The sequence below is a fragment of the Arachis hypogaea genome, chromosome 5 (assembly GCF_003086295.3).
Source record: "Arachis hypogaea cultivar Tifrunner chromosome 5, arahy.Tifrunner.gnm2.J5K5, whole genome shotgun sequence".
In the NCBI taxonomy this organism is placed as follows: domain Eukaryota; kingdom Viridiplantae; phylum Streptophyta; class Magnoliopsida; order Fabales; family Fabaceae; genus Arachis; species Arachis hypogaea.
In genome coordinates, this window is record NC_092040.1 from 31,410,781 (window position 1) to 31,482,869 (window position 72,089).

The window sequence follows — 72,089 nt, forward strand, 5'->3', positions numbered from 1 at the left end:
AGAAATATGACAAGCTCGAGCATTTGGAGAGTGGAAGTGGAAGTGAAGTGCATAAGATTTTGCATTAATGGGATGACAGAGAATAGTGCTCAGAAATGGGATGACAGAGAAAAGTGCAGACTAAGGTTGTGAAGATTTCATTATGTATATACATCTCTAAAAATTACGATCCACATATGGTCTCATTGTTTCAGTTCCAGTAGGTCCTGCATTGTGTTACTTTTGGCCACCCCATCTCCCATCAAATGTATAAAATCAAAGTTACCTCTTTTACATGCAATTTGGTATTTCCTCCAGTTCAATATCCATCAATTCAGAGAAAATTCTTTGGTTCAATATATCTGTTATTTTCACTTTTTAATATAATATTTATTAATTATTTTTCATGTTTACCCTCTACACTGTTAAGCACACAAACAGCAAAAGATTTACACTATAAATTAGTTGTATGATAAGGGGCTTTTGATCAATAGCTTTGTAATTAATTCTTGAATTTATTGTTAAGTAATGTGACAAGGAACCAAAGTGACCCATATTGTGAAAAGGAGGGAGTAGTATTTTTGGGATACTAATTGTAAGATTTTTAATGTGAGACTTATTAAAGAATTCTGACTTCCAAGTCTGTTTAAATTTTTGATCCCTGAAGATGTTCATGCTGCAATATATGCATTTGAGTAAGTTCCTCTTCTCTGTTCTCTTGGAAATAGGCTGCAAACCAAAATTCGCAAGCAGGGTTTGGTGCAGCTCCTCAGGGACAGTATGCACCTACATTTGCAGGACAGCCAAGACCCACTGGCATGGCTCCACAACCTTTACCGCTTGGTGGTGGTGACATGTTGGGATATGCAGATGATGAGGAAACAATGCGGCTACGAGCCGAAAGAGGTGCAAGGGCTGCAGGATGGAGTATGGAAATAAGCAGGAAGAGGGCACTTGAAGAAGCCTTTGGAAGCATGTGGGTTTATTAAGACACATTTTCAGAGGATGCAGGACATCATGTTTCATTTAAATTCTGAGGACCTGCACGTATTGGCATGTTCAGTGTCATAAGATATACACATTATGCTGTAATTGAAATGGTGGAGAATGTAAAATTTGGTGCATTTTTGTGTCAGCCTTTTCAATTTTATTTGAGGATCCTTAAGGTATTCCTTTTCTTTTTAACCATTTCTCTCCTTTTTTTTCCCCAACAATAAAAAACTAAAATACCAGAAAGTAAAAAAATAAACAAATAGACAGACATGCTTCTCAATACTAACCAGAATATTTCCTTGTTTGGCAAACTTAAATTGAATTTTGGATCATCAGCTATCATGTCAAATTCATCATCCAAATAAAGGCACCGATCACTGTTCATCAAATTATGAAATAAAATCTTCCTTGAATACCAATTAAACCTGATTTTCTCTGTATGCAGGACCAACAAAAGAATGTTACGTGTATAGTAGGGAGTTTGGAAACATTAAGAAGTAATTAAAAGTAGAGTGTAAAATTACTTATCGAGTTCACAAAAATTTTCATCTCATTTTAAGCCAAAGCTAAGGAAAATTACAAAGAAAACATTGATCAACTTACCGCAAAATGTCCTTTTGTGTCCTGAAACCAATTCGAGTTCTGAGATGTGAGCTATATGTTGCCAATCTTCCCCTGTTATCCTTTTGCATCGCTTCTCCAACATTGGACTTTTCTCAATTAATAACTTGTGCAAGTTTGTTAATTGTCCAAATCTACTTGGCAATGATTTCAACTCAGGGCAGTAACTGATGCGTAGTTCTTGAAGAGAAGTCATGTCTCCTAACCATTCTGGCAATGAATCTACATTGTATAGACTCAAAAGTTTGTAGGGAAGGGATACCCTGCAAGCCTTCTGGAAGAACTCGATTATGGTCCCCGCCGAAGATTGTAACGTGGTGGAGGGTAGTTAGCTCATTCATGCTGCTTGGTACAGCCACCAGCTCTGGACAGTATGAGATGTCAAGGCACTGGAGATAAGTTAGGTGTCTCACACCTTCGGATAAGGACTTCAACTTCTTGCAGCGGTGAATGCTCAAAGCTCGAAGTGAGCTCAGACCTTGCAGAACATTTTCTGAGAAAGTCTCAAGCTCATCGCAATATCCGATTTCTAAAGTTTGTAACAAGGTGAGGCTGCACAATACATCCGGTAATGCCTTGAGATTAGGGAAGTAGTCAATGCATAGTGTCTCAACATGATCCAAATTATGCACAATTTCTACTGGGAAGGAAGCCATGTCTTGAATTTCAAGATTCTTGACAGATGGAAGGCATGGCAATTTAAATTTGGGAACAGATGAAATACTAACTTCTAGAAGATTAGGCAGCATCTCTGCTCCTTCAACTTTCAACATCGAGATCAAGTTTGGCAACCCATGTAGCATTAGTTTCTTTAAGGACTTGAAAGCCTTCTCCTCAAAGCCTTCATACGAGTCATCATCGATGTGTTCCACACCTTCCATTCCACGTATAGAAAGATAAGTTAAATGAGGTAACTTACCAAGTGGAGGAAGTTGCTCACAACTTTTGCAGTGGTGAAGTGTAACACTGACTAAGCTTGAGAGAAGTGAGGTATTTCTCAACCAAGGGGCCAATTGTGTTCCTCCATAACCCTTCATCCCAAAACTTTTGAGATTTGAATGAGGCTTGAGGCCATTAAGCACCTTTTCTGAATCTGCATTATTATTGCCCCAGGACAAGTATAAACAATTCAGGTTCTTTTTACTAATCAAATTAGCAGCTCTAGCATCAATTTCCCTGAGGACATTCTCAAGTCCTTTGATATGTAGCTTGCCTCCAAGATTAAGATCGCGTAACTCGGCTATGCTAGACCCAGCTTTTGAATCCACAATGAAAGTACTCAATGTCTTGAGACATTTCAGTATACCGATTTTCGAGGGCATTGATACTAATGACGGACACCTTTGAATGGAGAGATGTCTAAGATCTTGTAGGCATGTCAAATGTTTAGGTAAGGAACGGAGATAAAAGCAAGAATACAGTTTTAGAACTTGCAATTTTCGCAGCATAGAAATACACTTGGGCAATGTTATGATCAAACTATTGCAAATATTTAAGTACCTCAAGTGTGTTAAGCTTTTGAGTGCAGAGAGTTGCATAGAGCTCATGCTTAATGCTCGGAGAGAATTGAATGGTGGCAAGCCATGTGAATTAAACAAAACAAACGAATCAAACTCAATAAAAGTCCTTAGGGATTCAACTTTCTTGAAGGCACCCATGTTGAATTTGGATTCTCCATCCAAGCCTACCAAACTTATATGGTGGAGTCTACTTGACAGATTACTCAAGTTTGCAGACTTAGAAACCTTACACTCTTCCCCTACAATAGATTGAGCAAGTTCATGGAATAAATCATGAATCTTGAATGTAACATTTCCAAATAAATCATCCTTCACTTCTTCAAAAAATGATCTCTGACACAATTCATCCCACACATCGTTGCCAACATGCTCAACCTCCAAATTTCCTTCTGACTTAATAAGCCCATTTGCCATCCAGAGATGAATTAGCTCTTCTTTCAAGATTCGAAAGTCTCCAGGGTAAATGGCACAAAAAGAAAAGCACTGCCTTAGCGACAACTTCAAATTAAAGTAGCTTATTCTCAGAGCACGCATGATCGCATCACCTCCGGATATATTCCAAATCTTACTTTCCTTTATATCAAGCCATTGTTGTTTCTCACTTTTATTGCGTAGAAGGCTTCCAAGTACTTTGGATGCAAGAGGGGAACCTACACATTTTTTCACAATCTCCTTTCCTATCTTTTCAAGCTCTGCACTTTCTTCGTTATTGCCAAATGCATGGTGTTTGAACAATGACCAGTTGTCATTCTCGGATAAAGGTAAAAGGCGATGAATAGAGCATGTTCCCATGATGGATGCAACACTTTCATTTCGAGTAGTTACCAAAATTACAGAACCTTTTACTCCGCTTCCACATTGTAACATGTATTTCAACTTCTTCCATTCTTCTTGATCCTCATTCCACACGTCGTCTAGAACAAGTAAATACCTTTTGCGGAGTAGCATCTCTTGAACTTTCTTTTGCATTGATTCTAAAGTAGAGAGGTTGGGGTTTTGTAAGGTGATGGATTCTACAATGGACTGCAAAATTCTCATTATGTTAAAATCATTGGAAATGCAAACCCAAATTCTGAGGTCAAAGTGTTTGATTACACAATCATCATTGAAGATCCATTGAGCAAGTGTTGTTTTTCCAAGTCCTCCAATACCAGTCACTGTTGCAAGAATGGCTTAAAAGAAACTTCAAAATCTCATCTCTGTCTTGATCTCTTCCATACATGTGCTGCTCAGTTCGGACAGAACTCGTCTGTCGCCATCGATCATCTTCTTGTTGCCTCCCTGTGACACCTGCACGCAACTCAAACTTCCTCCTCTCTTCATCAATCTCATGGAATCTTTTGGTAATCTCTTTCATCCTCCTACCAATGTCACGACGAAACAGAATTATCCTGGGATGAAAACGGGCAAAGCACATAACATGTGCCTTAAGCACTAGACGGTTGGATTCTATTGAACATTCATCTAAGATATCATCAAGCACATATGCTGCATCTGAAAGCTTCTGCAGCCAAAGCTTCACAGCACGCTCTGTAATTTGTTTCTCTTCAGCATCTTGGAGCACTGCATGGATTGAACTGAGGTTACTACATAGCTTTACGGTATGTGATTCAACCCCCCCAAATTGTTGCAAGCTCATTCTGCACAAAAGTCTGCAAGTTTCCAATGACAATTCCAAGTAAAGCAGTAGCCATGAGTGTAGTGTGGGGAGGAATGCTCAAGAGGTATTGCTTTGTTTTTGTGCTATATATGTTATATGCTAATTCTTAATGATTGTGTGAATTATATTATTTTCAAGTGGCAAGTTGAACCAAAGCCATGACATCAGAGCCCGCATGATACATTAGGTAGTGTTGGTTCAGCCAATAATACTCGTGCTGTGGTCATTTTTTTTTATCAATTTATGAATATTTTACATTATCGTTTACCAATCAAAATTTAGAACATTTCTACCAGACAAAACATGTAACCGCTCTGATACCACAGGGGTGAATCTCCAGTACTTCAGGATTACAATGAAACAATACATTGTTTGCTTATCCCAATCACTCTTTATATCCATGAAAACGAGTGAGATTAAATGGTCAGAGCAAAACTTAGCATTATAACATTGAGTCCTTTTTCCACTATGAGAAATTCCCATGGATCCTTTCCATGCCATTTTCTGATGAGCAGGATCCTCTTTTAGAGGCAGGCTCAGAACATACTTTTATGGCACTGGATTGAGGAAGAAGGAAATAACACTAGCTAAACTTTCAGAGAGAGAGAGAGAGAGTAAGAATTTAGAACATTTTGTAGGATAGAAAAAGTGGATATATTACAATGTGCATTCAAGTCTGATTACAACTAGGGATGAGCACCTCATTTTATAGAGGTCTCTAGATAGAAGTGATATCTCACGAAATCTAAATAAACCTATCATACAATGCCAACTGGAGGTGGAGGATAAGGATAAGCCTTATCTTCTTTCTAACTTTTCTGAGACATGTGACAGAAGTCACTTTATTCTAGCACACTTAATAATTATACATAGTGGGGGCCACTGCTTTAGTAAAGGGACGGTTTGAAATACTCTTCCGGAAGGGTCCCATCTCCATCTGAAAAGGATGAATCAGAAGCTAGATTGACAGTCCCTAAATCTGTATCCGGGTCTTGTAGATAGAGAAACGGGTCTTCAGTGTTTCCTTCATTTGGATCCTGGGCATCTTGCAGGTATGGGTCATATGGGTTTGATTTTGGGCCTTCAGCATCATCAGGTATTCCTGTATCAACTCTGGTTGGGCTTGGCGGCAAGGCGTACACTCTCCCACCTGGATCTTCAGAATTCAGATCTTCTTCAGAGTTTCTGTTTGGCACATGTGTGGACGTGCTGGGTTGGTCTCTTGGGGCATAAAAAGAGTATTGTCCAAATTGATTGATGATTTCCGAAGTTATGAATCTTGGACTGGAACTCCTGGAGGGTTATTGAAGGAACATCTGTCTGAAATGGGAGTCCTTCAACTACATCTTTTTCTCCATATAGTCCAGGCTGCCAAAGTTTACAAAGGTATTTAGCCAAGGCATTTAGGACTATCTTTTCATCTGTGGGCCATATGGTAGAATACCCAATAATATCGACCTTGTTCATGGTATGTGCATCGCCTCTAGTAAAATAATTCCTCTGTAAGGTGACAAAACAACAGAATTTCCATTTTGCCTTAGAGGATTTATTCCACAGTTGGTGTTGTTCGAGCATATTATATAACATTCCTCTCCATGCTCCAAGTGTGGCATACATGGAGAATAACCGAACAAGATGAGACTGGGCTGTAGTGCGGTTACACAGCATGTGATATACAGGGAAGAGAGGTATTATGATAGCACATGTATACATGGAAGACAGAGCCCAGATATACCACATCATTTCTTCTGGTATAGGTCCTTGGATTATGGGTATGGTGCAAAAAGGGGTATCCATGTCAAAGTACTTTGGATTTGGATGGATTTGGGTTATAATAAGGAGCTGGTGTAGCCAGTAAAACAAAGTTTGCCTGGCTAGACAATCTATTTGAAATTCTGTCTGAGGCCTTGCTTGGAGGGGGAAAGGACCAATTTTTCTTCTGTATGGGTTATTGTGAAGTGGACAATCAGGGAATGGAATGGTGTATGAAGGATTGTATGTGCTCATAGTGCAAATGTAATGGATTGGTTTGGGAGGTGGTTTTATTGGCTTGGGAGGTGGTTCCTTGGTTGGTCTGGAAAGAAAATCAGCAAGTGTGTTTTGGTGGCCTTTTATGTGCCTCACTTCAAATTTATAGCGGGAGAACCAATCTTTCCATCGCAAGAGTTGAGAGTTTGGCAAGATCTTTTTCTTGATCTCCAGCATTGATGGGAAAGAGGTGTTATCCATTTCCACAGTAAAATGATAAGAACTGAGGTGGAAATTAAATTTTTCTATCCCTCTTTTGACAGCAAGAATCTCTTTGTAAGTGGCATGGTAATGTTTTTCAGATTCTTTGAACTTCCCACTAGCATGTGCACAATAGTGTCTTGTTCCATCAATCTCTTCAAGTAGCACAGCTCCCCAGAATTCATCACTAGCATCTGTCTGCAATATTCTTTTTCCTGTGCTGGGAATCTTTAAAGGAGGGGGGTCCTGTGCTATCTTCTTCAGGGTTTTGACAGCTGTAGTTTGCTCTGGTCCCCATGGTGGGGGGCTTCTTTTGCAAGAGTTTTGACAGCTGGCTGGTGTGTTTAGTCACATCTGGGATAAAGTCTCTGATGTAGTTGATGATTGCCAAGAACTGTTGGACTTGTTTGACTGTCATGTTCTCATCAGGGAAGTTGATTAGCCCTTTGGCAATGTGTTCTCCTGGTTGAAAAAACCCATCTTAAAAAACCATTCCAAGAAATTCGATTCTTTTCTTGGCAATAGAGCTCTTTTTTACTAATAGCATGATTCCCTGATCTTTGATGATCTGAGTGAATTGGGCCAGAAGTGCCTTGTGGACTTCATTGTCTTTTGAGAACAGTAATATATCATCAATGTAAATAAGTGTGGAGTGTAATATGGGCTCAAAGATTTTGGTCATGGCTTTTTGGAAAAGAGACGGGGCTACTTTGAGTCCAAATGGCATTACTGTCCATTGATATTGGGCTTCAGGGATGCAAAATGCTATCTTGTATCTATCTTCATGGTGGAGCCCAATTTGCCAAAAACCAGCTTTTAGATCAAACTTGCTGAAGATTTTCGCTCCACTTAACCTTTGTGTGGTAACTGAAATCTTTGGTAAAGGAAACTTGTCATCTTGCAAGAAAACGTTAAGTGGCTTATAATCAATAATTCAAGTCTCTTTTTTCCTCTATTCTACTCAGCCCTTTTTTCAACATAGAATGCTTGACACGCCCAATTGGATTTGGTTGGTTCAATGAGTCCTTGAACAAGAAGAGCTGCGCATTCAGCCCTTGCCAATTTTAGATCTTCAGGATTCATTCCTGAATGCGTGGCCTTTGTTGGGTTGATATCTTCATTCTTTTTGAAAGGGAGACGGACATAAAATTCTGGATTTTTCCACAAAGGTGCAGGGTGGTTGAATTGGTCATGACTGTCGCAGCAAGCACTGATGAGTAGTTGTTGGATCTCTCTGTATTCCTCTGAAGCTTCTTGAATTTCAAGAATGTTTTGCATCCCTAAAAAAGGCAAAAACTGCCCTTTATAAGTTAGGCCAGTGGGTTTGATATGTAATCCATGGGTTCTGAAGAATGCATCAAATCCAAACAAAACATCTTTGTCTGGAAGGTAGCTTCCCAATACTCTGAGCCAAGTGATCTGGCCTGCAAATATCTCCAATCCAATGGGCTGTTTAGAAATAAGATTGATGGTGAAGATTTCACTGTTGGCTGCTGTGAATGTTTTCGAAATAGGTGCCACATTTCTTTTGGCAAAACATGTGGCCTTAAGACAGTGGCGCAAGATCCAGTATCTAGCAATGCAACAGCCTTTGTGGGTTTGTCATAGATGGATGTCTTGACTTTTAAATCAAAATGGGGACGAGGAGTACCATCAATCTGCTTCATTCCTAAGGATCCAAGGTATCCAAGTTCTTCTTCTGGGAAATTTGATCCTTTAGGAATCTTTGTAGTAATTGAGGCTATGGGTGGTGCAAAGGAGGATATAGAAAAGATTGACCTTCTTGGTGGAAGTTCTTCTTCTGAATCAGAGTCTTGGAAAACATATTCAGTTTTTCCGTCTTTAACTTCTTGTTCTTCAAGTACTGATTCAAGATCTTCTCCATCTTCAATGGAAGCTGCACCCATTAAGGACTGAAGCATCTTTATCTCCTTTTTTGTCTTGTGGGGACATAACTTAGCAAAATGTCCTTATTTTCCACAGATGAAACATCTATTTGACTTAGTCTGAGGTTTTTTTCTCTTGAAATAACGGTATTTTTGCTTCCTCCTTTCCCTTCTAAAAGCCTTTTGGTGGAATGCCTTGGTAGGTGATTGCCAATGAGTCTTTTTCTTGGGCTTACATTCACATGTGCTTGTCTCCTTGCATTTGATCTTCAAATAGGATTTACTGCATGCTCCTTTGAGTTTGCTCGAATTCTTGCTGAGCTGTTTGAACATTTGTTGCTGTTCGCACAATTTGTCAAGAGCAGCTAGAGCCAATTGGTATATTTCTCCGATGGTAGTGGTAGCCACTTCTTTGCAAAGAGCCATCATCATTCGGTGTAGCTCTGGCTGGAGTTCGTCTAGCAAGGATGCGATAAAGACTTGTTTAAGTGGTGGATTATTATTTCCTCCTAGAGGATAATACTTAGCAGCCATTTTCTTGTAGTGTTTCTCCAAGTCCTTTCTGTTGAGTGAACAACACTTCATTTCAAAGTATTCTTGAGAATTCCTCTTCTGAATGATTGTAATGTCTCCTAGGAATTCTTGGTGTATTATTCCTAGAAACTGTGAAGAGGTACCATTGATGAGTTGGAGTCTTTCATACTCAGACAGGTTATTCACCCATTCTCGGAGGTTGCCAGTCATCCGATTTATGAAGTCTGCAAGGACTTGGCTGCTTGTAAGGTTTGGATTGGCCATGGTGGTTTCAATCCAAGCACTGAATTCATTTAACCTTTCTCTGTACCTTGCTGGTTGAATATCATCAAAGGTGAACCATTTGTTAGAAGTTTTAACTTCAAAGGACCCTGTCTATGTATGGCTAGATGAAGCTGTTAGTTCATCTCTTTCAGAAGTTATTTCTTCCTCTTCTTCTTCTACAGGATTGACCATGGCTATTGCTGAAAGATCTGCTTTGTAGTCTTCTTCAGACCAATCATCTGTCCCTTCACTGGTTTCAGTAGTCTCCTCCTCAGATTCTTCATTAGTTTCTGTGCTATGTGCTTGATTATCCAAGGAGATCATATTAATTAATCGTCCTGGAGTAGGCGACCCTTCTTTGATGCCTTTATCTTCTATAGGAACATTTTCTTCTCTGAAAAATTCCCTGGTTTCCAAGGAGGATGAGGCTTGGGTTGATGAGAGGATTGAGACTGTGATGAATAACTCCGTCCTTGGGGAGAGATGGATTTTTTGGTGTTTGCTTGTCTGGCTAAATGATAAGTGGATTTGAAAATGGAGTCATAATCTGGAGTTTCTGGTGGTGAATATGTTGGGGAAAACAAAACAGGTGAATATGAAGGATATGGTTTAGGATACATGGATAATGGGTCTATGGCCAGTGCTTGAGGTACAACTGCTTTGCTTTTGTCCATCTCAATTTGGCAGAGTTGAGCTTTGACTTGTTCTAGTTCTCTATTTTTTTGTGGAATTCTGGACCAAAGTACCTACTGTCAATATAGGTCTTGAGTTCTTGGTCAAGTTGAAAAGCTTGCGTAGATAGCCGATCTTTGAGATCAGCAACCTGTTCTGCCATGGAGCCTATTTGTGCTGAAAGACCTTCAGTTTTTTCCACAAGAGTGCCGAGTGTATGATCAATTCGGAGTAAGACCTTATTTTGGCTGACTGCATTGTCTGTATGCCAGTTAAGTACTTCCTCTTGAGGGGTTGTTGCTTGATGTCCATGTGGAGTAATTCCTTGAGGAATCACATAAGGTCTTCTGGTGATTTTCTTTTCATCAGTCTGGGTCACCAGAGGTGGGAATTCTTCTTCATAAGGTCTGAGAGTGGCAATGTATGGGACAGTATTGACTAGTTCATAGAGATGATCCATAGAGCCTTTTCTGGACAATCTTGTCTTTTTGAGCATAGGTTTCCTTTTGATCATTGGAGCTGTTTCAGCATCGTCAGGAGGCTCAGGTATTTTAAAGGAGCAAGGAGTTGGAAGTAACTTCTTCTTCTTTTTCTTTTTCTTCTGTCTTCTCACATATTCTTCCTCATCAGTGTCACTCCATTGGTTAACACAATCACAATCAGAGTTACACATAGAGGGATCAACATCCCATATAAAGTGGCCATTTATATGAGAAACATAAACAGGTTTTCCGTTCTCATAAAAATGTACTGGTGGATCATGTTGGTTGTGAGTTGTTTGCACCTGAACAAGAGAGATCATGTTAATTCTTCTGAAAGATGGTCCTCGCAGTGAGGTTTGCTTGGTTATTCCGGGTCTCTGAAAAACAGTGGTCACCGTCCCATCACTATTATGAGTAATAGTTGGTGGTGTTGTAGTATGAACATCAACCTGTTCTTTAGGGAAAGCTTTCTCATAATCAGTAATCCATTCCAATGGAATAATAGAAGAGAGTTCATCAGTGGTGATCATTCTTGGAATGTTTACAATTGCTGGTCCTCTTGCATTATCTGTGAACATGAATAATGCTTCTCCTGTAGTGTTTGGGAGATTGAGATCAAGAGCATGATCTTGAACTCTATAGAGAACTTGATGATGTAAGGTGGCTTGTTCAGCATTTGAGTCCTGAATTACTCCAACCAGCTGTATCTGGATCTTTAGTCCTTGACATATCGTGGGATCTGAGAGTCTCATGGTGAAGAGTGAGAATCAGCCTAACTGCTCCTAGATGTAAATGAGTGTAGCCCTGGTTCAGGTAACTTTGGATGAGTTCTGGAGGAATCTCCAAGGTTATGTACTGTTCAGCAGTAGTGGCTTTTAGACCACACTGTTGTAGGTGGGAGGATTGGATGACTTTTTTGGGAGGAGGAGAAGGATTTCTGTGGATGAGATGGCGGATGGAGGTGAGAATTGATTTCTTTTGCCTTTGGTAGAAAGAATATGGACTTATGAGAAGATATTCAGTGGCTAGAGTTCGGGAGTCTTCTGGAACATAAGTAAATTCTACTAGTTGGTCAATTTTGTTGCCAAAGATTTTCTTTAAACTAGTGAGTAATCGGTCTATGAAAACATTCAAACACGTGTTAATTATAACTAATTTCAACTACTCAGATTTTTTGTTAATATACAAAATTAACTCTTCATAATTCATATTATAAACACAAATTAGTTACAGGGTGGCGTACTTATAATGATAGTTAAGTGCCAAAACAATAAAGTGGTTGGATGAACAAATTCATGATCGTGCAGCAATTTAAGAAAAAAGATGGCCAGCGACCAGGTTAAGTATTTACTCTTTTATATATATATGTAGAAGATATTACATGCATACAAATAGAATGGTAGCCTAAACCCTTTTATACTGTTCTAAGTCACATATACCCCGATATGTCAAGTTGTCATTAATCGTAGACTTAAAATTGCAAAAATCGACAACTGGGAAAAAACACACGGGGCGATCATCAACACGGTGAATCCCCTGCAGTGAGGATCACATATGCCACCATTTCAGCAGTTCATGCAACAGGGATTTTAGGCTCCCCTAAATTCACAAAAGCCTCTGCCCGTGTCAAGTGCATTGATGCAGCATCCCAAGATACAAGGTGGTCAAGAAATACATTCACATACCTTGCCCTGTCATTCTGTCCAAAAAGTCGCATCAGAATTGTTCAGTTAATATTCTCCTGGAAACTAAGTGATAATCCATGATGAACATACCTTATAATCCAGATAATAAGCATGCTGTACAAAAGGGAAGAAAGTATTTTCAGTTAGTAATGATAAACATAAAGGTTCCTGCGATGTAATTGTATGTACATCCTCATGACCACAAGTTTTGTTGTGATAGAGAGAAAGAGAGATTATACCTCCCACAAATCCAAGTTGATAATTGGCTGCATCATAAAAATATTATCAGTTCCAATGACAATAATAAATCAACCAATTTGGAGGAATGTGGAAATTAGCTTACTATGTGATCCCACACAATTGGACAAATGGCATTTGCAGTTTTCACTATGGCTAGTCGTCTTTCTTCTCGCTTCACTAAAACAATCAAATGTGAATATTAGCAATAACCATCGACATTATTAGAACAAATATCTGGAAAAGAATTGTATCAACAGAATAGGAAAAAGACAACTGATAAAAGATTAAATCAACGGTTCACAAACAACCTTGACAATTTTTAAGCACAGGAGGATGATAATGGAATCCTAATGACATTACGTTTATGGAAGAGGATATTGAATAAAATATCTATAAAGTGCAATGTGAAGTCAATTAATCATCTAATTGATAAAAAAAAATTTAGGATTTCTAAATTCAGATTTCTGTTTTATCATATACCTAATGCATATTATTAGGGCATTATTCTTTGCATACATGGGCTCACATCAATAGGACTACATTATTTGACCTAGCAATACATATTAGGCTGATCTTTTCCTATTATCTATAATCATATTTGGTGAATCTTTCACCTTTGTTTATTCCTTAATCCTAAAATTATAAATATTCGATAGTTTAAGATAATATACTTGAACATAGTTCTATCAAACACATCATCCAAACAATTGTTCCATATTTGAACTGGGAATGAGGAAAGTTTAGCTCTGCCTCAGGAATAATAAACAAAAGTATTCTACATAATGGCAATGAGGGTTTAAGAACCACACCAGTAAAACAATTTGAACATCTTACTTTTTGAAAAAATTGATTTACTTTGATAATGTTAGACTGGAATCAGAAATATTTCTTTTTTTATTCTTTTTATTAAAAAAAAAATACGCGCCCGCAGGGGGGACAAAAAGTACTCAAGAAATGTGTTTATTGACTAAGGATCTTGATTAGCATGATCAAAGAGACCCCTAACTCTCCAAAATATCACTGATCCTAGCTGAACTAATCCTTTTTTTCTCTTTATTTACTGTCAACTGAAATCTTCTAGAAAACCTTTGTGTCCTTCCATAGCCACACATGTATTATAGGGGAACTCCAATGGTTATATACACATATTAAGATCATTTATGAATTCTGTGCAACCAACATATTATTTTTTAAGCATTGAGTAGACTTACAAACTAGCCAAACCCAGCCAGAACCAAATAGTGTGAGGGAAGCTTCTACAAACTTGTCTCTAAAGTTTGTAAATGATCCGAAATCTTTTTCAATCTGTTGAAGAAGACCTAGCTCGGGCATATCACCCCCATCTGGTCGCATACACTCCCAGAAGAAGTTATGATTCCAAACCTGAGCGGGAAAGGGGCACAATTAATTACCTGACACAGCTATGATGTGTGTTTTTCTGTTTAAATAAAAAAAGCATTTACAGTCACAATTGCAACTTCTTCATTATTATCAATCATATGAACAAACAAGATTAGCTTAATCATACAGATAGGACTGACAACTTATTTGTTGCCACAAAAAGAAAATGGTTCAAGAACAAGAACAAGAATGATTATTAAGTGTCTGCTTGGTTTGCATATTTTGGCTTAAATATGTTTTTGGTCCCTCACTCCCTCCTAAGTTGTTAGGATTTTTTTTCCCGGTATCATTTTGTCCCTCTTTTTCAATGTGAGGTTGTCTTTGTTGTATTAGTCCGTCGATTATCTGGTGTAATTTACAAAGACTGAATGAAAATCCTTAAAATCTTATATAGATCAAGACAAAATATTTAATATTTGAAGTACTATATGTATATTCCAAAATATCTATAAAAAAAACTTAAATATGGACTAGACACAGATTTGAGAAAACGACTCAGACATGGAATAATGCCCCCACCAAAACCATTAATGTAACATCCTAAATTTTTTTAACCATGTTAATCATCCCATTTTGTAATGTTTGGCATGATAATAAACAAATTAGAAGTCATAAGGTAGTCTATTGATAAACTTGGGGAAAAATAAGAAATATCACAACATAAAATTTTAATAAATAAAAGTAGATATTTAAAATTAAAAGTTATTATAAAAGTTTAATGATCATTAATAAACACAAGCTTAAGATGCAAAAGAAATTCAAAATCCATAAGATCATTTATAAGTTTAATTATTCAATAATTAATTCGTTATTAATTAATTAAATTCATGGCAAAAACCTAGATGATGCACATGAAAACTAACTTCCCTAATTTAAAATTTGAAAGTATGACAACACAAACTTAAGTAAATTCTTAACCGGCAATAATAACTCTACAAATATAGTCATAACTCATTCCATATTTATCGAATTTAAATGATCTTTGACACTATGAGAAGATGAGAACAATTCCTTCATTCTTTCAGATCACCACAAGATCAATTTTGAATTATGTTAGGGAGACAAAATAGTAGCAAGTTTAGAGTAGGAAATCACGCTATAACCAACCAACCTGACAAATGATCAGTTATAAATATCTCCAACTACAGATACATTTGACTTGGTTTAAGGGTCATTTTAAAGCTAACTTGATTATCTATAATTTATTTCCTATTTCCAAATATAGAGAACACTACAGAGCTTGCAAAGTGACACTCTAGAAGAAAGACTTCACCTAAACCCGAATTAGATTTTTCATAACCCAATTTGAACACACCTGGAACATTTGAACCTTTTCCGACTCGTTCTAATCTTCTTTTTATAGAAAATCCCTAGGCTATCTATCTCTTGTATCTCTGGTTATCTTTTCAATATGTCATTCGCGTACTTTCGCCTTATGCCCTTGTCTCTTCCCACCTCCTCACTCTCATGTTATACTGTCCTTCACTAAACTGAAAGGATTTCCACCCATAGATTCTTGAAGAAAGGACCCTCATTGAACTCTAAGTCATACACTAACTATGGAAATCAGAAAGATGGAGATTTCTTTTGGCGGCAAAGTCAACTAGGTCTCGGAGATCTGCTTTTTGGAGCATGAAGCAAAAATTATCTTTTGATCACATTTGAGCCATATCTCGCAACCTTGATATTTATAGCCAACCCCACATAAAAGACATTTATTTGTAGGCTCAACTTTTGCAGTGTTATCATTATGCATACCCTAAGTTTCAAATACCAGTAATAATCCTAATGATCATGACCGTAGTTATTTTCAAAATGGCTTTCAAGAAGATAAAAGAAAGGGGAAAAAATGTTAATTACCCACTATTTTTTGTAAACTATTTTCTATAAATATAGTTAAATTCCGCAAACTTAAATGCTAACCACTAACATAATCCAAGCACAACTTAAGCCTGGTTTGGAAATATTAGGGTGTTACAATTAATGTCCTAATTCTTCTTTTAACCATAATTGTCATGTTTTGTGTTTAACCTACAGCAGTATATATCTTAACATGCTATTGTACCGAAAATCTTAAGTTCTTTGTGGAGACATATACATCATCCCAGTGTTGAAGAATGAAGAATGAAGTCCCTTTATGACCTATGTAGCTCCAAAATGAAACTTTCGGTGTTTCTGAAAGTGCTAGTAAATTACTCAGGGATGCTCCCATTTGTATATGTAGTATATTATCATAGCTACTTCGTATTAGATCTTTTTAATTTCCTTAAATTTCTTTCCTTTTTATGGATAAATATAAGTTAAGGGAATTTTTTGGAGTAAATGACACCTAATCAGTACCTCAGCAGCATTGTTGAATTCAGGTAAGGGATTGCCATTGTTGTACGTCACTTTGACTAGTTCATCCAAGGTGTACCCATATAGTATATCATCCTTCTCCAGCTGTTTGTTCAAACCTTCTATAAAATTATGATGATGTTCTCCCCAATGCATGTCAATTGTCCTCTTACTCATATACGGCTCTAGTGCATCCTATAAGAGCATGAAGCAGTGCAAAAGTATAAGACAAACAAACAAAACTTGGAAAAAATACAAGTTCAAGAATCAAATTTGTAATTTGAAATGAAGAAAAATGTTTTAAAAGCTTCCAGTTTCTAAGAGCCGCAAAGGTTTCTGGGATTTTTAATTCTTTTTCATGTAAATTATGAGATCTTCATTATTGTATAATATGTGGCGAAATTCTAGTTTTTAGTTTTTTGGTAAATGTTGCACCAAAATCCTATTTATCTTCATATAGAAACATGAAATCCAGTAACTAAGTGATTCACTTACATGTTCATAAGGAGGGGTCCTCAAGCCATAAAATGCAATCACTTTCGAAGATCTTGAAGAGACTTGACACCTCTTTTTCTGCTTAAATACAATTGAAAAGGAAGATATCAGCACAAATCGGTAAGGAAGTTGCCTTACTGAAGAGGCTCTTCATGTGGAATCAGGAATGACATGAAATCAATTTCATTAATACAAAATAAGTATTTGGCAATTGCCAATACCTATTTAGCTTGCCCAAGTATACAATATTCGTAAGCCTTCACTAACAATTCATAGTTTTCTATCCTAAGGAATGATATTACCCAATAGTGTCTACAAGTTATTATCAACCTATCCCATTTCACACAAGAAAATATAGAGATTTGAAGAAACATAGTCGACAAGCAGCCAAAAATAATACAAAGCCACACAAAAAAGTCATATTTACATGAATTCCATGACTGGAAACCAAACAATATCAACAGAAAGTATGCAGTAAGTCCTACTTGGCAAGACTTTGTATAAGATGAATTTAGGCCTTGGGTGATTCTGTTGATTATGTTTCTTGTTTGAGAGTTGCATTTTTTAGACTCTCTAGGCGATTCCACAGGCTTCAGAAGAAATCCTACCAAAGTTTACAAGGATAAGAAAAATATATGGTTTTTTGGTTTATCTACCGTTAAAATTATGTAGGAAGTGTACTATTTTTCCATTATTAGGTTTTCTATTGGGTTTTATTAATGAAGGTTATATAATAAGACACAAACTAGATAAAACTGACTTCATTTTATTATAAATTGGTTGGTGCTTGGTAATTTAATTTCTTTCACTTGTTTCTTTAGTCTTTGTATTTAAAGGCTTTTCTTGTGTAGCTTGTAAGTTTGCTTCATTCATTTTGAATGTCAAGTGTCAACCACTTATTCAAAAAATAAAACGGAGAGACTAAACTACCATTTTGGTCCCCAAAAGCTTCAGTTCTTTCCAAAATGGACCCAGAAAGAAGGAAATGACATCTTGGCCCCTCAAGGATCATCTCTATCGAACAAAATGCACCAAATATGAAGAGACATGCTCTAAAAAGGCTCTAAAGATCAAATTCCGACAGAATTTTTCAAGTTTACTTAGAAAGAAAAATGATATATTTCGATTCTCCAAATTTGATGATTTTACGTTAAGTTGATTTAATTTTACAATTTCTATTATGTGAATGGCAAAACATTTAAAATGAAATTTAAAAAGGGTACAAAAATCGAATTTTAGTATTTTACCTCAATTTTTCTATATATACCTTTTAAATAATTATGCAAATGTTTTTACAAAAATTGGATCAAATGCATGAATTGGTTAGGAAAAAATAGTACATTATGTAAAATTAAGATCATCTTTGGAGGGTCAAAATGGCATTTTTTTTTTCAGAGACTATTTTGTCAAAAAATGAATCTTTTGGGGGAACACAAAATGGTAGTTTCTTAACCTTCTATTTTTGTAGAAAATAATTAATAGTTTAAGCATGTTCATGTGGATAATCTGAAACACCTTTTCAATCAAAGGTGAATATGGTTCATGTGGTGTAACTTCAAACATCGATCAAACGAGAAATATGCTACCTGAAACTAGATGTTGACAATTAATGTGTGAACACATGCTACACTGGGTGATTAAAGTAATTTTAAAGGGAGAAATTAATAATATGGATGACAATAAAGTATTAGCCCAAGAAATTTACCATGTGAAGCTTCGGAATCTTGAACTTTGTAGATAAGCCTGTAGAAGTGAGATGACAAGTAGTATGCAGAGGGCTGAAGTAACAAGAACTCATTGCTACTTTGTTGCCTAGCAATTTACACACACAGCATATCAATATGGTTCTGCCCAAGGTTGCAAGAACCAAATCGGTCAGTGAACTAGTCAAGTGACTGGTTCAAAGGTTCAATGGTGTAACCATGTGAACTGTCATCGAACCAATTTAATTAAATATAAAATAAAACTCTTTAAAATATATCAATATTAATTTCTAGATATCTAAATTCAATGATTCAATAACAATAAAATTCAAAATTTCACATTCCCAAGTAATATTTTGTCTATTTCATTCCTAAAATTTCACATTCAAGTTCATCCCATCAAAGTTCTTAACTAAACGCACATAACTTAAAAGATCACTAATTAATGTTAAATAACAAAAAAAAAGCAAAACAGGGCCTCTTCTAATTAATGATAAACCACACACTACACAGTCATGGGAGTTTCTTGTATTGCACAGGAGGAATGGCATGAACACAGCATGGCAGAAAGGGAGATATGGTGAAAAATTGGAAATAGAATCATATATCTGTAAACAGAATAGCCAACAAAATCAGAACCACATTCATTAACAAAAACAACAGCCACCAACATCAAAAAATCAAAATCAAATTCATGGGGAAAAAATAGAATTTTAAAATATGAAAAATTACATTATCAGAAACTAATTATTAATTAGCATGAAATCAAATTAATGAAGTAAAATGCCAAAATCCAAGCAGAAAAGGAGAGAGCAGTGAATCTTACCAGGGACAGGGGAGAAATGGCCGGAGAGGTGAGAGATGCTGGCGAAGAGAAGAGCAGAGATGCGGAGTAGCAATGCAGGACGGCGACGGTGCAGGAGTTGAACGGAGCAGCGAAGTTGGCAAAGGAAAAGGGAGAAGATGAAGTCACAGAAGTGCAGCAACCTAAGGTTGGGACTTGGGTCTGGGTACTGGATAACAACCAAGAGTAATTACCAAGGTTGCGAGAACCGAACCGATCAATAAACCGGTAAATCACTGGTTAAACAGTTCACCTGTTCAACCGGAGTTCAATCGGAATTCAACCGGTTTAATTAAATATCACAGCGCTTACCAAAAAAAATTAACTCAGCTTACAAACTTTCATCACAGTGCTTACAAAACTACTCAGCAAACAAAATTAACTCAGCAAACAAAAAATTTATGAATAGAATTAAGTCAATTAATTAAGCAACAGAATTATCACAGTGCTTATGAACAAATATGAACAAAATTATGAACAGCAAACAAAAATTTTATGAACAAAATTAACAAACTACACAGCATTTAATATTATCATTGTTTATGAATAAATATGAACAAAATTATGAACAGCAAACAGACATTTTATGAACAAAAATCACAAATTACACGGCATTCAATATTATCAGTGCATATGAACAAGTATGAATAAAAAAATGAACAAAATTATGAACAGCAAAGTGACTGTTTAACAAACTACACAACATTCAATGTTCTCAATTTATCACAGTACTCACCGGCTGCGAGGAGGAAGGGCAGTGGCAAAAACACAACGGCGACACAGAGAGAGAGAGAGAGAGCTCGAACAGAGGAGACGGCCAACGAGCTTCCAAACGACGGCGAGGGAGCTTCCTACGACGGCGACGGAGCTTCTACGGTAACGGTGGAGGCTGCGTGGGTGTGGGGAGCTGCGAGGGCTGATGCGGGGGCTGCGTGGCTGCAGTGGCGGCAGAGACTGCGGTGGCTGGGGGCGGCGGGCTGCAGGGCTAGGTGGCTGGGGGTTAGGTTTAGTTGATGCTGTATTGCTGTGTAGTTTCAGAGAGGAGAGGATAGTTGATGCTGAGTGAGTGGGTGTGGCTGTGTTAGTTTCCTTCTTTAGTTTTAGGGTTTTGCCGTTTTGTTTTGTTTTTTTTCTAAAGCCCAAAACGGCACTTTGGGGAGGATTACCGAACCCGAAGACCTTTTAAAAACTGGCCGGTTTTACTGGTTCATCGATTAACCACCGATTCAACAAAAGATTTTCGAGTCCAATCGGACCAGTCTAATGATCGGTTCTCAATTAATTAGGTTGAACCGAGTTTGATTTTTAGAACAATAGTAATTACCCAAAAATCTTCATCTAGTGTTTTTTGGTACGACAACAGAATTAGATTTTGACCATAGTTTTTTTCATTAGATTTTGTAATATTATTTAAATGAAATTATATATATTAAATATTTATATATCTATAATCTTCTTATATAATAAATCATGCAAAATTAGTTTTTCTATTTTATAGTTTAGCTAAAAAAAATTATTATAAAATATTAAAATAGTATAAAATTATTTGTTTATATTATTAGTGTTTCATAATTATATTTCATTTAGTAAAATTATTATAGTTTGAATTACATAATTATTTAAGCCGTGATGATTATTTCATTGCATATTATTATATTTTAGGGTTATGTTATGTGTACACCAAAATCAGTCACCAAAATCAGACATTAGTATAAAATATATTTTAGAATATAAATTCACATTAAAAATAAATTAAATCACATATGTATTTATACACAAATATATTAGTAACTGATTTTAATGACTAATTTTAATGTATAAATAATATTTTCTTATATTTTAATATTATTATACCATGATAATTATTACGTTATATATATATTATCAACTAATATTAATGCACATTTAAGCGGTGGTTATATTTAGTACTTCAATAATTATTTCATTCCTTATATATAATATTATTGTGTTATTATATATAAATCGTGATCAATTTCTTATACTAGAATACTTTTATTTTTTATATGCATTCTTGTATTATTATATTTTTCATCTCAAATTTTTTGAATGAAAAAAAATAAGAATAAATTATATTTTCGTAATTTGTTCTAGTTTATTACTAAATAGAATATAAAAACACAAAATTTTATGTCTCTGTCCATCAATATCTTGTCCTATTATGTTCTTAGTGTCTTGTCCTATTATGTTCTTAATGTCTTGTCCTATCCTGTTTTCAGAAATAAACGCAGCCTTGTTGACCGTGTCTAATAAAAAATTAAGGGCAATTTATCTAAATAAAATGGTTGGAAAAAATCTTTACTCAAATGCAATAATTGAAATTTCTTTACTTGCATGTTCTGATTCATTATTATGTAAACCGTGATAAGTTACCATGTTTTACTTTTTACACATAAACCGTGACAGGTAAGCACGGTTTATAAAAAAAATAACGGTTGTTAATTTTTAACTAACAAATAAATACATTTATATTAGTACAATAAATCGAATAAATATAATTAATCATATGAGTATAATAATACGAATACATACAATTTTATAAATCATTAATTTAAATTATATCTATTTAAAATTTAAATTACAAACTAATACAAATTTTATAATTTAAAAATCTAATTATTTAAATAAAATTAAATTGATTAAAAATAAAAATATACTAATACAATTTAAATCGTATTAAAACGTAAACAAGTTTGCTGAGTCCATAAACAAATTTTACGTAAATAAATAAGTTTAGTTGATATAATAGGTGAATTTTGTATTTATATTACTCCACGCATAAACTGTGATAACTTAAGGAATCTTATGATCACATAGACTACTCATAAACCGTGGGAACCTAGCACGATTTCCACCCACGTTATTCATGCATAATCCGTACTTACTTGGACTTCAGATTCTACTTGGACTTCAGATTTTGCTTGACAATAAAAATTGGGTTGGGCTTCCTATTGGATTTTGGGTTGGGTTTATGATGGGATTTGGGATTCTCAAGATCACCTATGGATTTGGGGTTGATAGGATTTGTGGTGGAGGTGTTAGCAGTAGACTTGTTTGGGATGGAATTTAGCGTATTAGGAATTGGGTTTGCAAATGGATTGTTTGGGATGGGGATCGAAGTAGGAGGAATTGGGTTTGCATTTGATTTGTCATCTGAAATTTCATTTAAGGTATTCTTAAGGTTGTTCCTGTTAGTCTTCAAGTCACCATCAAAAATCTCTTGTGCTTCATAATCTAGATAGAGAACAGCTTTTTTCCCCTCTAACAGTTCAGGTGTAGAAACTTATGTTCGAAATAAACATCGATTACTCCATCATTCCTCTGTGCATGGAAGCACATCTCCCTTAATTCATCATCAGTGGTCAGAGTTCTCAATCCAACTTCCAAGCTCCTGTCCGGAGCCAGCCACCAGCACTTAACTACCTTGTCATACCCCAACTCCTTGAAATAGTTTCTGATGAAAAAAACATCAAGTGTATCCTCATCTAAATCTCCTAAGAAACTTCTATTGTCAGGTGAGTAAATCAATCTTGCATCAACATTCTTCTTAAACGTTCCACCATGATGAAACATGATGTCCAGCAATTTTTTCATCTGCACAAAAAAAAAACTATAATATTTTATTTAATGTATAGAATCAGCAAACCACAACAGAACCCAAAATTATTTATAAACAGTTACTTCATTGACATTGCCATTATAGAACAACCCTTATTTTCTGTTTGAAAATAAAGCATTCTAAAAGTCCCCTACCCACACCACTCGGTGCAAAAAAATCCTAACTAATAATATAACATCGATAGTTTTTCATCAACCTATACAAAATTTCCAAGTAAAATCCATAATGATGGATACCTTAACACTATAAAAAATAGAACAAAAATATTTTATATACTGCATGCCTACCTCTGTGACAGGAGATTTCATGTAGAAGCTTTGCTCTTTTCTTCACCAATTTTGAGCCAATGATAACTAGATTCTTCTTAATTTAAAATTGCTTCACCCCAAAAACTCTCACAAGGACTTCTGAATGCCAGGGTTTGGAGCTTTCAATTCGAACAAGATGAAGAAGACGAAGTGATCTCTTTGAATATGGAGGGTTTGAACGTTTTGTAACTCTTTCCTAGTTGAAACAATATCGTCTTGTTATGGGTTTAGAGTCAAAACCTAATACGACGATATTTTTAATTGTCCAGCGTGACAATCATTTGCCAGGTCATTCTCATCAGAAAGCCAGTTGAACGGAAAATTTAAGAGAGATCAATTTAGTATATTTTTTCAATCTCAAGAATATAAATAGTACAATTAAAAAATTAAGAACTAAATCGAAGTATTTTGTGAATATCAGAAATTACTTTAGGATTTAATTCCACATTCGAGAGAGAAGAGAAAAAAGAGTTGTTATTGACTTATTATATGCATCCTTCCTTCCATGAGTCAAAGCTTGGAGCAAACATTCTTCACATTCAACTATCTCCTCAAGCAATTCGCACGGTACTCATGCATGCATAGGAGAATTTTAATCTTCTCTTTATTCTTGCATTCATCCTTTTCAAGTATATGAAACTACTCAAAATTAATTCAAGAGAGATAATTCATTCGTACATCGACTGATCCGAAAAATTATTTTGAAAATTTCTCGTAGAGTAAATCAATGAAGCATGTTGGAAGAAGTTCGTAACTGGCATAAATTAAATCGTAGTTAAATTGCACTGAACTATGTATTTTAGTTCAATTATACTATACACATTATCAGTATAAAATATATATTAAAATATAAATATACATAAAAAATAAATTAAAATATATATTTATATATAAATATATTAGTGACTGATTTTAATGAGTGATTTAATTTTACTATAGCATTTTTAATTTTAGTTAATAGGCCATGAATCTCAGCAAGTATGATCTTTTCAGTAAAAATTTAAATCACTGTAGATACTACAATTTATGAAGGAATTTTGACTTTAAATGAAAAGAAGATATCCCTACAAATTTATTATCAATTGACTAAAAAAAGTACGTCTTGTTGCAATTTAAAATTTAATTACTTTATATTTATATTTTTAGATAGTTAAGCTCCGCTGTAATCTAAAATAAATAAAAATAAGACATATGTGTAAATAATGTTGAATAAAAAAAATAGTTTATTAATTTTTTTTGTTTGTTTATTTAGGTAAAAAAATCCTAACTTATTATATATTATATAATTTTTTTTCTCAAATATTAGTAAATATGTATTTTATTTAAAACATTATGTATATATAAATTCATGAAAAAGGTTAAAGTTTTTTTTTTCAAACTTTTAAAGTTTTCTTTTTGTTTTATTGATATTAGAAAAATAGAAAAAAATATTATTTGTTTAAATTTAGAATAATTATTTTGTAAAAATTAGAGTTAATTATTTAAAAATATATAGATAATTATTTAGAAATTAGTGTTAAGTATTAGAGATATTTTATTAATGATTTAAATTATTGTAATTTAAATTATTAAAAAATATTATATTATACAAAATATACATTAAACATAAATTAGTGTAATTAAATTATTAGAAAAATCAGTATAGATTTAATATACTTTAGTTTTTGTATTTTTTAATTTTAATTATTTAGAGTTATTGATATTACTTATTTAATTATTTGTGATAATTTTTTATAACTTTTATTGTTAATTATTTAAAACTATTGATATTAATTTTTAAATATATTAAGTTTTTAAATATATTTAAATGTATAGGTTTAAACTCATGTAATTTACATAAATAAAATGAATGAAAGAAACTGTTACGTAAATACAACATTCTGAAAAACCAGACGCAAATGCAACAAATCCAATTATATGTAATTCGCAATACCTTAATGCGGAACCTAGATACACGTAATCCGCTATATCCTGTCGCAGATTACGTTGAGAAGCTAAAAACTCATAAACCGCTACACCCTGTAACAATTTATGAACAGATAGGCCCAAAGCGTATTCTGCTACACCCTCTAGCGGATTATAAAGAGAGTGAAAACTTTGGAACATATTCATGAATACCAGTATAATAGTAACAATCCGTGATGCAAAATGTACGAAGTTATACAAATATACTCATCATAAGCAATAAGTCATACAAATATAATAGCCATGCCAGGCATTAACACTAGCACAGAATAAATTACTACATAAGTCATACAAATATAATAGTCACAAGTCATTAACACTAACAGGAAATAAAAATGTCATAAGTTATACAAATAGGTCGGAACTAACACTAACACTAACACACCCAAAGCACTAACACTAACACCCAAAAACATAATCGCTACATGAGAAAATAAAATTCAGAAACTTGAAGCACAAACAATACAAGTACTACGAACTACCAGCAATGGTCGAGCCTCTCTGGGGGCAAGATCTACGCATGTGCCCAGGCTGTTTGCAGAGCCCGCATCGCTTCGGTCAGTTAGGATCAGCCTAATCCATGTTGTTCTGGATTCTGGTAGACCTCGGTCGCCCATTACGACAATGCCTCAAGCTAGGATCCGGAATAACAGTCAGACCATCATAAGGTGGCCAAAGTCCCTCTGGTATTGGCGGCACAAAACCCATCTGGTACACCCTGAACAACTTCTGCATGGTGTAGACTTCGTCGATATAGATAGACCAGTCAAGCCGTGATTGGGCACAACATGCAATCGCATGTCAACATAGATAATGGAGAGCTTGAAAGTATCCACAGTCGCATGTACGATCCTGAAGGGAAACTCGGTACGTCCCAAGTGAAAAGGTCTCAGTCGGTGTTGTCTCGGCAACGATATACTCAGACTGGTATCTATCGAATAGGGTGACAGTGAAGCACCTGAAGTCTCTCAAGTTGCGCTCCATCACCTTCATAAAAGACTAGCAAAACTTGGCACCGCTGGCCAACTGGGCCTCTGCCGTCTGACCACGAATCACAAACAACTCTGCTAGCCGACCATATGTGGACTTCACCAGGGCGGTAACCGGAAGATTCCATGTACCCTTCAGAACAGAATTAACACACTCAGATATATTGGTCGTCATGTGACCGAATTGTCTGCCACCATCCTGGTGCTGAGTCCACTTATCGTATTCTATTCTGTTCGCCCAATCACACATTGCTGGATTCTCAGTCCGCATTATATCAAACCAATAAAACTCTGCCTCAGTCTTCGCATAAGCAATGTTCACAAGCAAACGCTTTGCATCCGTGCCCTTGAAACTGAGTGCGAAGTTAGCTGTAACATACCGAATACAAAATGCTCGATACGCATAAGGGGGTAACCATCCACTGTTAGGGTTCTCTAGTGCAGCCTTGATACCATTGTGCCTATCCGAGATGACCAATATCCCCTGTTGCGGAGTCACATGTTGGCGCAAGTTAGTCAGGAAGAAAGACCACGACTCGACATTTTCCCCCTCCACGAGACTGAAAGCAATAGGCAAGATGTTGGAGTTCCCATCTTGGGCGATGGCTAGGAGTAAAGTTCCACCATACTTGCCATACAGATGACTACCGTCTATGCTGACCAATGGCTTGCAATGTCGAAAAGCTTCAACACAAGGAGGAAACGTCCAAAAAAGATGATGAAAGTACACGGTTGAGTCGTCAACGTCATCACCGACTTGAACCGGAGACGTCTTCAACAAGGCAACGGTCCCCTCCATGGTAGACTGCACACCAAGGATCCAACAAGGTAGCTTGGCATAGGACTCTTCTCAGTCTCCGTATATCTGTGCTACTGCCTTCTGTTTTGCCAACCACGTTTTCCTGTAAGTTGGCCTGAACCCGTATGTTGCTTTGGTAGCTTCTTGCAACACCTTTATCGATACCGCCGCATTGGCTCGAACCAGAGAAAATATTTTCACACAGATCGCGTGATAATCAAGCTGTCGGTGGTCGCTTGATATCGATGTAGCCAAGCATGTGTGTGTCGTTGTACCATCGAACCTCCCAGGTTCCCTTTCGCGCTCAAAGGCTGATGCGAATCATCCACGTGCAACCCTTGACGAACTCCTTGCATCTCCCATGGTACTTAAGATGATCCGACTCCATCACTCTGTACTCAACACTGCGGCGAATGCTGTAATCCTTTACACTAAGAACAGCTTCCTCCTTACTGTGAAAAGATTAGCCAACTGAAATTCAACTATAGAATTTTCCTCGTGCAAACTTTGACCTCCAAAAGTTGGAACTGACTCCGGCGGTTGGCCGACGACTTCCAGGTTCAAGGTAGAAAAATGTGCAGGTTGCTCATGTGTGCCGGCACTTGATGGTGGTTGACATGTTGCTGGGTTTGTCGAAATTTCATCATCGCTGTCCCCTCCAATGTCAGCAGGCTCTTCATCCGAATCATCCTCTAGCATCGCATTTTCAATCCGATCCGGTTTTCCCTCACAACCAACATCTGGAGATGGATGGGCTGAGGTGAATACCCCAACTGGACCAGCTGGCCGATACTCCAACAAACACTCAGGTGCAACGACGGGCATCGAGGTAGAGGCACCCCTCATCGTGGTGGACTGAGGGTTTGGCGCGGATGTCCCAGAACTATCGATGCCATATTACAACTTCGCAAACAACTTGTGTATCCTCACTTCCGGAAAACTCTAGCGACAATGAAACAGCACCTGCATATCTTTATCTGATCGTAACACGAATGTTTCATATTGCACGCCGGTTGACACAACTGTAATAGGAATCTTGTAGAACAGCTTCTTCACCCACTTTGTGCCACACGCGCCCAACTTTTGCAATATACTGGTCTTCAGATCCAACAATGTATCAGATGACCTGATGAAAACACATAGTGATTCTCTATCGGTAAATTTCACAGTGCCTCTTACTTTTTTTTTTATTTTTCCAAAAGAGTGCACTAACACCAAAAAGCTCTCCTCACTCTCCATTCCTCAAGTTATGAATGAATGAAAATGACACTCTACACAACTTGGGTATATATAGGCATTTTCAAAACTTTCACTCTCTTCATAATCCGTTAGAAGGTGTAGCAGAATACGTTTTGGGTCCATTTGTTCATAAACTGCTACAGGATGTAGTGGTTTATGAATTTTTTGCTTCTCAATATAATTCGCGACAGAGTGTAGCAGATTACGTGTATCCAGATTCCATATTAGGATGTCACGAATTATATATAATTGGATTTGTTGCATTTGCGTATGGTTTTTCAGAATTTATATTTGTATAACAATTTTTTTATTCATTTTATTTATGTAAATTGCCCTTTAAACTCTTTTCGGCATGAATCGTAATATATTTTCTTGTATGTAGTGCACATACATATGGCCATAAATCGTTGTCCTCCTATGGCTTTTACTTGGGGTACTTGAAAAGCATAAAACCTAATATACAACAACAATTTATTCTTGAAATGAATGCATAAATCGTGGTTATTTTTGAGGTTTATTTTTGGGTTAAAACTTAAAAGTTAAAACTAATGGCAATGCTATGATTTATATAAAAAAGTTAGAAAACAAAATTGTAGTGCATTTAGATTTAGGACAATCTAATAATATTTAACTTCAATTGATTTAATTAAGTAAATTATCCATTATTATTTTTACTTTCTATAAATATATGTAAAATTTTGTTTCTACATAATGCAAAAACTAAAGATGATATGTAGATCTAAATTATCAAAATTTAATCTGTCATAAACTAATCATAATGGTTTAAGTATGGAATTATAATAACTTATATATCATATTTGATCTTCTTATTGTAACCATACTTAAGTTGAGGCATCATGCTTTAAAATTCTACTAATTTCTTTAAACAACAAAAAATAAAAATACTACGTAAAGAAATTAAGAATGACGATACGACTTGAAAACCCCAAGTACCTATGCTATGTCGCTATCTTAATTGCACCAATTTCTACAATAGATTAAAGCATTGTTTTTGTCCCCAAATTTAGGATAAGTTCTATTTGTGTTCCTAACGTTTAAATCGTCCTATTTGTATTCATAACATTTATAAAAGTGTTTCAATGTTATCCTACTATCAATTATACTAACAAATCAGATTATATTTTTCAATTATCCTTACTTAGATGTATTCATTTTCAATTAGGTCTTACTTGGATGCGTTTGATTTTAATATTATACCCAACCCACTATTTGTGTTTAGATTCAATTATATTCCTAAAAAAGTGAATTACGTAAATATTGTAGGAATTAGTTTCAACTTTTGATGAGCTATTTTTCGAAATGGATCATTAATTCTATCACAGACATTTGTATTCTAACTTTAAGAAGAGATTTTTAAAACTCAAACTAAAGCGTTCATGATGTGTAATTAACGACAGGATAACATTGAATCACTTTTACAAACGTTAGGGACACAAATAGGACGATTTAAACGTTAGGAACACAAATAGAATTTACCCCAAACGTTAGGGAACAAAAACAATAGTTTACTCTTCTACAATATATGTAACATATATTAAAAGAAACAATAATATTGTATATTTTCTATTTCTATTTTTCAATTATAAATAAAACAAATAAAAAAATTAGAAAAGAAAATAAATTTTAATTTTTCTAAGAAGTTAATTCTTTCTATGTGATTACATATGTAATAATATTTTAATAAAAATATTTTTAATAATATTTATATAAATTTAGATCACGTAATAATATTGGTAAAAAGATAGTTATTTAACTTGTTTTTAGTTTTGATATATATGAAATAATCTAATTATATGTCAATAATATAATAAAATTTAATTATTTTATATCTTATATTTTGTAATTAAAAGTAACACCTTAATATGAATTTATTTTAATATAATAAAAAATTTTCTCTATACTTAATTCACTCTAGTGAAAAAGCTCTCATAATTTTTTATATCTGTATTTATTTATTTATGTACTAATATATATTATATTTATTAAAATTTATCAATAATATTCTTTAATTCTTATTCAATAAATTTAATAGTTCACGAAAATAACATATTCCATACCTATAAAGTTGTTTGGACTTAGTTTAAATAAAATTTTATTGTAATAATAAATTTTTAAATTTAATCAAAGACTTTATTAAAATAATCCTTTAATTAAATAACATATAATAATGAAATAACTATAGTTGAATAATAATAATAATACATGAAATAATTGAAAGCCGTGTTGAAATTCATAAAACCACGTTGTCAACCTCTGTAGCTGTCGGCACTCACTCTCCAAGCACCTTCAAAATCACGCCTCCCCTCCATATATCCCGCGCCACGTGTTGCTCTTTCCAACGTCTTCATCCCAAAACGAAGAAATCTACGAAAGCCGCCATTATAGATCCATGAATCCCCACGTGTCTCCATCTCAAGATCCCATTACACCGCATCACCCTATGATCTTTCAACACGTGTCCTCCTTCCCTTAACCTTCTATAAATACACCCAAACGTACGTGAATCTTAACACACGCCCCAAAAGAAACAAAACAGTGATCCAAAAATCCAAACACAAAATCCAAAACAAACCTTTTTTCACTTTTGCTTTTTTCCCCAGATTTTCTGTCTTCCTTTGTTTTCTTTCCATGATCGGTAAAACAAATGGGTCGGGTCGCCGGATTCTTACTTTTCCGGCGGTTCATCCATGCGTGAATGTTTCTCTCTCTACCGTAATCGCTTCCCTCATAGCCCTCTCTCGCTCCATCTCGAGTTTCCAATGGAGAACCTTCCCTTGCAACAAGCGAAACGCGAGGAACGCCATTCGTTTGGTTCATCTTCTCCAACCTTTCATCGACGAGATCCGGGAAAACCAATCGGGACTTCCGGATTCGGCTACGCTTTCGTTTTCCGAGCTCCACTTGACCTTCCAGAAGCTTCTTTTCCTATTGGAAGATGCTACACGTGAAGGTGCAAGGTTGACGATGTTGATGGAGTCGGATCGAGTCGCCACACAGTTTGTGGTTTTGTCAAGATCAATTGCCACGGCTTTGGATGTTTTCCCTTTTAATTCTGTCCATGTGTCCGAGGAAGTTAGAGACCAGGTTGTGTTGTTGATGAGGCAAGCGAGGAATGCAGTGTTTGAAGTTGAGGTTGACGATAAAAAGGCTTTGACTTGTGTTAGGTCGGTTTTGACCAGGTTTGAGAACCGGGTTGAACCGAATGAGGGTGATCTAAGGTTGGTTCTTGATTATATTGGGGTTAGGAAGTGGAGTGAGTGTAACAAAGAGGTGAAGTTTCTTGCTGCTGAAATTGGGTTTCAGAGTAACAGTGAGGAGAAGTCAAAGGTTGGATTTTTATGTAGCTTGATGGGGTTCATGTGCTATTGTAGGTGCTTGGTGATGGAAGTTGTTGATGGTGAAGGTGGTAACAGCAACCCAAAACCTGAAGCCGGAAGAAAAATCAGTGTTGAAGATGAGAAAATTCTGAGTGGGCTCAACCCTGATGATTTTAGATGTCCAATCTCTCTAGAGCTGATGAGTGATCCAGTGACTATAGAAACAGGTCACACTTATGATCGTTCCTCAATTCTCAAATGGTTCAGGAGTGGGAATGCAATATGTCCCAAGACAGGTAAGAAGCTTATAAGCACGGAATTGGTCCCAAATTTGGTGCTTAAGAGGCTGATTCAGCAGCATTGCTATGTTAATGGCATTCCTTTTATTACCGATTTGGGTAAAAGGAAGAGTGGCGACATCACTAGGACATTGCATCCAGGGAGTTTTGCTGCAGAGGGTGCCATGAAGATGCTTGCTAGTTCTCTCAGTGCCAGGCTTGAGAATGGAACAGCCATTGAAGAAAAGAACCGAGCCGCGTTTGAGATGAGGCTTCTTTCCAAAACAAGCATTTTTAATAGGTCTTGTTTGGTGGAAGCCGGTTCGGTTTCTCATTTGTTGAAGATGTTGTCACTTAGGGATTCGTCAGCGCAAGAGAATGCCATTGCAGCACTTCTGAACCTCTCAAAGTACCACAAGAGTAGAGCTCTAATGGCTGAGAGTTTGGGGTTAGCACTCATTGTTCGGGTCCTGAAGAACGGGCTAAAGATTGAAGCTCGCCAGCACGCTGCCGCGGTGTTGTTCTACCTTGCATCAGATGCTGAGTATAGGAAACTGATAGGAGAGGAACCAGACGCAATTCCTTCATTGGTGAGGCTGATCAAAGATGGTTCGGATCGCACCAAAAAGAATGGCTTGGTTGCAATGTATGGCATCCTCATGAACCAACATGAGAACCATAAGAGGCTACTTGCTGCAGGGGGAATCCCTTTGCTTATTGACATATTAAGAACATGTGAGAAAGAAGATCTTCTCACAGATTCACTAGCGATTCTGGCAACTCTCGCAGAGAAGAATGATGGAGCAATGGCGATTCTTCAATGGGGAGTTCTGCATATAGCTGTTCAGATTCTTAGTTCTTCCACTTCAAGGATGGGGAAGGAGCACTGTGTGACTCTGCTGCTTTCTCTATCAATGCATGGAGGAGTGGATGTGGTTGCTGATTTGGTAAAGAGCACTTCGCTTATGGGGTCCTTATATTCCCAACTCAGTGAAGGCACATCTAGAGCAAGCAAGAAGGCCAGTGCCCTCATCAAGGTCCTCCATGATTTTTCTGAAAGGAGGTCCTCTGGCTTCAAGCCTTCAGTTATTCCACAAGAACAATTTGTTCACGTGTGGTAAAACCCAGTATTTTTTACTCACCTGGGTATTCTTTAATTTCTTTAAGTATCAATTGTAGATACTGTTGTAAAGTAAATGTGTTGTAAACTTGTAACATTTCTTGGTCTTTCCACTCATGAATATATTAGCTCACATTTTAAAGAGCTAATAAATTTGTCAGCTTCTGTTTTTTAATGAAGCTGGCTATTCATTTGTAAGTATGAAAGAAAAAAGTTTGTATCACGTACAACGTACCATTTCAGACTAATTTCAGATTTGTGACTCACTATTTTGTCTTGATAAGCTTTTCCTTACTCACATAGTCCTAACACAATAAAAAGCTGGTTAGACCTATGCAATGCATTAAGAGAAAAACAGCAATATGTAGAAGAAAGACAATTTGAATATACTATAAGCATTAAGCAATGAACATGTTAATGATAACGATGATGAGAGTATACAAGGCTTTTCTTCCAAGGAAACTCGTTATTTTCTTGTTGAGATGCAACTACAATTTGCCCAAATATAAAGACCATAGATTTTCCAAAGGCATTGTAAAATTTGGATTGCAATCAGTTCAGCAAATTGACCAAAATTAAATACTGAATCTAGAGGTAGTCTAGTGTTTCTGAGCTTTCACTCTTTTTGTCTGCCATCTGTATACTTTATAAGTACTAGAACATGTGATTAGTTGCCATATTGTAAACATTATATATTGCAAAACAATCAGTAGCCAGTAACCACAAGTTAAAATATTTATTACTGTACCAAGTTATAAGATATAATCTGAATTCATTAATCTCTGATGAGCAAGTGGAGCCATTGAGGACCTGAGGAAGGAATCCATGACCAACAACATCAAGCAGTAAGCCTAGACACAGGGATGGTATGATGGCATATAATCTCAAATCGTATAAAAAGGAGATTATAATAAGACAATTTGAGAGGTTAGAGGTGTATATACTTTGTGTGTTTTTTAATGATGTCCATAGCTTTGTTAGCCCTTGATCACATTAGCTCAGAAGACGGTTTTAACACAGCCTTTAAATGACCTTACTACTCTAATATGGTAACTGATATTTGTGTATGAACTGAACTTTTATTTAGGCATAGCTAGTAAAAGATGTGGCTAAAATTTCGAAGTGGAACCAGATAAACTTGTATAATATAGTGATTAATGAATCATGACTATTGTTACAAACAAATATAATGGCTATTATTACAATAAGATCTTAAAAAATTGCTCAAATCGAAACAAGACATCTCACAACTGCTATTCCAAACCAGTAGTACACACAAACGTTGAAGCGGTGTTCATCAAATTGAACAACAACAACAACAACAACAACAACAACAACTATTATCAAGGATTTTTTATCTTTATCCTCAACTTTCGAGCTATCTGTGCAGCTTTGGGATGACTAGGTCGCTTGTTGTTATCAAACTGTTGAACCTCAACCCAGTTCATAACTTTGAGTACAAGAGACTGAGGAACTTTTCTAACATCACCTGCTGATTCTCCCTTTGCTTTCTTCAACCCTGTTTCCAATGCTTTCTCAATGAACTCCATAAACCAGTTCCCAGCTTCTGTCTCAATCTGTTTAGCAAGCTTTATTGTATTGTTCAAACTGCTACATGGTGCTGTTGCTGGTTTCTTGTTCTCGTCATTCTCACCAACTGGTTCCAGTGCTCCGAGTTTTGAACCTTTCTTCTCCAACATCTCCTTCTGGTTGATATTTGATCTGAGAACCCTCCCAGTGCTTGTCTTGTTTTCTTGCCTTTCAGGAATTGCAGCCATTGATTTGTACACACCACACTTTCGTTTGTTGGATGATTGGTCCATGGAGTTGTGTGTGACTTCATGTAAAACCTGTGGCTCCTCTTCTCCCTTTGGTTTCTGAGCCAATTCTGAAGCTGAAGTAGCTGCTTGAATGGACACCATGTCATTAATTCCTTGCGTAATTTCGTTGTGGAATTCAATAAACCGCTCGAAACAGGCCGCAGGAGAATCAGGTCGAGCTGATTTGCATAAATTCGAGAACATCCTAAAGGAAGAAATGAATTTTTATCAGCTATTACAAATTTAGTAGAGAAAGAGCAAAAGCTTATACAAAATCAAATTGGGAAAGAGTTAATACTTGAGAGACCGGACTACAGTTTCAGTAGCTGAAGCATCTCTTAATGCTTGAAGGGCAATCTTTTGCGCCACTTCTCTTTGCTGCACAGCTTCCTGTTAAAGGAAAGAACATAGATGCCACAATTGTAAATTTGGAAGTCAACCATTGAGGAATGCAAAATCAGCAAGCTTTTTTCGAATTTTCTACCTTCCCTAGTGAGCTCAGCTTTCCTGGTAAATTCATGGGAAGGCTAAGGCCAATGGAGTTATCAAAAGCTGAATTATTAGTTGTAGACTTAGACAACGGCTGAGAAGCCATGTTTGACGAATTTGATGAGTCCTGGCTCTGTGAATCTCCGGCAACACTTGGGGTACATACCGCCCTTGCATTCCTCAACCTCGGTGGTGGAGTAGTGCTTTTCTTTTCCTGCAATATACCAGTGAAATTCACCCCATAGCAACCTCAGAAAATTGTACAATAAATTCAAATTCTACGCTATAATAATGTTCATTTAAACTACACCAGAAATTCTACTTATGAACCATTAGCTATTAAGCAATGTGATTATTAAATATTAATAACCAAAGAGGAAGAATGTACCTACAGCTAGCTTGAAGGGAATAATAGGAACCCTAGGCTCTCGTTCACAGACACTTCTGCTTCTCAAAACCTTGGTAGCAGAAGTTCCCACCACACAGCTTTTCCTAATTAAGGAACCAGGACTCTCTTTTTCTCTTTCTCCCTTAGAATCCATCATTCTAGCCGTAAGAACCCCTCCACCAACCGAACTCCTCACACCGGAAGCCGGCGTAGCGCCACCACCACCACCAGCCCTGACTCTAACCAACGGCGAGATAAAAGAACTGACACTCCTGACCACAGATCCCTTAACAGGGGTACACTGGTCAAAATCCAAGTTCACAGGCTTAACAACCACGGGAGAGGACAAAGTTTCCCAAGAGCCTCGTCTAGGGACAGAAGCGGAATTTTCCTTTCTGTGCGAACCCCTCTCTCTTAAACCCATCAAAGGCTCAGGAGTGCCTACAAGAGGGTGTCTTCCAGGAAGCGGTTTGGCGCCCAGAACGATGGGAACGGGCGAACCGGGTTCCAGCCTGTCAACGTAGATGAACTGGCCGAGCTGCATCTTGTTGCTCAAAACGAAGTCGTGTTGGTCAGAAGGGAGTGCGGCGTAGATGGAGTGCGAGGAATCGGACAGCTTGATGTAGAAGCCGTGTTTGGGGAAGAGGCTCTTCTCGTCGAGCTCCGCAGGGACTATGTCGGTTATTTGTAGGAGGGAGCTACGGTGCTCGCTCGTCGGCTTTTCGCCTGTTTTCAGGCCTTCTAGAAGCTTCTGGAGGATTCCAGGTGCCAGCGTTGCCATTATTAGTAAGTTATGCTGCTGATGCTTCTTTTTCTTCTGTTTTGGGTTAGGTTGAATGAAATTTGCATGGAGTCTTGGGTGCGAGTGAGGGTGGTTCTTGAAATGGTGTTCTTGTTCTTGAAATTCTGCTTTCAGGAACAGGGGGAAGGAGGAGGTGGCCGTTTTGCAACGGTAACTAGGGACTGAGGGGTGAGGATATATTTCTTTTTCGAAATTCGTAGTTATTTCGGAACGTTGGGGACCAACGGTCATATTTATGTTGGTGCGTTAATCTTGTGTGTTTACAGTACCCTGTAACTAGTAAGGGTTCCCGGGGAATAATGCCAACTAGATAGGTGAACATTTATGGATTATTTTTGGATTTGAATCATTTGATTTTCTTTTGTTTGTTTATCTCACCTCTTAGAAATTTGATATTTGCAAAATATATCTAACAGTAGAAAGTAGAGACTAACTAATATGGTATTCTCTAATGTGAGTTTTTTGCCACTTGAACTAATAAGTTTTAGGAGAGTTTTATCATGACTAGTGATGTTAGCAAGTTATGGCTACACAATCCCATGTTTAGAAAATATTATTTTAGTCTTTCACAATTAAATTAAAATTTAAAATATCACAGTTGTGTCAAATGTAATATTTTGTTTAGACACCAAAAAAAAAATGTAATATTTTGTTTTAGGCGTTATTCTATAATGTTTATAAATTACATATGTTTTAACTTCATAGAAACATAAGTTTCACTTTTTAATACTTATTTAAGCAATTTAGGTACAAAATTTATAGACACAATATAATAATCCTTTGTTCTATTAGGTTTTTGATAAAAAAATTATTTTATTTTCTTCTAAATATACCTCTTTCTTTCATTATTATTTTTCAATGGTGATGGATATGATAGTAATTGTAGTGATTTGATAGTAAAATTATTAGAAAGAATAAAAAAAAAATCCTAATTTAAACAAATGATATTTTAAAAAAAATAATATTGATTAAAAATAAAAAATAAAAAATAAAATATTTAAAAAAATTAAATATTAAACACAAAATTAAAATTTAATTCGAATATAAAAATTAAGATAGTATTTTACCAATTTATTTATCAATTGCATTAGCAAAATCTAAACTTAATTCCTCTAATTATTTTACTCCCACATGCACAATGGGCCATTTCGCTGGCGCTGCCCTTGAAGTTCTCCAATTCGTGCTCGCCATGCTTGGAATGCGCCATTTCCTCGATGCCAGCGGCAAAATGCTGATACCTGCCACCATCCATGATTTGTAGTGCAATACCATTTCACAGGCGTCTCCCAAGAATTGGCCCTGCGTATTTGTGGAATAAATTGATGCCGTGCGTATTTTCGAAATTAATATTTTTTGAATATTTATTTATATAAAAAAGCCCATATGTGGCTCTTTTTTTTATATGAAAGCTCTATGTGTATTGTGCCTCGTTATGAATACTGAAGGTGTTAGTTATGAATACTGAAGGTGTTAGTCTGCTAGACATAAATGTGGAGCAGCTTTTTTTGAATCATGAGGTGAAGAAATTGGACCGTCCGATTTCTTTATTAAAAAAATTAGGTACACAAATCGGACCGCCTTTATGTGGGAAGGAAATTTTGAATTTTGGTGTATCTAATCGGACCGTCCGATTTCAATATAATTTTAATTTTTTTTTCGAGAAGATCAAATCAGACCATCCGATTTGATTATTATATATGTTATTTTAATGCATCAATACAAATCGGTTGGTCCGATTTGTTATATATATATATATATATATATATATATATATATATATATATATTAGTGTGTGTAAGTCGTATACGAGTTTGCAGATCTCCTTTCCTTCTTCATTTTCTTCCCTCAGTTCCTGCACCCAAATCTATCTCTATCATCTCGTATGAGTTTAAAAACATTGAGAGTGGAGTTCATATTCATGTGAGTGAGAAAAATGGAATATAGAGTCCTATTAAAAGTATATTATGTTGGTAAAATTTTGTTATAAACATATGAAAGAGTGAAATTTATTTGTGAAAATTCGTTAGATATTGTTATTCCATTAACAATCTTATTTGAAGAACTAAAAGGTGTGATTTGTGAGAAGATAGATTCTGAAAGTTCAGGAAAATATCATGTATTTTATACAGGTATCCTATACCGGTATTTGGTGGATTCGTTCAATTTCAATCCAAATATATAACCGATGAAGCGAGCATGTAAGAGATATTTTCAATGTACATTGAAGGTTTCACTTAGATGTCGTTCATTGAGTTGTATATTGAGTTCGAACAATCTAAAACTAATCGAAATATTGAACGGGAAGATTACAATAGTGACAGTGAAAAAGAGTTTGAAAGCAATTATGAAGTTTTTGGTCTAGACAGAGAGAAAGATCAAGGTGACGACACTATGGAGGCAAATGTGACAGACGTGGCAAATGATGCACTAGCAAACGAACATTCGTTTGAGGAGCCATCTTTCATACAAGTTTTAGATTTGGAAGCTGGTGCACGAAATTGTGATCAATACTTTTCACAACTCAAATAATCCCCGGTGATGAAACCAAAAACTTGGTGTTCAATACCATGGCATAAACACAACTTCGCACAACTAACCAGCAAGTGTACTGGGTCGTCCAAGTAATAAACCTTACGCGAGTAAGGGTCGATCCCACAGAGATTGTTGGTATGAAGCAAGCTATGGTCACCTTGTAAATCTCAGTCAGGCAAACTCAAATGGGTATGGTGATATACGAATAAAACATAAAGATAAAGATAGAGATACTTATGTAATTCATTGGTAGGAACTTCAGATAAGCGTATGAAGATGCCTTCCCTTCCGTCTCTCTACTTTCCCACTGTCTTCATCCAATCCTTCTTACTCCTTTCCATGGCAAGCTTAAGCAAGGGTTTCACCGTTATCAATGGCTACCTCCCATCCTCTCAGTGGAAATGTTCAACGCACCCTGTCACGGCACGGCTATCCATCTGTCGGTTCTCGATCAGGCCGGAATAGAATCCAGTGATTCTTTTGCGTCTGTCACTAACGCCCCGCCTTCAGGAGTTTGAAGCACGTCACAGTCATTCAATCATTAAATCCTACTCAGAATACCACAGACAAGGTTAGACCTTCCGGATTCTCTTGAATGCCGCCATCAGTTCTAGCCTATACCACGAAGACTCTGATCTCACGGAATGGCTGGCTCGTTTGTCAGGCGAGCACTCGGTTGTCTGGCGATCAACCATGCATCGTGTATCAGAAATCTAAGAGATATTCACCCAATCTAAGGTAGAACGGAGGTGGTTGTCAGTCACACGTTTCATAGGTGAGAATGATGATGAGTGTCACGGATCATCACATTCATCAAGTTGAAGAACAAGTGATATCTTAGAACAAGAACAAGCGGAATTGAATAGAAGAACAATAGTAATTGCATTAATACTCGAGGTACAGCAGAGCTCCACACCTTAATCTATGGTGTGTAGAAACTCCACCGTTGAAAATACATAAGTACAGGGTCTAGACATGGCCGAATGGCCAGCCTCCCAATGATCTAAGATAGCATAAAAATGAAGATAGCTACCAATATATGATCTAAGAACTAGATGTCCAAAGATGATCAAAGGATCAAAAGAAATCCAAAGATGAAAATACAATAGTAAAAGGTCCTACTTATAAAGAACTAGTAGCCTAGGGTTTACAGAGATGAGTAAAAGACATAAAAATCCACTTTCGGGCCCACTTGGTGTGTGCTTGGGTTGAGCAATGAAGCATTTTCGTGTAAAGACTCCTCTTGGAGTTAAACGCCAGCTTTGGTGCCAGTTTGGGCGTTTAACTCCTATTCTTGTGCCAGTTCCGGCGTTTAACGCTGGAATTCGTGAGGGTGACTTTGAACGCCGGTTTGGGCCATCAAATCTTGGGCAAAGTATGGACTATCATATATTGCTGGAAAGCCCAGGATGTCTACTTTCCAACGCCGTTGAGAGCGCGCCAATTGGGCTTCTGTAGCTCCAGAAAATCTACTTCGAGTGCAGGGAGGTCAGAATCCAACAGCATCTGCAGTCCTTTTTGGTCTCTGAATCAGATTTTTGCTCAGGTCCCTCAATTTCAGCCAGAAAATACCTGAAATCACAGAAAAACACACAAACTCATAGTAAAGTCCAGAAAAGTGAATTTTAACTAAAAACTAATAAAAATATACTAAAAACTAACTAGATCATACCAAAAACATACTAAAAACAATGCCAAAAAGCGTACAAATTATCCGCTCATCACAACACCAAACTTAAATTGTTGCTTGTCCTCAAGCAACTGAAAATCAAATAAGATAAAAAGAAGAGAATATGCAATGAATTCCAAAAACATCTATGAAGATCAGTATTAATTAGATGAGCGGGGCTTTTAGCTTTTTGCCTCTGAATAGTTTTGGCATCTCACTCTATCCTTTGAAATTCAGAATGATTGGCTTCTTTAGGAACTCAGAATCCAGATAGTGTTATTGATTCTCCTAGTTAAGTATGATGATTCTTGAACATAGCTACTTATTGAGTCTTGGCTGTGGCCCAAAGCACTCTGTCTTCCAGTATTACCACCGGATACATACATGCCACAGACACATAATTGGGTGAACCTTTTCAGATTGTGACTCAGCTTTGCTAGAGTCCCCAACTAGAGGTGTCCAGGGTTCTTAAGCACACTCTTTTTGCCTTGGATCACAACTTTATTTCTTTCTTTTCTCTATTTTTTTCGAAATTTTCTTTTTTTTTTCTCATTGCTTTTTCTTGCTTCAAGAATCATTTTTATGATTGTTCAGATCCTCAGTAACATGTCTCCTTTTTCATCATTCTTTTAAGAGCCAACATTCATGAACCACAAATTCAAAAGACATATGCACTGTTTAAGCATACATTCAGAAGACAAAAATATTGCCACCACATCAAAATAATTAAACTGTTATAAAATTCAAAATTCATGCAATTCTTCTCTTTTTCAATTAAGAACAATTTTTTTTATTTTTATTTGAGAAAGGTGATGGATTCATAGGACATTCATAACTTTAAGGCATAGACACTAAGACACTAATGATCACAAGACACAAACATAGACAAACATAAGCACTAAAATTCGAAAAACAGAAAAATAAAGAACAAGGAAATTAAAGAACGGGTCCACCTTAGTGATGGCGGCTTGTTCTTCTTCTTGAAGATCCTATGGAGTGTTTGAGCTCCTCAATGTCTCTTCCTTGTCTTTGTTGCTCCTCTCTCATGATTCTTTGGTCTTCTCTAATTTCATGGAGGATGATGGAGTGTTCTTGATGCTCCACCCTTAGTTGTCCCATGTTGGAACTCAATTCTCCTAGGGAGGTGTTTAGTTGCTCCCAATAGTTTTGTGGAGGAAAGTGCATCCCTTGAGGCATCTCAGGGATCTCATGATGAGTGGGGTCTCTTGTGTGCTCCATCCTCTTCTTGGTGATGGGCTTGTCCTCATCAATAGGGATGTCTCCCTCTATGTCAACTCCAACTGAATAACAGAGGTGACAAATGAGATGAGGGAAGGCTAACCTTGCCAAGGTAGAGGGCTTGTCCGCCACCTTATAGAGTTCTTGAGCTATAACCTCATGAACTTCTATTTCTTCTCCAATCATGATGCTATGAATCATGATAGCCCGGTCTATAGTAACTTCGGACCGGTTGCTAGTGGAAATGATTGAGCGTTGAATAAACTCTAACCATCCTCTAGCCACGGGTTTGAGGTCATGCCTTCTCAATTGAACCGGCTTCCCTCTTGAATCTCTCTTCCATTGGGCGCCCTCTTCACATATGACTGTGAGGACTTGGTCCAACCTTTGATCAAAGTTGACCCTTCTAGTGTAAGGGTGTTCATCTCCTTGCATCATGGGCAAATTGAATGCCAACCTTACACTTTTCGGACTAAAATCCAAGTATTTCCCCCGAACCATAGTAAGCCAATTCTTTGGGTCCGGGTTCACACTTTGATCATGGTTCTTGGTGATCCATGCATTGGCATAAAACTCTTGAACCATTAAGATTCTGACTTGTTGAATGGGGTTGGTAAGAACTTCCCAACCTCTTCTTCGGATCTCATGTCGGATCTCCGGATATTCACTCTTTTTGAGTGAAAAAGTGACCTCGGGGATCACCTTCTTCAAGGCCACAACTTCATAGAAGTGGTCTTGATGCACCCTTGAGATGAATCTTTCCATCTCCCATGACTCGGAGGTGGAAGCTTTTGCCTTTCCTTTCCTCTTTCTAGAGGTTTCTCTGGCCTTGAATGCCATAAATGGTTATGGAAAAACAAAAAGCAATGCTTTTACCACACCAAACTTAAAATTGTTGCTCGTCCTCGAGCAAAAGAAGAAAGAAGAGAGTAGAAGAAGAAGAAATGAAGGGAAAGGGAATGGCTTTGTGGTTCGGCCAAAAAGGGGAAGAAGTGGTGTTTAGGTTGTGTGAAAATGAAGGAGTGAAGATGGGTTTATATAGGAGAGGGGAAGGGTGATGTTCGGCCAAGTAAGGGTGGGTTTGGGTGGGAAAGTGGTTTGAATTTGAATGGTGAGGTAGGTGGGGTTTTATGAAGGATGGATGTGAGTGGTGAAGAGAAAGATGGGATTTAATAGGTGAAGGGTTTTTGGGGAAGAGGTGGTGAGGTGATTGGTGAATGGGTGAAGAAGAGAGAGTGTGGTAGGGTAGGTGGGGATCCTGTGGGGTCCACAGATCCTGAGGTGTCAAGAAAAAGTCATCCCTGCACCAAATGGCAAGCAAAATTGCGTTTTTAGCCATTTCTGGCGTTAAATGCCGGGCTGGTGCCCATTTCTGGCGTTTAACGCCAGCTTCTTGCCCTTTTCTGGCGTTTAACGCCAGTCTGGTGCCCCTTTCTGGCGTTAAACGCCCAGAATGGTGCCAGACTGGGCGTTAAACGCCCATCTGCTAACCTTACTGGCGTTTAAACGCCAGTAGGTGCGTCCTCCAGGGTGTGCTGTTTTTCTTCCTGTTTTTCATTCTGTTTTTGCTCTTTTCATTGATTTTGTGACTTCTCGTGATCATCAACCTACAAAAAACATAAAATAACAAAAGAAAATAGTTAATTATAAAACATTGGGTTGCCTCCCAACAAGCGCTTCTTTAATGTCATTAGCTTGACAGAGGACTCTCATGGAGCCTCAGAAATGCTCAGAGCTATGTTGGAACCTCCCAACACCAAACTTAGAGTTTGAATGTGGGGGTTCAACACCAAACTTAGAAGTTGGTTGTGGCCTCCCAACACCAAACTTAGAGTTTGACTGTGGGGGCTCTGTTTGGCTCTGTTTTGAGAGAAGCTCTTCATGCTTCCTCTCCATGGTGACAGAGGGATATCCTTGAGCCTTAAACACAAAGGATTCTTGATTCACTTGAATGATTAATTCTCTTCTATCAACATCAATCACAGCCTTTGCTGTGGCTAGGAAGGGTCTGCCAAGGATGATGGATTCATCCATGCATTTCCCAGTTTCTAGGACTATGAAATCAGTAGGGATGTAATGGTCTTCAACTTTTACCAGAACATCCTCTACAAGTCCATAGGCTTGTTTTCTTGAGTTGTCTACCATCTCTAGTGAGATTTTTGCAGCTTGCACCTCAAAGATCCCTAGCTTCTCCATTACAGAGAGAGGCATGAGGTTTACACTTGACCCTAAGTCACACAAGGTCCTCTTGAAGGTCATGGTGCCTATGGTACAAGGTATTGAAAACTTCCCAGGATCCTGTCTCTTTTGAGGCAGTTTCTGCCTAGACAAGTCATCCAGTTCTTTGGTGAGCAAAGGGGGTTCATCCTCCCAAGTCTCATTTCCAAATAACTTGTCATTTAGCTTCATGATTGCTCCAAGGTATTTGGCAACTTGCTCTTCAGTGACATACTCATCCTCTTCAGAGGAAGAATACTCATCAAAGCTCATGAATGGCAGAAGTAAGTTCAATGGAATCTCTATGGTCTCACTTTGAGCCTCAGATTCCCACGGTTCCGCATTGAGGAACTCATTGGAGGCCAGTGGACGTCCATTGAGGTCTTCCTCAGTGGCGTTCACTGCCTCTTCTTCCTCCCAAAATTCGGCCATGTTGATGGCTTTGCACTCTCCTTTTGGATTTTTTTCTGTATTGCTTGGAAGAGTACTAGGAGGGAGTTCAGTAATTTTCTTGCTCAGCTGACCCACTTGTGCCTCCAAGTTTCTAATGGAGGACCTTGTTTCAGTCATGAAACTTTGAGTGGTTTTGATCAGATCAGAGACCATGGTTGCTAAGTCAGAGGTATTCTGCTTAGAACTCTCTGTCTGTTGCTGAGAAGATGATGGAAAAGGCTTGCTATTGCTAAACATGTTTCTTCCACCATTATTATTGTTGAAACCTTGTTGAGGTCTCTGTTGATCCTTCCATGAGAGATTTGGATGATTTCTCCATGAAGGATTATAGGTGTTTCCATAGGGTTCTCCCATGTAATTCACCTCTTCCATTGAAGGGTTCTCAGGATCATAAGCTTCTTCTTCAGATGAAGCTTCCTTAGTACTACCTGGTGCATTTTGCATTCCAGACAGACTTTGAGAAATCATATTGACTTGTTGAGTCAATATTTTATTTTGAGCCAATATGGCATTCAGAGTGTCAATCTCAAGAACTCCTTTCTTCTGACTAGTCCCATTGTTCACAGGATTCCTTTCAGAAGTGTACATGAATTGGTTATTTGCAACCATTTCAATTAGCTCTTGAGCTTCAGTAGGCATCTTCTTTAGATGAAGAGATCCTCCAGCAGAGCTATCCAAAGACATCTTGGATAGTTCAGAGAGACCATCATAGAAAATACCTATGATGCTCCATTCAGAAAGCATATCAGATGGACACTTTCTGATTAATTGTTTGTATCTTTCCCAAGCTTCATAGAGGGATTCTCCTTCCTTCTGTCTGAAGGTTTGGACTTCCACTCTAAGCTTACTCAATTTATGAGGTGGAAAGAACTTTGCCAAGAAGGCATTGACTAGCTTTTCCCAAGAGTCCAGGCTTTCTTTAGGTTGAGAGTCCAACCATGTTCTAGCTCTGTCTCTTACAGCAAAAGGGAATAGCATAAGTCTGTAGACCTCAGGGTCAACCCCATTAGTCTTGACAGTGTCACAGATTTGCAAGAATTCAGCTAAAAACTGATGAGGATCTTCCAATGGAAGTCCATGGAACTTGCAATTTTGTTGCATTAGAGAAACTAATTGAGGCTTAAGCTCAAAGTTGTTTGCTCCAATGGCAGGGATAGAGATGCTTCTCCCATAGAAGTCGGGAGTAGGTGCAGTAAAGTCACCCAGCACCTTCCTTGCATTGTTGGCATTGTTGTTGTTTTCGGCTGCCATGAGTTCTTCTTCTTTGAAGAATTCGGTTAGGTCCTCTACAGAGAATTGTGCCTTAGCTTCTCTTAGCTTTCGCTTCAAGGTCCTTTCAGGTTCAGGATCAGCCTCAACAAGAATGCTTTTGTCTCTGCTCCTGCTCATAAGAAAGAGAAGAGAACAAGGAAATATGGAATCCTCTATGTCACAGTATAGAGATTCCTTGAGGTGTCAGAAGAAAAGAAAAATGGAAGGCAGAAGTAGAAAATTCGAACTTATCACAGAAGATGGAGTTCGAATTTTGCTTTAAGGAATAGTGTTAGTCCATAAATAGAAGGATGTGAGAAGAGGGGAAGTAATTTTCGAAAATTAAGGAAAAGATTTTGAAAACATTTTTGAAAAACACTAATTGATTTTCGAAAATGAAAGTGGAAAAGAAATTAAGTGATTTTTGAAAAAGATTTTGAAATTAGAAATCAAAAAGATTTGATTGAAAGTTATTTTGAAAAAGATGTGGTTAAGAAGATATGATTAGTTTAAAAAAAATGTGATTGAGAAGATATGATTTGAAAGACATTTTAAAAAAAGATTTGATTTTAAAAATTAATGACTTGGCTATCAAGAAAAGATATGATCCAAACATTAAACCTTTCTCAACAGAAAAGGCAACATACTTGGTATGTTGAATCAAATCATTAATTGATAGCAAGTATCTTTGAAAATAGAAAGAAATTGATTTTGAAAGCATATGATTGAAAAGATATGATTTGAAAAAGATTTGATTTTGAAAAACTTTGAAAACTTGAAAAAAAAATTGCATTAAAAACAGAATCTTCCCTCTTGTGCCATCCTGGCGTTAAACGCCCAGAATGGTGCACATTCTGGCGTTTAACGCCCAAAACTATACCCTTTTGGGCGTTAAACACCCAACCAGGTACCCTGGCTGGCGTTTAAACGCCAGTCTGTCCTTCTTCACTGGGCGTTTTGAACGCCTAGCTTTTTCTGTGCAATTCCTCTGCTGTATGTTCTGAATCTTCAATTCTCTGTATTATTGACTTGAAAAGACACAAATTAAAAATATTTTTGGATTTTTAATGCTAAGGAGTAATCAAAATGCAACTAAAATCAAATAACAATGCATGCAAGACACCAAACTTAGCAGTTTGTATACTACTGACACTAATGAGAATGCATATGAGACACATAAACACCCAAGTCAAGAGAATTCAAAGATCAGGGTAAGAAATCATCAAGAATTACTTGAAGATCCTTAAGACACATGAATGAATGCATGCAATTGACACCAAACTTAACATGAGACTCTAGACTCAACAAGAAACATAAAATATTTTTGGTTTTTATGATTTTGTAAATTTTTTTGTGCTTTTCGAAAATTAAGTGGAAAAAGGTATCAAAATTCTTAATGAGAATTCCAGGAATCATGCAATGTTTAGTCTAAGACTCCGGTCCAGGAATTAGACATGGCTTCACAGCCAGCCAAGCTTTCAAAGAAAGCTTCGGTCCAAAACACTAGACATGGCCAATGGCCAGCCAAGCCTTAGCAGATCACTGATCCAAAAGCAAGATTGATAGAAATCAACAAGCTTTTGTGATGATAAGTTGAAACCTCGGTCCAATGAAATTAGACATGGCCTCTCAGCCAGCCAGACTTCAACAAATCATCATGAAACTCTAGAATTCATCTTCAAGAATTCCGAAAAAAAACCTAATCTAAGCAACAAGATGAACCGTCAGTTGTCCAAACTCAACAATCCCCGGCAACGGCGCCAAAAACTTGGTGCATGAAATTGTGATCAATACTTTTCACAACTCAAATAATCCCCGGTGATGAAACCAAAAACTTGGTGTTCAATACCATGGCATAAACACAACTTCGCACAACTAACCAGCAAGTGTACTGGGTCGTCCAAGTAATAAACCTTACGCGAGTAAGGGTCGATCCCACAGAGATTGTTGGTATGAAGCAAGCTATGGTCACCTTGTAAATCTCAGTCAGGCAAACTCAAATGGGTATGGTGATATACGAATAAAACATAAAGATAAAGATAGAGATACTTATGTAATTCATTGGTAGGAACTTCAGATAAGCGTATGAAGATGCCTTCTCTTCCGTCTCTCTGCTTTCCTACTGTCTTCATCCAATCCTTCTTACTCCTTTCCATGGCAAGCTTAAGCAAGGGTTTCACCGTTGTCAATGGCTACCTCCCATCCTCTCAGTGGAAATGTTCAACGCACCCTGTCACGGCACGGCTATCCATCTGTCGGTTCTCGATCAGGCCGGAATAGAATCCAGTGATTCTTTTGCGTCTGTCACTAACGCCCCACCTTCAGGAGTTTGAAGCACGTCACAGTCATTCAATCATTGAATCCTACTCAGAATACCACAGACAAGGTTAGACCTTCCGGATTCTCTTGAATGCCGCCATCAGTTCTAGCCTATACCACGAAGACTCTGATCTCACGGAATGGCTGGCTCGTTTGTCAGGCGAGCACTCGGTTGTTAGGCGATCAACCATGCATCGTGTATCAGGAATCCAAGAGATATTCACCCAATCTAAGGTAGAACGGAGGTGGTTGTCAGTCACACGTTTCATAGGTGAGAATGATGATGAGTGTCACGGATCATCACATTCATCAAGTTGAAGAACAAGTGATATCTTAGAACAAGAACAAGCGGAATTGAATAGAAGAACAATAGTAATTGCATTAATACTCGAGGTACAGCAGAGCTCCACACCTTAATCTATGGTGTGTAGAAACTCCACCGTTGAAAATACATAAGTACAGTGTCTAGGCATGGCCGAATGGCCAGCCTCCCAATGATCTAAGATAGCATAAAAATGAAGATAGCTACCAAGATATGATCTAAGAACTAGATGTCCAAAGATGATCAAAGGATCAAAAGAAATCCAAAGATGAAAATACAATAGTAAAAGGTCCTACTTATAAAGAACTAGTAGCCTAGGGTTTACAGAGATGAGTAAAAGACATAAAAATCCACTTCCGGGCCCACTTGGTGTGTGCTTGGGCTGAGCAATGAAGCATTTTCGTGTAGAGACTCCTCTTGGAGTTAAACGCCAGCTTTGGTGCCAGTTTGGGCGTTTAACTTCCATTCTTGTGCCAGTTCCGGCGTTTAACGCTAGAATTTCTGAGGGTGACTTTGAACGCCGGTTTGGGCCATCAAATCTTGGACAAAGTATGAACTATCATATATTTCTGGAAAGCCCAGGATGTCTACTTTCCAACGCCGTTGAGAGCTCGCCAATTGGGCTTCTGTAGCTCCAGAAAATCCACTTCGAGTGCAGGGAGATCAGAATCCAACAGCATCTGCAGTCCTTTTTGGTCTCTGAATCAGATTTTTGCTCAGGTCCCTCAATTTCAGCCAGAAAATACCTGAAATCACAGAAAAACACACAAACTCATAGTAAAGTCCAGAAAAGTGAATTTTAACTAAAAACTAATAAAAATATACTAAAAACTAACTAGATCATACCAAAAACATACTAAAAATAATGCCAAAAAGCGTACAAATTATCCGCTCATTAGAAGCCATGCATGCTCCGGAGTTTCCGAAACATATGAATGCAAGTACGTGATTACCTATATTTATATGAAGGATTAGAATTTTGTAATAATTTATATTGATCGATGGACCAAAAAGTTACGCGACATGTGAAAATATACTTAATTAGCATTTGTTTGTATTTATTTAGTTAAATTTAAGATAATAATCTTTTTAGTTAGTTATTGATTTAGTTAAATATTAATTAGTATTTATTTATGTTTTTATTTAGTTATTAATTTGTATTAATTTCTTGATATGATTCATTTATAAATTATAGATAGATTTTACTTTTAATTTCACTTATTAAATATTTATGGTTTAGCTGTCGTCGTGGTAAAAATTTTTATTGTGGCAGATGGTGAATTTTTCGTGGGAATGGAATTTAGTTCTAGAAAAATACCATTCGAAATGGTGTAGACTATCAGGTGTATGAGTTGGAGCCGTTGACATTTTATACCAAGTGTACACAGTATGGGTCAGGTTGTGATTGGCTGATCAGGGTTAGCATGATCAGTAGAAAGTGCTGTTAGGTTATAAGGAGTTATAATGGTAGTCACACTTGTACCAGAGCCACTATTTCTCAAGATCATTCGAAGCTGGATTTAAACACAATTGCAGAAGCAATAAAGCCGTTGGTTAAGGTTGACCCTTCGATAAAGGTGAAATCAGTTATTGAGAAAGTGCAGTCGAAGTTCAATTACACCATCAACGATCGAAAAGCATGGTTGGCTAAGTAAAAGTCAGTGAAAAAAATATTTATAGGTTGGGAAGCATCGTACAAAACTTTGCCCATATGGTTTGAGGCCATGTGTCATAAGGAGCCATCAGTAGTCGTCCATTGTGAAACTATGCCTGCATATCAAGGCAATGACTTGGTAATTGATATCTGAGTATTACATCGAGTCTTCTAGAGTTATTACCCCTGCATTAGAGCATTCAGACGTTGTAAACCGGTTGTCCAGGTGGATGGGACTCACTTGTACGAAAAGTATAAGGGTTGTTTGTTGGTTGCAGTTTCACAAGATGGTAACAACAATATCGTCCCAATTACATTTGCTATTGTGGAGGGAGAGACTTCTAATGCGTTGCACTTTTTTCTTAGTAACCTGCGACAATATGTGGTGACTCGGGATGGTGTAGGACTGATATTTAATTGACACGAATCCATCAATACAGCTGTTGCCCATAGTAATGGAGCTTGGTCGCCTCCTAAATCTTTTTACATGTTTTACATCAGGCATATAGAGTCAAATTTTTGAGAAATTTCAAGACACCGTACCTGCAAAAGCTTGTCGTGAATATAGGTAACGTTGAGTATGTCGAAGTTCATTATTAACAGGGTCCAAGGAAGTTCGACATGGATGCCTCGCATCCAAGGAATACCTACCCGTCATCATATCAGGCTGATGGCTAGATTGTGATTGACATGGATCTGCAACCATGAACCTAAGTAACTGGCTAAATGAAGCTCCATCTCCTGTGTCAAACTGTGGAGTACTCCAATACTGCTGATGTAATAGGTATGACGGGGTAAACTGTATTTGAGGTACATATGGGACCGAGGACTATGGTTGTTCTTGTGGAGGTGGAGGTGAAGGTGGCGGTGACTGTGGTTCCTGCTCTTGATTGTCATCGTCCCTAACTGGACTACCCTCATCATTCTCTTACACCATAAGATCCGACAAATTCAAGTGGTTTCCATATTTTGTACAGTACCATTACATGTAAATCTCTAAGAGATGTTGTGGAGGTATGGAAAGCTCAGTAAGAACGTGATTATACCTGTTTGTCCACTGCATCACTCAAAATGAATGAGTCATGGCTGTGTCCCAGTCAAGATTCTTAGGACCGGTCAGGACTTCTTCGTGTGTCTTGTCTAGACTCCATTCCTAATGAGAAACTCCCTGAATGAAATCAAACTGTCACTTAAACCTATCAGTTGCATGCCACTCAATGCATTCAAATGATACTAATGGTACCGTAGTGCTCCACACAACTGAGTGCATGTAGATGTCTGCAGGAATTATATCTGGCTCAATGCGATCAACACCGTAGGCAACCCACACAAACTGCACACAATAAAAGAAACAGATGATTACAAGCCAAATAATAATAAGACTAAATCCGAAATAAATACTTCTTTAATGAAAACATAACTGGCCTTCTTGAAGATCATCCAATGACTTCTTAAAGTGAGAAAGACTAAGATATCTATAGCGTCGGTCTCCACACTCCCAATTACCCCACCTAATATGATTTATTTCATTAACACAATTGGATTCTAAATATGAAGATACAATGTAAGTCGATAATGTTATCCGTTAGCAAGCGACACATTACGGGGTTCCCTAGGAACCGGTGCAAGATATGATAGACGGATCCAAGCCCAAGCTAGCATAAGTGTTAGTGGACCACCGATTTTCTTGCAGTCAAAACAAGATGCCCTGCATAACGCTCTGTACAGGTGTGCTAGGCATGCCAATCCCAAACTATACTGTCTGACACTGCCAAAACCACGAAGCAAAGGCAGAAACTTTCAGTGCACAGATACCCCAGACTTGTCTCCAAATAAGATTGTTTCAAATAACAATATAATGTGGCACTTCACGTACCTCGGAATACTATTTTCGTCAATCAACTGTAAATGTTCTTTTAAATCCCAAAGCCACTTCAATTTTATGAAGCTTCCTGATAAACCCCATTTTAGGGTTTATTTTATGCTTAATTTAGTGTATTTTATCCATTATTCTCACACTTATTCATAGAAATCGCATGTTTTATATTTTCCTTCCTAATTTTGTGTTATGATTAAAAACATGCTTCTTTGGCCTTAAATTGCTAATTTTTAATCTTTCTTTATTACCATTCGATGCCGTGATGTGTGTGATAAGTGATTTCAGGTTTTACATGACAGGAATGGCTTAGAGGATGGATAAGAAGTAGGCAAAAGTGAAAGGAAAATAAGAAATTGAAGTTTTGAGAAGCTGGCAGCAACGCGCACGCGTGGACGACGCGTACGCGTGACTGGTGCAGGAGACGAGCGACGCGCACGCATGGATGACGCGTACGCGTGACTAGAATTTTGTCGATTGACACGTACGCATTGGCAAGCGTACGCGTGGGCGACGCGTACACGTGACAGAGTGTCACGTGCTGCAGGTATCAGAATTCGCTTGGGGTGATTTCTGAACTCTTTTTGGCCTAATTTCAAGTCCAAAAATGCAGACTAGAGGTAGGGGTGTAGCTGAGACTGAACACACACTTCACTTTTACTTTTACGTTAGTTTTTTTTAGTTTTTGAATTCTAGAGAGAGAAAACACTACTTCACCTAGGGTTCTTAGTATTTCTTAGTTTTGCTTTTGGGATTGGATTTAAAGAGAGCTGCTACTACCTTCAAGTAGAGTTATTATCGTTATAATTTGCCTTTCTATCACTCTACTCTTTTGTTCTCCATTTAGTTGCTTGAATTCATGTTTGAATTTTTTTAATTTTAAATTTATTAATGCAAAAAACTATTTTTATATTTAATTCCATTACTTTTTTGATTTCTTTTAATTGATTATCAGTTCCAAATTTGCTTTTATTAATTTAATTTTAATTACCATGTCTCCTATCTACTCCCTTGACATGTTTGTGAAAATGGCATTCATGTTAATGGAGTAGAGTTTTTAACTTAGTTTTGGAGTTGATTAATTAGAAACTCTTGAGCTGGAATACTTAAGTATTAATCTGTAATAAAAAATTGCTGGCTAACTCAATTTTCACTAACTCTAATCCTTCCGTGAGAAGTGATTAGGACTTGTGAATTAGAGTTAGTATTATCTATTTGACTTTCCTTTATTAGTTAGAGGATAACTAAGTGGAAGCAATAACCTTTTACTATTATACTTGGAAAAATCAACAAGGATAGAAACTCCAATTAATCTTCTCCTAGCTAAGACCCTTTAGTTCAAATATATAACACCTCTTGTCATTATTCATTGCTGTAATTGAAAACCATTTATTTTTCTACCCATCACTTTCTCTACAGTCTGACTTTCTCGGTGCAACCCCGAATTAGTGCAAACACTCAGCCTCTAAGACTTCAAAACTACTCATAGTCACTCCTATCACTAAAAGACCGTTTGTCCAAAGACCATGAATAATAGCCACATCTTTCATTGTCACAGCACACTCACAAATCGAAAAGTGAAATATGTGTGTGTCTGGATGCCCGCTCTCGACTAGAGCATTTACCAGTCCTTTCTGACATTGAATTATTCCAATCTAAAAAACATAATAAAAATCAGAAAATCGTAAATGCTCCTCCATATTATGGTTGTACCGATCTGGAGGCAGTAGGTGGTTACATGTCAAATTCTGTGAACTCTACAAAAACATAGCAAATTATTAATTAAATCATTAATAATTACTAATTTACTACTAAAAGTTAATAATTTTTTAATAATAGTAATTAATTTATTAAACTAATGCTAAACTTACTATTAATTAGCTAATTTAGTAACTAGCATGTATGTACAAATACAACTAACCTACCAATTAATTAATTATCATTATTAAAAAAATTTTACATTTAAATACACAAAACATATTAATTAAATACCTAACAACTATCATTAATTATTGAAAATATCAAAAAACAATTAATTTTACTAAATCCAATTTACTAAACTCCAGAATAATAATAATTTAAATTCTACATTTTATTAATAATACTAAAAATTATTTCGAATAATTTTTTATTTTTAAAAATTATGATATTATTATTCATATTAAATATTTTAGTCAACTATTTCCTAAATTTTTATTGAATTGTTTCTTACATAATTATTTATTTACTTATTCATAAATAATTTACCGGGTAACAATTCCTATTTCACTAATAATAAATACTAACTTACTATTAATAATAACTAATAAATAAATTCAATTCTTATTTAACTAATAATGTTCTACTTTATTAACATCTCAACTACAATAATATATTTATGTCAATTAAATATCTAACAATAAATAAATAATTATTGCCGGAGTAAAAATACATTATATTTTATAAAACCTAATTATTAATCATAATTTCTAAAATTATTACAAAAAATTATACAACAGTTAACGTAACTCTAATAATAATTAATTATAATTTCTAAAATTATTATAAAAAATATAAACATATATTTTTTTATTAATCTATCACGTTAGTCTAATTCAAACATTATCATCGATTAAAATGTTCATTAACTAAATTTAAACATATATATTTGTAACTATTATTTAAATATATATTCCTAAATTTCTAACAATAATAATTCTGTAACATATATTTCTAAATTTTTAACAATAATAATAATAATAATAATTCTGTAATATATATCGTTTAAACATATATTCTTAAATTTCTAACAATAATAATAATAATTTTGTAATATAAAAAAATTTTAAAAAAAACTTATATAATCAGAATTGCAGAGATAATTGATAATATGAAATTCAGAACGATCAATATTTTTACATTTTTGCTTCTTTGGCATTGTAATTTTTTTAATTGAAAAAGAAGAAGGAGTTAAAATGGTGAAGAAGAAGAGAAAAAATGGTGGTTAAGTAGGTTCAAGAAAGGGACTTCGGAGGGAGAAAGTGAGTTCAGGAAAGGGGTATGTTGGTATAGGAGCACAGTGCTGGGATGTTGCGCATGCGCGACACATGGCTGGATGGACGCAAATCGGACAGTCTGATTTGTGCTCTTTTAATCGAACCGTTCGATTACCTAGCCTAAAATTGATCCGTTCGATTACTTTGATACTAACACCACAGCTGCGTAAAGCACTCATGCATTTCATAACCACGTCCTACACCATTTTCCCTCTATATCTAAATTAAAAAGTGTACATATATATATATAGAAATCACATTACTTTAAGAGAAATAGCCATTTTTTATTATTCCATCCACACACACACGATACAAAAATCGGATGCTTTTTTTGTTATGGAAAGTGTTAACGTGTAACACTATGAAATGGAGGGAATCAAAAAAATTGTACAGCTACGGGTCAGATATAAAATGCAAGTTGCGCTTTGTACTTGTTTTTTTTTTTTATTTTGAAATACACTAAACGTAGGTTTAGTTTTGGCATTTCCATTTTTTTATTTTGTTTTAGGCTAAATGCAGGTTGCGTTTTTTAAGCTAGAAAAATTAAAATTTTTTTTGAAGCCCACAAAACGTAGGTTGCGTTTTGTTAGTGTCAGAAATTTTTTTTTTGGAAGTCCCAAATGTAAGACCCAGAACCTTTGAAAAGTCTTATTATGATCAAGTCCCAAATCATATAGTTATTTACAGCCTTAATTTCAGAAATTATTTTATTAAAGATAATTAAAGCAAGTTTTGATTTATTGAAATTGAGGTGAGTTATGATTATTATCCAATTTTATAATTATTGGATTATTATGAAATAATAAAGATTTTATATGATTTGGATTAAATAAGTAATGTTTTAAATATTAATACTGCTGCTTTGGAAAACAAATGATTTAATTATATTATTTCTAATTTTTAGATTTGGGCATTTTATTGAAAATAATTTGTAAAATTGATGAGCAAATAATATTTTTCCATACACAATTAATGTTGGATTTACATTGGATTTCAATTACTATATTATTCCCAATTTTATGTGAAATTACCATAATGCCCTTAACCCTAATTTTCAAAATAATGAAAGCCCTAATTCCCAACCCAGCCGCCGTATCCTATCTGTTTCGCTTCCTTTTCTCAGTAACGCAACACACACAGCAGCAACAGCTGCAAAACGAAGCCAAGGAAAGAAAGGGTTAGGAGGACAACGGGAAGAGGGAGAGGGGAAGAGGAAGGACGGCGCTGGCGGACATCACTGCCGCCGCACCGTCGTGTTACCGCCGAAAGAGAGGAAGCCGCGGACCATGGTCACGGGTGGGAGAGAGAGAGCGCGAGCCAGGGCATACGAGACGGAGCCGCCACTGCTGGGTAGCCGTCTAGCCTCGTCCCACCGTGTCTCGCGATCATCGCCGTCGTGCCGGTCACCCTTCGAGCTCGCCATCAAAGACGTCGCGTCTCTGTCACACGAGGGGAGCGCGACCCACCGCGCGGAGTTGCACCGCCGTGCATCTCCGCTGCCGTCACTGACTGACCAGCCCATCGCGTCGCCGCTGTCAAATTCGTCCCTTGCCGCCGCCGTTGAAGCTGCGAACAGAGAAGAGGGAAATGGATGAGTCGCGCAGAAGCCACCTGCGTCACCACTGGAGGAAGGGAGATCCGCGCCGTTGCTGCAGTTTATGTCGCCGGAATTGCTCTGCCGCCGCCAGAATTTTTGGTCGCTGCCGTTCTGGTGAGCTTGTCCTATTTCTGGTTCCTCCTAGTTTTGCCAATTCAATTTTACTCTGAAACTATCATTGAAACTGTTGTATTTAATAAAGTGGCTGTCATAAGTTACGTTGTCGCTGTCGGAGAAGCTGTTGTGGTCACTGGAACCATCACCGGAGCTTCTGCAATTTGATTCAGTCTTTAATCCTTTCTCACAGGTCAAGCTCCGGTTATTGCGGGCCACGATTAAAGCTGCCGCCGAACCGGTTCGAAGACCGCCGCTGTTCGGTTCAGCCGTTCTTTATTCGTTCCAGTAAGCATATTCGATTTTCGAAAGCCCTGCGTTGGTGTTATGTTCCGTGTAGTAAAGTGATTGCGATGTTAATGGTTTTAGGAGTTAGGATCCGGTTTGTTTATGCCGCTTGTAGCTGTTTCTGCTTTTGAGAGGGATCAAGCAGGGCCGAGGTTCTGATTGTCGGTGATTTCAGGCTGAGCAAAAAGGAATCGGTTAACAAGTTTAGGTTATGGTTTGCGTTTTGAGGTAGGGGCACTTTCTAAAAACTATGTTTTATGTATTGGAATTATTACATATGGATACTTATGTGAGATATTGTGTATGTGGTGATTATATCTCCCTTATGTATTATTTGATTGACTCGAATGTTTATGGGTGTTGGTTTGGCTGAATTGTTGTGCGGTTTTGTAAAATGTAATGTTTTAAAGCTGATTCTTTAAAGATTTGAAATCTGAGTTTAATCCGTTGAGGATTGATTTGAAATGAGTTGATTATTTTGATGATGTGAAGAGTCGAATGCACTTTTGAATTCAGCCTGGTTTACTTTAATTGACTTGGTTTGGACAAATGATTTGTTGCTGAACCAATTCTTTAAAAGCTTTAGAAATGAGTTAAATCGGTTGATATTGAGTTGATTTTGAAATGGTTACATTGAGATATGCCACTGAGGCGACTGTCGGATTTAGCTTGCTTTTGAATTGATTTCTGGTTTTGAGCTGTTGAAAAGGGATGAGAAACAGTTTAGTTAGGACCCGAACCGGGTGGCAAAGTCCAAGTTTTAGGGGAGGTGCTGCCGAAATTTCTATAAAATCCGAGTCTTTATTGAAATGTTGTCTGGAAAAATGATGAGCTAAAGACTTCAACTATTTTATTTGAATTATCAAGAAAAGGATGATTCGTTCTTTTGAAATGAGTTATTAAAGCGGAAATTGTGATTTAGTCTTGCTTCCTAAGAAAGGCCTAGTGTCTCTTTTAGGAGAAGGTTATTTAGATGAAACTTGTGTTTTAAAGCTGTTTGAATGTGAAAAGGGTTTATGCCTTTGAATTTGACTTGGGGGTTTCAATTAAAGAAATTTCAATGACTTTGAAAGAACCTGAATGCCTATTGACAAGTTTCATTTTGAAATGTTTTGAGAAATGTTTTAAGTACTCTTTGAATTTTGACTTTTTGCAAGACTAAAACAATTTTGAACAGTTGAAACGTTCTAGAATTTATCATGGAGGTTGAAGTTGGTTTTGCCTAAGTAAAGGAAACGGCTTTGAAAAAAGTAAATGATTACGTGACTTGGTTTGGCTTAGATCCTATTTTATTACTCAAATCGGAAAGCCAAGATTTTAATGATTTTAAATGAATTTGGCGAACTGAGTTGTATTATTCTCCCCTAAAGACTTGGGACTCTGCCGAGAAGCTTTTGTTATAAAATCCCATTGTTGGATGGGTGGTTTTGAATACTTTGAAATAAATCCTTAACTTGCCATGGTTTTGGAAGTTTTGGAAAGAGAATGCCAAAAGTGGCTTTGTTTTAAAAAAGGAACTCACTTTGAGTAAATTTGGCTTATGAGCCTGAGATGATTTGAGAAATGAGATCTTTAAAGCCAAGGCTGAAAAGAGTTGAAATTTGATTTCAAAGTGAAATGGCTTGAGAAAAGTGATTTATGGCTTAAATACCGGTTTTATGAATTTGATGATGTTGAATGGTGGAAGTGTTGTTTTGTTATGGGCCGGAATGGCTGTGTATGATTATGAATATTGGCTGGTTTTGGATTGAACCGTGAGCCGAAATGGCTGTGTATGATATTGATTTATGGCTGATTGCCGAATGAATTATGGGCCGTATGGCTGACTATGAATTACGAATTTAAGACGAATGGCTGAGATGGATGTTGATCCATGGCTGGGACTAAATGAATATATGCTTGAGATATCTGGGTAGTAGCAAGGGTTGAGGTTCGTCCCACTTGCTCCAGGTTAGAGACTGTGACGCCTGGGTAGTAGCGGTAGTAGTGGTGATTCCACTCGCTCCAGGTTGAGCTTTTAAACACCCGCCTGGGTAGTAGCCGCAGTAGTGGTTATTCCACTGGCTCTGGGTTGAGCGGGTAGTAGCAATGGGGTTGTAGCTCAAACCTACTTGCTCCGCGATGGGTGTTTCTGTCCATGGCTAGCTACCAGGACGTGTCGGGTTGGCTATATAACCGACAGATGATATCATCAGCCACTAGGGATAGGCATGCATCATATGCATCTATGTGACATTGTTTGGGTGTGCATATTGTACTTGGTTTGCCTATGTGATTATCTGCTAATTGTTCTACTTGCAATAACTATTTGTTTGTGTTTGTATCTTTCTACTTGTGTTTGCATCTGGAACTCTGTTGGATTGTGGTGGATTGGTTGTGGTTGGATTGTTTGGGCCTAGGGCCGTGGTTGAATGAGATAGACCGATGGTTGATTTTGGTTTTGTGTTTCTGGTTTGGAATAAGATACGAAAGGTTATTTTGGTTCAGTATAGATAAATCTTTTTGAAATGCTTTGATGTTTTGAGAATTGAACGGTTTCTCTTTCAGAAAAGATTTCTGACTTTACTTTTATTGAAAACCATTATTTTTGAAAAGAGGCATAAGACGGTTATTAATCACTGGTACGGTTTATCTTCATGTATCCTATTACATTAATTCCCAAAAACCCTCTACTGAGAACCCTTTCGAGGATGATGTTCTCACCCCCCTACATTTTTTCCCTTTTAGGATATGGGCGCAAAAGTTACAAAGAGCTTATTTAATTGTTGTTGTGATGCTCTTTATTGCTTTAGATTATTATTCATTGTACCCTCGCCTTTATCTTGGTATATTTTGTAAGAGGGATAGGAATTGTATTGGTTCATGCTTGTAATATTATATATATATATATGTATGTATATACATGGATGTACTCTTTATGAGTTTTTGTAAGTTGTATGGTATGTATGGATGTACGTTGTATAGCAAAGTAATTTAGAGGAGCGGTATCGCGGTTTAAAGTTTTAAACAGGCTCATATTTTAGTATTAAATAGTATAAGTGTCGTCGTAATTTCCGAGCTATCAGAGTTGCGCAACCGGAAGCGTGAGCTTTGGTAGTTAGGGTGTTACACCAAAAACGCAGGTTGCGTTTTGTACACAAAATAATATTTAAATCCACAGCTTTGCCTATAAATACGAAGTCCAGTTTCATTCATCTTTATCTTTACTTCTCCTCTTACTCTTTCTTGCATAAAGTCCTTAGTGGTGTACTTTTTTGGCAGATAACTATGTCAAAAAAAATAGAGTTAGTTGAGGCTGAAGTTATGGAAGGTGTTGCAAATTTGTGAGTATATTATAACAGTGAGGTTATACCAAACACACATGAAGGAGCGACTTTTGTTTCTGAATGTCCGTTGTCATTTTCTATTCCATACCATGAGTTTTGTGGAGTTGCAAAATGGTCTTTGTAATAACATTCAAAGCCACATTTTGAAAAGGGTGAGCAATCTTTTATATAGAAGTCCTGTACAAGTATTTGGTGGGCTAATACAGTTTCAAATAATGCCCATCACTGACGATGATAGTATGCAGCAGATGTTATATATTTATCAACAAACCCGATCTCACGTGCTGATGATAGAGCTGTACGTTGAGTTTGAACAGCTGTCGGGGATGGGTACGGTCGACGACGAGGTCAATGTTGATGAGTTCGGGGATATAGATTGAGAAGAAGATAATAATGACAGTGAAGAAGAATTCAAAGCTAACTATGAAGTCGATGACGAAAATGATGACGGAGACTTAGCAGGCAATCCAGCGGTGCAAAATCAAGCAAATGCGATTGTAAGCCAACACCTGTTTGGTGTTCTGCCTTTTATGCGGACTCTAGATCTCGAAGCCATGCATGTTCCGGAATTTCCTGAGTATGTGAATACGGGTATGTTATGATTATTAACTCAAGTTTCCTATAGTGCTTATTTTATTTGCCTTGTCTGACTGATGGTGGTGCGCATGTCGTAGGTGAATGCAACGTTGCGGCGGAAGATGGCGAGTTTAGTGTCGGAATGGAATTTGGTTCGAGAGAGTCGGTGATATCTACAATCAAAAGCTACACCATCTCTAGAGGAGTTGATTACACTGTGTATGAGTCTGAGTCGCAGACATTCTATGCGAAATGCAAGGGGTATGGTGCAAGGTGCGACTGGCTTATCCGAGCTAACTTGATTAGAAAAAAAGCTTGTTGGGAGATCAGGAGATACAATGGCAAGCACACATGAACCATGGGCACGATTTCAAAAGATCATGCCAAGTTGGACTCAAACACAATTTCAGATACCATTAGGCCATTGGTCGAAGTAGACCTGATAAACCACTATTTTATGGTTTATATTATGTTTTATTGAGTGGTTTTATCAAGCTTTTCACCCACTTATTCATATGATTTGCATGTATTTACAATTCCTTCCTAAAAATATCCTATGATTAATAACTTGCTTCCTAAGGACCTTTTTGTTGTATATTTTTATCTTCCTTCGTACCATTCGATGCTGTGATCTGTATGTTAAGTGTTTCAAGCTTCATAGGGCAGGAATGGCGTAAGGAATGAAGAGGAAGCATGCAAAAATGGAAGGAACACAAGGAATTGAGGAGATGACCAGCGAGAAGTCACGCGGTCGCATGGCTCACGCGATCGCGCAAAATAGAAGAAATTACCGTGACGCGCTTGCGTGCCTGATGCGACCGCGCAGATTGGAAGCTGCACGAACGATGCGAAAGCGTGGTCGATGCGCACGCGTGGTACGAGAAATGCTGAGTGACGCGAACGCATGGACGACGCGGACGCGTGACGAGCGTGATCTGTAGAATTACAGAAGTCACTGGCACAGATTCCGGGCCGCATTTCAACCCAGTTTTCAGCTCAGAAACAGATTAAAGTCAAGGAACATGCAGAGACTCAGGACATCAATTCATATCAGATCATAATTCAATTTTAGGTTTTAGATGTAGTTTTTAGAGAGAGAGGTTCTCTCCTCTCTCTTAGGATTTAGGATTAGGATTAGGATTAGGATTTCAACTTCTTCATCAAAGGTTCAATGTTCCTTTAAATTTTTCTTATTTAACTGTTGCATCTTCTCTTGATTTATTTTGGGTGCTTAGTGACTTGTTCTGGTTAGGTAATATTATTTAAATCAATGCCAATCTTTTATACCTGTATTACTTTTGTATTGACATAAATTTATATTATCTCTCCTTACCCACACTCTCTTCCCCATTGTTGCAAATTTTTGCACTCTTGCTTTGCCATGTGACAAACCCCAATTTGAGGGTTTATCTTGTATTGAATTTAGAATATTTTGATAACCTTTTGTCACATTTAGCCTATAAATTAGCATGATTTTGTTATCTCTCCCATATTTGTGCTTAAGTGCAAAAACATGCTTTTTAAGCCTTATCTTGATGAATTCCAATTTCTCTTTGATTCCATAAGATGCCTTGATGTGTTTGTTAGTAGTTCCAGGATTGAAATAGGCTAGGCATGGATCAAAGGAAGCAAGGAAGGAAGCATACAAGTGGAGAGAAGCACAAAAAGCCAAAGAGTTGAATTCGGCCAAGCACGCGTACGCGCACAAGGCGCTTGCGCGCACATCGCAGAATTCGCTGAGGACGCGCACGCGTACCGTGCGCGCACGCGTCGTAGCCCGCACGTGATTCTTTTATTATAACACGTGCCTGGCGATTTTGGGAGGTTTCAGCAACCAACTTTGGCGCCAAAATGCATATAAGAGCCAAGGATTGAAGGGGATTGACATTCATTCACACATTTGACACACATTCACTTCCATAGACTAATTTTAGATCATTAGGTAGATATTTTTAGTTAGTTACATTTTGTAGAGAGAGAAACTCCAACTTCTCTCTAGGATTCATCTTCATCTTCTCAATTCTCAACCATTCCTTGGTGAGATCTATTACAACACTCAATTTACTTTGCTCATGTTGTAGATCCTCTTCTCTAATCTCATTAGTGTTTTGTAATTGTTCAATTCTTGTAAATCTTAGATTTGACTTTGTTGTTTTGGATTCTATTGATTCACTGAAGATTTCATTTTCATTGTTGTTCATTGTTGATTGTTGTTGATCTCTTGTGTTGAATTGCTTTGATTCTAATCCTTTTCTCTCCATTTTACTATGTCTTTCATTCTTGTCCTCCAAGTGTTTGAGAAAATGCCAACCTTAGATATGGAGTAGTATTCCCTCACTTGGCCTAGGGGTTGAGTCATTGGAGACACTTGAATAATGGATGTCAATTGTTGATTAAGAATTGAGGATTGCTAATTAACTTAGAGTGCACTAAAGCTAGACTTCCCTAGGGTAAGACTAGAACTTGTGACTCAAGTTAGTTACTTTTACTTGACTTTCTTCTATAATTAGGGGTTGACTAAGTAAAGCAACACTCCCTTGTTATCACAATTGAATGAAGTTATAGTGATGGGACTTCCAATGTTCAACCTTGGCCAAGGCTTTTAATATTGATTGTTTGTTGTTTTCTTTTGTTCACACTTTTATGCTACACTCTTTAAACCACAAAAGACCACTTAACCAATAGCATGCATCCTTGTAGCATTCCTAGGGAAGAACGACTCGGGACTAATACTCTCGGTTATAGATTGTAGATTTGTTTGATGATGGATTTTGTGTCGGTTTAGACTATACTACGATTGATTACTTGATAATTTCTATACCGGCAAAAATCCATTCGTCACCATGTACTTCTACTGTTTTCTCACTTGCATGTTGTAGCTGCCATGTCATTGAGACCCTCATTATTTGGCATTAACATAACCATGTTTTATTTGCTTTCTTATCTTTATTTATGGGTTACTGTTATTCTGTTTCTCTTCTTTCAGGCCGGCCACCAAAGACGAAAAAAAGAAAGAAACTTCTAAAAGGGGAGACAAACAAGTCTATCTGCACAATCCTTGAAGAAAAGCATCAGTTGGAACAACCCGTCCACCTGCACATCTCAGTATGCACCGAGGAAGGTGAAATCTTTAAGTGTGTGGAGGTCGATACCGATCTCCGTGGATTAGTACCTTCCTATCTCAACACCAATGTTTAAATTTTTTTTGTTATAAAATAGTTGTTGCATTTGCATATTTGTTTGATTTTGTGCATATTTTACCACTTGGTTAAAGTAATATTTTCTTTTTCAAGAATCTTTTTAGAGAATTTCACTAATTTGAATTAAAATTTTTGTTAAACTTGTCTGAAGAAATATTATACTGGAACATGGTTTAGAGCTCGAACACACAAAACCAGTGAGATTTTGAGCCTACTTGATTGGTTGCATTTTATCAATCAATATATTTTATTTTTGTGTGTCATTCTCTCTAAAATTGTGATCTTTGTCTTGCTTAATTCTATATTTCCATTATTTAATGTATGCATGCACTTATATGATTGAGGCCTTGTTTCACTCAACTTACATACCCATATGGCCTTAACCTTTTCATTATCCTTTGCAAACCAATGTTGAGCCTATTTTACCCCTTTATTCTTTACTTTAGCTCATCACTAACTCTAAGCGAAAAATAATAATGTCCCTAAGTTGAATCCTTGGTTAGCTCAGACTAGTGAAAATGCTCACGAATTAAGTGTGGGAAAAAGTGGGTTTGGAAACGTTTGGTTTGGGAATTGAGTATGTTAGACTTTGTGTGAAAATATGAAAAATGTTAAGAACATGTTTATGCATTCAAAACCTTAATCATATGCATTGAAAAAATATATTAAGAAAAGAAAAAAAAGAAAAAAAAGAAAGAGCAGAAAAATAAAAAGGGGACAAAATGCCCCAAAGTAAATAGCAATAGCAATACATATGTACTGTACTCAAAACTTGAAATGCATAAATATGTAGTAAACACAGTTAATGGGTAGTTATTGATTCTATATTATGATTATATGGATTGTCCTAAGTTAGGTGGAAAGTTTATGTTAATTAAGGATTCAGATTTTAGTCCACTTGGCCAAATATAATCCTACCTTGACCCTAACCCCATTACAACCCTTAAAAGACCTCTTGATTTGTGTATTGGTGCATTAAATTTTTGTTGATTGTTAGATGAAGAGCAAGCTATAGAAAGAAAGATTAGTAGAGAATTGAGAGAATTGACCCTAGACACTTGAGAGTTAGAATGATATACACTACCAGTAAGGGTTCAATGCTTAATTCTATGTTCCCTGCTTTCATGAGCTATCTTCTTCTTGCAAATTATTTGTATTGTATTTTGTGATTTGAATTAGTGAAATCCAGCTCATATTTATTCTTGAAAGATTTATTTACTTTTTCACCAAGTAGGTAGAATCATTTTAGCATGTAGTTGCATTCACATTCATAGGTTGCATTGCATGAGTCTTGCCTTTCCCTACTCATTTATTTAGTCTCCTTGAGTTTAGCATGAGGACATGCTAATGTTTAGGTGTGGGGAGGTTGATAAACCACTATTTTATGGTTTATATTGTGTTTTATTTAGTGGTTTTATCAAGCTTTTCACCCACTTATTCATATAATTTGCATGTATTTACAATTCCTTCCTAAAAATATCATATGATTAATAACTTGCTTCCTAAGGACCTTTTTGTTGTATATTTTTATCTTCTTTCGTACCATTCGATACCGTGATTTGTATGTTAAGTGTTTCAGGCTTCATAGGGCATGAATGGCGTAAGGAATGAAGAGGAAGCATGCAAAAATGGAAGGAACACAAGGAATTGAGGAGATGACCAGCGAGAAGTTACGCGGTCGCATGGCTCACGCGACCGCGCGAAATAGAAGGAATTACCGTGACGCGCTCGTGTTCCTGAAGCGACCGTGCGGATTGGAAGCTGCACGAACGATGCGAAAGTGTGGACGACGCACACGCGTGGTACGAGAAATGCTGAGTGACGCGAACGCGTGGATGACACAGACGCGCGATCTGTAGAATTACAGAAGTTGCTGGCACAGATTCTGGGCTGCATTTCAACCCAGTTTTCGGCCCAGAAACACAGCTTAAAGTCAGGGAACATGTAGAGACTCAGGACATCAATTCATATCAGATCATAATTCAATTTTAGGTTTTAGATGTAATTTTTAGAGAGAGAGGTTCTCTCCTCTCTCTTAGGATTTAGGATTAGGATTAGGATTAGGATTTCAACTTCTTCATCACAGGTTCAATGTTCCTTTAATTTATTTTCTACTTTTATCTATTACTTTAGTTGATTATTTGATGTTGCCAATTTGGCTTATGGATTTCTATGTTCAATCTAACTTTCTATTTAATACAATTTGAGGTATTTCAGATTTATGATTGCTTTCTTTTATTTATATAGATAATTTAGATTTTCTACCTTTTGGCTCTGGTTGATTAATTGGTGACTCTTGAGTTATCAAACTCATTGTTGACTGAAAATTGGAATTCTTCAAGAATTAATTCGAGTTCCAATAACTCTAGCCTTTTCCAAGGAAAGACTAGGATCTGAGAAATCAAAATTAATTCATCCACTTGACTTACCTTCATAGTTAGAAGTTGACTTAGTGGGAGAAAAATTCAATTCTCATCACAATTGATAAGGATAACCGGGATAGGACCTCCGGTTCTCATACCTTGCCAAGAGCTTTACTAGTTATTATTTTGACGACTTATTATTTTACATTACTTGTTCAACCCTTTTGAAAATCCCAAAACATACATTTGCATAACCACTAATAAGAACACACCTCCCTACAATTCTTTGAGAAGACGACCCGGGGTTTAAATACTCGGTTATCAATTTTAAAGGGATTTGTTACTTGTGACAACCAAAACGTTTGTACGAAGGAATTTTCTGTTGGTTTAAAATCTATACTCACAACGCGACTATATTTTTACAAATTCTTTACTAGCAAAAATTCCAACGTCAAGACCCCTCGATAAAGGTGAAGTCTGTTATTGCAGAAGTTCTAGGCAGGTTCAAGTACACTGTGAGTTACTGCAAGGCTTGGTTGGCAAAGCAGAAAACTGCCGCAAAAGTTTCTTACCAGACTCTGCCAGTATGGTTGAAGGTATCGGGTTGATCGAATTTTTTGGACAACAAATTCCTGTTAGCCTGCAAAAAGAAAAATGATAATTATTAAATTCTAAATAATATCAGTTAATAATAATAATAATAATAATAATAATAATAATAATAATAATAATAATAAATTACTACACAATAAAAATTATTTATTTATTATTAGAAAATAATAATAAATATTATACAGTATTCTATAATAATAATAATAATAATAATAATAATAATAATAATAATAATAATAATAATAATATTATTATTATTATTAAAACGGTAACTAAACAATATTATTATTATTATTATTTTAAAAAAATTATTAAAAAATAAAAAATATTTAATTATTATTTATTATTAAAAAATAATAATAAATATTATACAGTATTCTATAATGGCTAACAATCATAATAATAAAACTAATAATAATAATAATAATAATAATAATAACAATAATAATAATAATAATAACTAAAAAATAATTAAATATTATTTATTTTTCATTACAAAATACTAACGATTAATTATTTTTATTAGACAGTATTATTTATTTATTACTAAAATATATTAATAATTTATTATCATTATATTATACAGTATTTTATTATTATACTATTCATAATAACAATTTTTTTATTGGACTTAAGTATTATAATACTGGTTATTAATAATAATAGTAGTATTATTAATATTAATAACAAAAATAATAATTAAATTATTTGTTAACAGATAAATAAACAGAATCCAAATAAATATATTTATTTATCATACAATTTTTAAAAAAAATTACTTACCTATTGAAGATGATCTAAGTACTCAATAATGTGATTTTCAGGTCTAGTAAATCACACACCATATTTTTTTTTTAAGAACCAAATGAACCTAAGCTTTCTACTTTTCTTCTTCCTCCCATAACCTTCCTCACACAACACTCTTCACTCTTCAGTATTAATCTCACACAACACTCTCCACCCTTCAGTAACTCCTCCCTCTACATTTTGCATTTTTATACACCTCCACAACACTTTTCTCCAACACGTGGTGTGCATACAACTGGAAAGACTGTCAAACGCAATCTGCGTTTTGGCTTGGCCAGCTGTCAAACGCAGCTTTCATTTTTCAAGTTTCAATATGGTCAACAAAGCAGGTCTGATTTGCATGTAGGGGATAGGAACACGTTTCGAGTCCTCGATCTGCTTTTCTGCCAATTGGAAGCTACGTTTTGCAAGTTGTTGCAGCTTTCTGATTTTGAATTCACGCAAAACGTATCCCTGCAGGAGACTCAGCTTTTTTGGTTTCTGTTGATACAAAACGTAACCTGCGTTTTGCAGGTTACTGACTTCAACAGATCCACATATGTAAAATACACCCCAAATTACAATATACTTGCACATCTCCATCATTACTTTCATTTTTAAATTAATTTCTGACAAAAACCACCTAATCTTTTTTCACATTTGGCTTTTCAATTTTTTTTTAATATTAGACTAAAAGAGGTGTATATCACTAAAATAAGTCAATAGTCGTGATTAACGACGTTATAGGAGGCTGCTACTAGCGCAATGAAAATGTCGATGCTGTTCACTGGAAAACAACAATGAGGTTTTGTGCATGTTTTGCTCTGCATGTCCGACACATGATGACGCTCTCTCCCTCTCTTCTCACACATTAACTTGAAAGCAACAACACCCTTTTTCTCATGCATTCCTTCTTCTTCGATCCCATCCCCTTGAAGAACAACTTTAAAGTTTCCTCCTCACCCCCAACATGTTGAAAATAGCAGCATTCATTATATATATTTTTTTAATTTTAGTTTATTTTGTCATTAGGTAGTTAGTTAGTGTTAATATTACTTTTTTTAAAGCTGAAAGTAGTACCAAAATAAACCGTTTATCATTTTTTTAATATTATTTTCTTATTTAGTAGCTAATAAATTAGTTGTTAGTTGATTAGGAATAGTTAAAGAATATAATTTTGTTGTTATAGCTGTAATAGTAGTACTAGTATTAGTGTTAGTTTGTTATTAGTGTATATTATTAATTAGTTGTTAGTATATATTTTTAGTATTTTTAGTATATTTTAAATAGTTTTTTAAAATATAAAATTATTTATTTAATAGTTGTTACTATTAATTTGTTAGTGATTTGAGTTTTTGTGTTAGAATGTTACTAAAATTATTAGCCTCGATTGTTATCTAATGACTACTAGGATTTATTTTTAGGTTTTTTATTTATTTTACATAACATATTAGAAGTTTCAGTTATTATTAATTTATATTTGGGATAAGTATATGGTTTTGGTCTCTAACGTTGAGGGTCAGAATCGAAATCGTTCCCAACGTAATTTTTTATTTAGAATCATCCTTAACGTTTTTTTTTTCGTATTAAAATCGTCATTTTAATTTTTTTCCGGACAAAAATACTCTCCTTCACTACCGACACCTTTACTACGTGCACCAGCACCAGCACCGACACCAACACCAACATCAATACCTCCACCACCAAAAATAACATCAATGAAATCAACACAAATTCAACAAATTCAATAACTAAATCAACACAAGTAGAAGCAGAAAGTAGAAAAAATCAACACAAGCAGAAACAGATGCAGAAGAAGAAGAAGCAGACGCAGAAAAAGATGCAGATGCAAAAGCCGGAGCAGGACCACCGGCAGCTCGTGGGCGACGGAGCGAGGCGGCTAGGTAGATCGGCGGTGGCAGGAGCATGCATGAACGGCGGCAACGCACTCCACGGCTGGGTAGATCGGCAGCTCGGGCTCCCCTTCTCGGCGACGCACTCCACGGTGGCGGCAGAAGCATGCATGAACGGCGGCGACGTCTTCCTCTATTCACGGTTTTGGCGGCGGTTCGTGGGGGGACCAGCGACGATGCAGGTGTCGGATGGTGGCGGCGGCTATGGCAGCGGCCTCCTCCCCTCCACCGGTGCTCGCTCTCTCTTTTTCAGATCTCCTTTCTCGCTGCTCGTGTTCGGTGGCGAAGGACCCAAAGGCGGCGGCGATGGCAAGAAGCGACGGTGGAGACCCGCGGTGAAGGCGGAGACCTGCGATGAAGGCGATGGCCTCCTCCCCTCCCTCCTTCGCGTTTCCTCCCCCCTAACAAAAACGCGTTTCCTTCCCTCCCCCTCTCTCTCTTCCCAAAACGCGTTCTGTTTTTTATTTTTTAAAAAATTTTATATTTTTTATTAAAATAAAGGTAATTTAGGAATAAAATAAAAAATTTTATTAAAAGAGACGATTTTAATACAAAAAAGATGTTAAGGATAATTTTAAATCAAAAATTACGATGAGGACAGTTTAGTTAATTTATATTTGTAGTTAATTTAGTTTTTAATAATAAAAATGAATTATCATTAATTATTAATATACACGGTTAGGTTTTTTATATTTTAATTATTTATTAAAAAACAGAATTAATATTATTAATTTTTAGCATATGTTTACTGATTTTAGGTGTGTTTGCAATATTTATTGAAAAAGAGGAAAACAGTAGATTTAGAGTTATTATTATTAATACTTAGGATATGTTTTTAGTAAATTATGTTCTAGTTTAAATGGCTAATTAAGTAAAAAAGTAATAATAGTATTAGTAATTATTAGTATATGTTGTTAATTAAGTTTAGTTTATTTTTACTTTAAGTATTTGTTAAAAAATAGTGTTATCATTAATTCTCTCTCTCTCTATATATATATATATTTTGTAAGGTTTAGAAAAGATGAAAATAGAAAAACGTAACATCATATGTGCTGAGAATTATATTATAGAATATTTTTGACATTCTGTATATATAAATAATTTTTATGTTTATAGTAGTGGTTATTAATTAATAATTAATTTAGTAATTATCAATTATTAGAATTTGTAGTAATTTATTAATTATAATTCTTACTAAATTGAGTATTAATTTATTTTATTAGCAATAATAGCTATCGACTAGTTATAGTTATTGACTGTTAATTATTATTCTTATTTTCAAGATTCAAGAAACTTGCACAACAGACACTTACACTAAATAGATTCATATGATGTTAGGGTAGAAGAACAACTGAGAGAAACATGATTTTATCATATATCTCAGATTGGAAAGATCATGTCTCACAGTCCGACCATAGACTCACTGGTTGAAAGGTAGCGTCTTGAGATGCACATGTTTTATCTTTTGCATGACGAGTGCACAATTATTTTGGAGGATGTCACCATGATTTTCGGACTCAGATCAAGGTTTTCTGATGACTGGATCAACTGATCAAACACAAGTGCATAAGAGAATGAGTGCATGAGCAAATTCAGCAGTGCTCCTAGGCCGAGCGACCATAGAGGAAGCGGAATTAAGCTAGCATGGTTCCGTGCTCTAAAGCGGCGCCAACATTTCACTAACTGATCAAGTAAGGAAATATATGTAAAATGTCACATCATGTTGTTATTTGGTACAACATTATTCAGTGACAAGTATGAAATCACTGTACACTGGAAGTATATGCCATTGCTACGTGAGTTTTCCTAGATTAATAAGTTTAGTTAAGGTTCTGCATGCCTTATAGACATGTATCGATCATTATATCGGACATCAAAATATGATTGCAAGGACGTGGATGGTCTTCTGGCATTGCTCCTTGTGTGGGCTTGGATACGAAAGCCGTCAATAGGGTCTCTGCCGGTGGATACTGACTTTTCACTCACTTGTAGATAAAATTTAAATAAGATGTGCATTTCATTATGTTTGC

General features: G+C 36.4%; 6 protein-coding genes and 1 non-coding gene across 18 annotated transcripts in view; 3 read left to right on the forward strand and 4 right to left on the reverse strand.

The window, feature by feature from the left end:
- Positions 1–1,164, forward strand: part of LOC112801107 (uncharacterized) — a 4,918-nt gene extending 3,754 nt beyond the window's left edge. For both annotated transcript variants that reach the window (XM_025843655.3, XM_025843656.3), the window contains exon 6: positions 708–1,164. In XM_025843655.3, coding sequence (XP_025699440.1) covers positions 708–968 — 261 coding nt within the window. In that variant the 3' untranslated portion in view covers positions 969–1,164. The remainder of the gene's footprint in view (positions 1–707) is intronic.
- A 95-nt stretch (positions 1,165–1,259) lies between these two features.
- LOC114927757 (putative disease resistance protein RGA3) lies at positions 1,260–4,867 on the reverse strand. Its single transcript, XM_072237032.1, has 2 exons — positions 1,576–4,867; positions 1,260–1,407 (listed from the first exon to the last, which is right to left on the reverse strand). Exon 1 carries the CDS (start codon positions 4,149–4,151, stop codon positions 1,749–1,751), a length of 2,403 nt encoding a protein of 800 aa, XP_072093133.1. The 5' UTR covers positions 4,152–4,867; the 3' UTR covers positions 1,260–1,407; positions 1,576–1,748.
- Positions 4,868–12,150: 7,283 nt separating this feature from the next.
- Positions 12,151–20,702, reverse strand: LOC112801108 (superoxide dismutase [Fe] 3, chloroplastic). 11 transcript variants are annotated; one of them, XM_025843661.3, is made up of 10 exons: positions 20,282–20,702; positions 19,528–19,714; positions 18,704–18,845; positions 16,999–17,076; positions 16,507–16,698; positions 13,977–14,148; positions 12,869–12,942; positions 12,765–12,791; positions 12,616–12,639; positions 12,151–12,539 (listed from the first exon to the last, which is right to left on the reverse strand). In XM_025843661.3, exons 3-10 carry the CDS (start codon positions 18,794–18,796, stop codon positions 12,414–12,416), a joined length of 786 nt encoding a protein of 261 aa, XP_025699446.1. In that variant the 5' UTR covers positions 18,797–18,845; positions 19,528–19,714; positions 20,282–20,702; the 3' UTR covers positions 12,151–12,413. The 11 variants fall into 11 exon arrangements, with proteins under 11 accessions (XP_025699446.1, XP_072093134.1, XP_025699447.1 ...); XM_072237033.1 differs by having other exon boundaries at positions 19,528–19,798; positions 20,282–20,701; XM_025843662.3 differs by having other exon boundaries at positions 18,704–18,810; positions 20,282–20,700.
- A 5,752-nt stretch (positions 20,703–26,454) lies between these two features.
- On the reverse strand, positions 26,455–27,243 carry LOC112803390 (uncharacterized). The gene has a single exon (XM_025846889.1). It carries the CDS (start codon positions 27,241–27,243, stop codon positions 26,455–26,457), a length of 789 nt encoding a protein of 262 aa, XP_025702674.1.
- A 3,762-nt stretch (positions 27,244–31,005) lies between these two features.
- LOC112801110 (U-box domain-containing protein 19) lies at positions 31,006–33,484 on the forward strand. Its single transcript, XM_025843663.3, has one exon. It carries the CDS (start codon positions 31,132–31,134, stop codon positions 33,217–33,219), a length of 2,088 nt encoding a protein of 695 aa, XP_025699448.1. The 5' UTR covers positions 31,006–31,131; the 3' UTR covers positions 33,220–33,484.
- An 849-nt stretch (positions 33,485–34,333) lies between these two features.
- Positions 34,334–36,943, reverse strand: LOC112801111 (uncharacterized). The gene is made up of 4 exons (XM_025843664.3): positions 35,920–36,943; positions 35,523–35,741; positions 35,337–35,428; positions 34,334–35,243 (listed from the first exon to the last, which is right to left on the reverse strand). The coding sequence occupies exons 1-4, from the start codon at positions 36,694–36,696 to the stop codon at positions 34,562–34,564; spliced, it is 1,770 nt and encodes a 589-aa protein (XP_025699449.2). The 5' UTR covers positions 36,697–36,943; the 3' UTR covers positions 34,334–34,561.
- Positions 36,944–45,565: 8,622 nt separating this feature from the next.
- Positions 45,566–45,673, forward strand: LOC112804236 (small nucleolar RNA R71). The gene has a single exon (XR_003202852.1). It is a non-coding gene; the product is annotated as a small nucleolar RNA R71 (small nucleolar RNA).
- The last annotated feature ends 26,416 nt before the right edge of the window (positions 45,674–72,089 follow it).

Bases quoted from the DNA above. Each gene is read 5' to 3' on its own strand.
- LOC112801111 (XM_025843664.3), bottom strand. From the start codon at position 36,696: ATGGCAACGCTGGCACCTGGAATCCTCCAGAAGCTTCTAGAAGGCCTG. The intron at 35,742-35,919 runs GTAGGTACATTC...GGTATATTGCAG, and splicing joins TTATTCCCTTCAAGCTAGCT to GAAAAGAAAAGCACTACTCC. The intron at 35,244-35,336 runs GTATTAACTCTT...TTCTTCCTTTAG, and splicing joins ACTGTAGTCCGGTCTCTCAA to GATGTTCTCGAATTTATGCA.
- LOC112801110 (XM_025843663.3), top strand. From the start codon at position 31,132: ATGATCGGTAAAACAAATGGGTCGGGTCGCCGGATTCTTACTTTTCCG.
- LOC114927757 (XM_072237032.1), bottom strand. From the start codon at position 4,151: ATGAGAATTTTGCAGTCCATTGTAGAATCCATCACCTTACAAAACCCC.
- LOC112803390 (XM_025846889.1), bottom strand. From the start codon at position 27,243: ATGGAGGGGACCGTTGCCTTGTTGAAGACGTCTCCGGTTCAAGTCGGT.
- LOC112801108 (XM_025843659.3), bottom strand. From the start codon at position 18,796: ATGAGTTCTTGTTACTTCAGCCCTCTGCATACTACTTGTCATCTCACT. The intron at 12,792-12,868 runs GTAAGCTAATTT...TTTATGATGCAG, and splicing joins CAATTGTGTGGGATCACATA to CCAATTATCAACTTGGATTT. The intron at 12,540-12,615 runs GTATGTTCATCA...CTTTTTGGACAG, and splicing joins CTTATTATCTGGATTATAAG to AATGACAGGGCAAGGTATGT.